At 34.9% G+C, this 60,948-nt stretch overlaps 3 protein-coding genes across 4 annotated transcripts in view; all 3 read right to left on the reverse strand.

The window, feature by feature from the left end:
• LOC114279627 (transcription factor MYB30) overlaps nt 1–2,216 on the reverse strand; it is a 3,109-nt gene extending 893 nt beyond the window's left edge. Inside the window, exons 1-3 of the mRNA XM_028221899.2 lie at nt 1,966–2,216; nt 1,260–1,389; nt 1–303 (exon numbers count right to left, since the gene is read on the reverse strand). The exon at nt 1–303 is cut by the window's left edge and continues 893 nt beyond it. Of these exons, the coding sequence (XP_028077700.2) occupies nt 1–303; nt 1,260–1,389; nt 1,966–2,098 (566 nt within the window). The 5' untranslated portion in view covers nt 2,099–2,216. The remainder of the gene's footprint in view (nt 304–1,259; nt 1,390–1,965) is intronic.
• A 37,539-nt stretch (nt 2,217–39,755) lies between these two features.
• Nucleotides 39,756–41,218, reverse strand: LOC145793850 (uncharacterized). Its single transcript, XM_082876730.1, has 3 exons — nt 40,670–41,218; nt 40,330–40,561; nt 39,756–40,237 (listed from the first exon to the last, which is right to left on the reverse strand). The coding sequence occupies exons 1-3, from the start codon at nt 41,216–41,218 to the stop codon at nt 39,756–39,758; spliced, it is 1,263 nt and encodes a 420-aa protein (XP_082732856.1).
• Nucleotides 41,219–52,425: 11,207 nt separating this feature from the next.
• Nucleotides 52,426–60,371, reverse strand: LOC114279633 (chromatin modification-related protein eaf6). Of its 2 annotated transcripts, none has more exons than XM_028221903.2 (7): nt 60,203–60,371; nt 60,001–60,095; nt 59,807–59,907; nt 57,929–57,998; nt 53,157–53,184; nt 53,010–53,070; nt 52,426–52,841 (listed from the first exon to the last, which is right to left on the reverse strand). In XM_028221903.2, the coding sequence occupies exons 1-7, from the start codon at nt 60,213–60,215 to the stop codon at nt 52,733–52,735; spliced, it is 477 nt and encodes a 158-aa protein (XP_028077704.1). In that variant the 5' UTR covers nt 60,216–60,371; the 3' UTR covers nt 52,426–52,732. The 2 variants fall into 2 exon arrangements, with proteins under 2 accessions (XP_028077704.1, XP_082731648.1); XM_082875522.1 differs by having other exon boundaries at nt 53,157–53,187; nt 57,926–57,998.
• Nucleotides 60,372–60,948: the final 577 nt, after the last annotated feature.

The following is a 60,948-nucleotide window of genomic DNA, read 5'->3' on the forward strand; positions in this document are numbered from 1 at the left end:
GTGTCCATTGTTTCGTCCTTAATGACTACGTTGTTTGGTAAGCCAGTTAAGTCTGTGACCGATGAGAGTTCACTAGAAGAATCTTGTGGGGAAACTGATGCATACTCAGAACTCTCAAAACCCGAATTCATGGTGTTGGATTCACTTGAGGCATTGGAATCGCATTTGGGCTCTGTCACTGTTTGTCCTTTGGTGTTGGAGGTGCTTTGGTAATTTTTGAGCCTTTTCTTCAAGTGGGTGTGCCAAACATTTTTAATCTCATTGTCGGTCCGACCAGGTAATCTTGCTGCGATTGCAGACCATCTGAAAATGGACAAAAATATGTTCATATAAGAAAATTACAGGAGTTTGTCATTAAGTTTAGCTATATATTTGTTTAATTTATAGTGGCCCTAGAGGGTAACATACATGAAAGCATCTGATTAAATTATATTTTAATTTATATAACTATGACTATTAAGAGTGCACAAAAGCCTAATATATAAGATATGATCTATGCATAGATATTAGTATTAATGTCATTTGGTTTATATGAAAGCATCTGATTAAATTATATTTTAGTTTATATAACTATGACTATTAAGAGTGCACAAAAGCCTAATAAGATATGATCTATGCATAGATATTAGTATTAATGTCATTTGGTTTATATGAAAGCATCTGATTAAATTATATTTTAGTTTATATAACTATGAATTTCAACATACACAACATATGGATTAAACAGCATATTGATAATTAGTTATTTGATTAAGAAAGCAGTTACTGTGTGGCCTCATCAAATTCAACTACGGCGGCCGTAACAATCAATGTCGACATTGTTTAACACTTTCAGTGTAATCAAAATAAGACTAAGATGTCTATAACTATATATTATATAGGAAAATGATAAATTGATAATTGTTGATTTAAACAATAAAATTTATTACTTTTATGTTGGTATTTTTGAAAAATAATATAATGAAATATCAATCAATAAATAAAATGGAGCGTTGCTTCAAACACCTAATAATTTTTCATATATATGTTGCTGATCAGATTTTATTATTATTAATATTATTTTTCATATATATGTTTCTGATCAAAATTTATTGTTATTAATATTATTTTTCATAGGTACATTTCTCGAAATCAATGTGATTGAACGTGAGGACCCATATGTCATCAGTATGTGGTGGTGTTTGATTCATGGCCAAGAGAATTACATGGTTTCCCAAAAAATTGAATTAATGAGAGACAGTGCAGGGAAAAACACACACCTATTCCCAAGCATTTCGTGTAAGTTGATGATTGTATCCTCTTCTTCTTTACTGAAATTCCCTCTCTTAATGTCTGGTCTCAAGTAGTTGGTCCACCTCAGTCTGCAACTTTTTCCACATCTCAATAGGCCTAAACAAAATCAAGTAAAAAAAATACAATTTAGTCACTTTATTTCAAGAGAAACTTGTAATAAGAAGTGATTGAAATTTGTATAATCAACTTGACTTTATATAATTATGTATATATATATCTTGTTAGTTAAATGCAAAGATAAAAAAATAAGTAGCAAACTGAAACTGAAGCCAGTTCAAAAAAAAAAAAAAAAAAAAAAAAAAAAAAAAAAAAAAACTTAAACTGAAACTGAAACTGAAACTGATGCATTATTTATTTTTTTTTGCAAAAGAAATAAGTGGGATTTGCAAGCACTTTATGCACTAGGGGAAACAAAAATTTGGCATGTCTGGTTGTGTTTTATTCTCTTCGCTTTTGTTTTTCAAGTTTTCTGAAACAAAAATAACGAAAAGTTTGAAACCACTGGTAAATTTTCGTATCATTTTATTTTTGTAGGTTCAACAGTTTGAAGAAGAACTTTTTCAAGTTTCTTTAAAAAATAAAAAGTTTGAATTGTTTTAAGAAATACAAATTAATGTATTTCTTTGCCGTATATATATCTAGATGGGGATATATATATAGGTAGTTAATTACCAGCTTGCTTAGGAAGAGCACGCCAGTTTCCATGGCCGTGTTGTCGTATGAAAGCGATCAAAAGTTGATCTTCTTCAGCTGTCCATGGTCCTTTCTTCAGTCCCATCTTCTCACAACAAGGAGCTCTCCCCATCCTAGTTTGTTCTTTCTGGAACTCACTCTGCTGATCTGCCTCTCTCTCTCTCTCCCCCTCCTCTGTTTTGTTTTGTTGTTTTGTTTTGAATTGAGATACCAAAGCTCAAGTGTGTGTTTGTAAAAGAAGGGTAAGGGTGGGGGGGCTATTTATAGATGTTCTGCCAAGTCAAAAGAGTTGTAGAATAGTTCAAGGGCCGTACTAGTTATTCAAAATTGCCTAGCTTGCAATTTCCCGGAAAGAGGATCTCTTTAACTCATATAATTATATATTTTTCTTTTAGACTGAGCATATACTAGTTGTGCAATTGAAATTATTAATGATGTTTGCTATACTTGGTAATTTTATCTCTATTTTTTTTATAGGCAGCTCCTTTCCGGTTTACAAGTAGACTGGACAGTAGGGTGCTCGTGAGTCGGTTTGGTTCAATTTGATATTAAGGCCTCGTTGGGGAATCCTTCATTTTAGTTAAAGAGTCAAAAAATTACTAAATTAGTTAAAAAGCTAACAATTCATACCAAAAAGTCAAAAGTTGTGTTTGGTTGTGTTTTGTAAATGTGATTTGAGAGTATGAGTTTTATTTTGAGTTTGTGTGTTGTAAAATTATGATTTGAGTGTAGAAAATTTGTTTGGTAAAGAGTTTTGAAAATAGTTTTGGAAAAGAAGTTTGATTTGAGTGGGGAATTGTTGATGTGATATTTGATATGTGATACAAAAATTTACAACTCCTAACTAAACATACAACTCAAAATTATTTTAAAGCACATTAAAAATTAAAAAATATTCAGAAAATATTTTTCCCAATTATATAAATCAATTGCAAAAAAAAAAAAAAAAAAAAAAAAAAAAAAAAAAATCTGTACAACAGAGGACATCCGAGTGGATGTCCCCAAGGACGTCCGGGTGGTAGTCCCTAGAGACGACCGGGCGGTCTTCCCCTGGCCAAAAAAAATACAAGAAACGCGAAGAATGGACAGAGCTTTCGGCAGAGTTTTGAAAAATTAATTACAAAACTCTTACCAAACATGGAGCTGAAACTAGCATGTAGAATCACATTTCAAAAGCACAACCAAACACAGCCAAAGATTCTCTTTTCTCTCTACTTTTTGCACATCTTTTTGTAAAAAGTCAAAAAGTCATCCTAAACATACTAGTTTTTTTTAACTCAAATTTTAGTCAAATAGCCAAAAAATTACTAAATTAGCCTGTTCCCAAACGAGGCCTAATTTTCACTACAACAAAAAACAGAAATGGCGACCAAAACATGAAATTTCGTCACTGAAAGTGCATGAAATGGCGACTAAATTGGAATTTGTCGCCGAAAAGCAAGTTTTTAGCGACTAAAAGGGTTTAGTCGCCGAACAGCATGTTTTTAGCGACTAAAAGGAAGTTTTGCCGCCTAATATAGGGTTTTCAGCGACTAAAGTTTGTTTAGTAGCCAAAAGTCACGATTTTTAGCGACTAAAATAATTTAGTAGCGAAAAGGTATGGTTTTGGCGACTAAAAACAGGTTTAGTCGCTGATTATAGCAGTTTTGCCGACTAAAAACAATTTAGTCGCTGAAAGTGGGGGTTTTGCCGACGAAAATCCATTTTAGTCGCCCAAAGTAGTGGTTTTGGCGACGAAATTTCTGTTTAGTCGCCAAAAGTGCTGATTTTTAATTGAGAACTTGTTTTTTTAGCGACAAATAAATAATTAGTAGCCCAAAATAATACAATTAGCAACTAAAAAATGGTTTTAGTCGCCAAAAGTCGCCTAATTTTTTTTTAGTAAATAATTTATTTTTTGACAAAAATTATATTTATAAATATTATTTTGTATTAATTGCGGTTAATATAGTATATAAATAATATATATTGCATATATGATCATGTGATGATGTACTGGCATAGTGGATGGAGTGTTGTGCAAAGGGTTTCGCGTGTGCAAAGGGACGTCGCAAGTTCGAAACCTGTTGGGAGCAGCGGAGGCAAAAAAAAAAATACTTTCAGCGACTAAAGTGAATGGTCGCCAAAGGTATAAATAATAAAATAAAAATGAACTATTGGCGACTAACAGTTTAGTCGGCAAAGGTATAATTTATAATAAAGAAATTGACTATTGGCGACGAAATCTTTAGTCGCTGAAGACATATATATTGGCGACTAACAGTGTTTTAGTCGCCGAAGGCATTCGCGACCGTTTATTGGCGACAACACGGGCGACTAAACTTTTTAGTCGGGAAAAGTGAAATTTTGACATTTGGCGACTAAAATAGGACCTTTGGCGACTAAAAATTTAGTCGCCAAAGGTGTTTTTTCTTGTAGTATTTGGAACCAATTCAATCATGATCGGTTTCAAATTTTTGGATCCAGAATCAAACCAATCATACATTAGAACTAATTCAAACCAATCCAATGTAGGTCGGGTTGATTCAATTTGGAACCAAGATTTCATTATATTAAAAATAATTGAATCAATATTTTCTTTTAATTTGTCTACCTCTGATTTTGCATCAATATTTTCTTCTTCTTCCAAGTTCTTCAAAAATTCAGATTTAAGAGACTTCACAATATCACCACAACTACTATCATGAGCTTATCAACTTCTATTTTATTTGAACTTTGACTCATCCTATTTAAAGAAGAACTTGAAGCAGAGTCTAACATTTCATAATACACATACATACGGTTCATGAGTTCTCTTATTCTCCACACTAAATCATTTACCTTGTCAGTAAACTAAATTATTTACGTTGAAGTATAGTTTATTACTCTTGGACCAATCATTCAAAATTTGTTTAATTGCACAGACTTAATGAAATAAGAATTTGAAATAACATATAGACCATGGTAATATAAAAACATGTCTGTAAGAATTTATGTATTATTGATTGATGTTTATTGATAGATGTTGTTACAAGATTGTTGTATTTAGATTTTGTATATTACAAGCTATTATATAGGAGAGGTGTGAGGTAGGTGAGTGGTGGTAGTGGATGGTAGTGGAGGTGGTGGGTGGTAGTGGAGATGGTAAGTGTGTTAGGTTTAGTGGAGTGGATGTAGTGGGTTAGGTTAGTGGGTTAGGTTTAGTGTACATTAACAGCCCCCCTCAAACTCAAGGAGGATAGGTACTAGCCAACTTGAGTTTGGAGAGAGTAACAAAACAGAAAAATAAGCTGACAATTAAAAAATGGGATAGGAGACACTGTATGGTCGTGTCGGACCGTTGCAGCAGACAGTTTACGGGGTCATGTCGGACCGTTGTAGCAGACACTGTGTGGTCGTGTCAGACCGTTGTAGAAGACAGTTTATGGGGTCATGTCGGACCGTTGTAGAAGACAGTTTACGGGGTCATATCGGACCGATGTAGCAGAACAGTTTACGGGGTCATGTCGGACCGTTGTAGAAGACAGTTTACGGGGTCATGTCGGACCGATGTAGCAGACACTGTGTGGTCGTGTCAGACCGTTGTAGAAGACAGTTTATGGGGTCATGTCGGACCGTTGTAGAAGACAGTTTACGGGGTCATGTCGGACCGATGTAGCAGACACTGTGTGGTCGTGTCAGACCGTTGTAGAAGACAGTTTATGGGGTCATGTCGGACCGTTGTAGAAGACAGTTTACAGGGTCATGTCGGACCGATGTAGCAGGACAGTTTACGGGGTCATGTCGGACCGTTGTAGAAGACAGTTTACGGGGTCATGTCGGACCGATGTAGCAGACACTGTGTGGTCGTGTCAGACCGTTGTAGAAGACAGTTTAGGGGGTCATGTCGGACCGTTGTAGAAGACAGTTTATGGGGTCATGTCGGACCGTTGGAGCAGACAGTTTACGGGGTCATGTCGGACCGTTGTAGAAGCTGACCGGAATCAATGTCGGGACAGTTTATGGGGTCATGTCGGACCAATGTAGAATAGGTTGTGGTGGTGCACCAAGGGGGCGACTTACTTAGGGAGTACGCCATGAGCGACTTATACATGATACTGTGTATAACCCCCCCTCAAACTCAAATAGGTGTGAAGATAGAAACCTATTTGAGGTTGAAAAGGAATTGATAAAGCTGACCGGTGTAGAAGACACTGTATGAGTGTGTATATAGGCTGCCCAAAAAATATACATGGATGTAGATATCGAGCCCTCAAAAGTCGTGCCCTCAAAAGGTGTGCCCAATCTGTCAAAAGGCGTGCCATCAAAAGGCGTGCCTGATTCATCAAAAGGCGTGCCAAAATGATGGCGAGGCACGTGAGTGCCTTGGCTGGCGTGCCCGTTTGTCTGGCGTCAAGAGGCGCGCGATGCGCGTGGCTGCCTCGGCTATTTAACCAAGACAGAGCCTGAGGCCGAGGCAGAAGCAAAAAACTGGCGAAATCCTCTGAAAAATTCTGCCGTTTCTGAGAGAGAGAGGCTGTAACACTGTTGTGCTGAGAGAGAGAGAGAGTCTGTAACACTCTATTGCGAGAGAAAATGGCTTCGTCGTCCCGTGGTCTGCTGACTCTCTTTCCCGACCTCAACGAGTCAACAAGAGAGATAACGGGTGCGGTGTCCCGTGAACCTCAACCAAACACTGCCGGTTTTGCGCCGTTGAACTTTCCGATGCGGTCGGTGGAGCAAAAAATGGCTGTGCAGTCGGATGTGGAGGCCAATCAGTATACTTTGAAGTCATGTGTGGAAACCATGACTGCGGTGACAAACCTGTCGAACCGGCTGCAAAGTAGGGCAAATGAGGTGCAGCAGTTAAACTCCCAGCTGGCTCTGCTCCAACGTATGTATAAGGATGCGCGAGCAGAGATAAGCGTGCTAAGGGCAGAAAACAAGGAGCTGAAGCAGAAGGCCACCGTGATGTTCCGATTTGGAGGTCCGCCATATGCTGCAGTGGAGGAGCAGGGAGTAGTGATCGTGCCCAATGGAATGGGAAATACGGAGGCAACACCGGCAAGGGCCGCCCAGGACGGGGGCAAGAAGAAAAGACCGGCGGCAGAGTAGAGAAAAAAATCCGGCCTGTAGATGTGGTGGTTGTCTGCAGAAAAGAAAACAATTTGTTTTTTTTTTTTTTTTTTTTTTTTTTTTGTTTTTGTTTTTGTTTGTGTGTAAAAAATGTGATCGGGGTTGATCTCTGAGATGAATAAAATATGGTTTGTTGTGCAAATTGGAAATTGTTTGGTTTTGGTTGTTTTTTTTTTTTTTTTTTTTTTTGTAAAAAAAAATATTATGAAAAATTATTTAAAAAGAGCTGGCTCACTTTCCGTGGAAAAGTGTGTAAAATAAAGAAATAAAAAAGAGAGAAGTGAGTGCTGGTGTGGTTAATGATGAAAGTTGGGATAAGATATATTATTGTGAGTCGGTTGGCCATGTGGTGGATTGGGAGAGTGGGTGCACATGGTTTTGGTTTGATGAGGCAAGATTTTAATACATATATATATATATTAAAAGAAAAGAAAAGTGGGAAATAACGTGGGTAACCCTCTTCTTCTTCTTCTTCTTCTTCTTCTTCTTTTTTTTTTTTTTTTTTTTTTTTGAATTGGTTTCGCAAAACTAGAAAGAGTGGCCCACGATTATAGATCTAATATATTTATAACTGCAGTGGGTAAGTGGTTGAGAGTGAGAAAGCTGGGTTTGGTGTAATGCTGTGTGTGTTCTTTCAGTGTGAGAGAACTGGGTTTGGTCATGGGTTTGGGGAGAGAGCAACACCCCAAAACCGAGAGAGAGAATGGTAGCGGGGGAGATGAAACCGCAGGTGGTGGTGGAGAAGTGGATGGCGGCAGCGAGGTGGTGTTGGTTGCGGTAGGTAACCGGAGAGGTAAGGTGAACGGCGATAGAGGCTAGACGATGATGCGGGTGCCGCCGCCGACATAGCGGAGGAGGGGTGTAAGAAAATGTTGAAGAAGTCAAGGTATGTGTAGAAAATAAGCGGAATAGGTTGAGGTCCGGCGGGCGGCCAAGGCAAGGTTGCCGCCCGCCGGTGAAGCGAGAAATACTAAGGTCTTAACCTTGCTCTGATACCATGTAAGAATTTATGTATTATTGATTGATGTTTATTGATAGATGTTGTTACAAGATTGTTGTATTTAGATTTTGTATATTACAAGCTATTATATAGGAGAGGTGTGAGGTAGGTGAGTGGTGGTAGTGGATGGTAGTGGAGGTGGTGGGTGGTAGTGGAGATGGTAAGTGTGTTAGGTTTAGTGGAGTGGATGTAGTGGGTTAGGTTAGTGGGTTAGGTTTAGTGTACATTAACAATGTCAATATAATAAAAACAAATTAAAAAATATATATATACATATATAGATTCAATTCTTAGGTTGGTTTTGTTTAGATAATGCCTAAACCAAAAATCAATCCAATCCTATCGGTTTGACAATTTGAAGACCCGAAACCAAACCAATGCATTAAAAAACCAAACCAAACCAATTTGAAGACCCAGAACCAAAGAGGTCAATTTGGTTCGGTTCTTCGATTCTCTAGTTATTTTGAACACCCCTATTGGATGGTGTTGTTTATGTAACAATCCCGACCCACGATTAACACTGATTCATAATTAATTATGCTAAATAAATAAATAGGATGAAATTCTAAATTGACTACATGAGTGTGTTGCTTTATATGCATTTATATCTATTGTCGTAGAAAGATCTGTTCATGATTTTGTGTTGGTTTGCAAATTGAAGGCCTTATCGACATCCAATACAGAAATTGATTTAATTTACGTGTTATTTGGAATTTTTAGAACCTTATGATAGGTTTAATTAAATTTCGATTTGAAACGATTAAATTCGATTAAGTTAATGCCTACTTATTTAATTTTAATTAATTAAACTAGTAACCAAGCCAAACTAAGGCATTAGTGGACTTTCTATGCACTCATACACCCTCACTACACTCTTTTGGAGCTACAAATGTGAGGAGAGGGAGAGAGTAGGAAGATTTGGTCTTAGGCTTGAGGATTGAACTCAATTAAAAGGAGTTGCAAGGCAAGAATAAGAAACTTTGGAAATTTGATCATCTAGCTCAAGAATTGAGCACCTAAGACCCAATTGAGCATGAAAGGTAAGAAGCCAAGTCTCTAGTCTTGAAATTAAGTTAATTCATCCATGAATTCAAGTAAATTGAGCTAAGAGATATAGGAATCAAGCTTAAAAAGTAGAGAGGAAGATCAATTCATACATGCATGTACATTTCAATACATTTGGAGCATGTTCACTATGAAGTCCTCTCATGCATGCCATAAATTGAGCTTAGTTATAGAAATTCATCATGTTTTACATCCTCCCATTTCATTTGATCATGATTTGGGGATTTGAAACTCAATCATTTCGTGCATGTCATGTTTTTTGAACATCCATAAGGTTTAAGTTGAAATTATGAACAATTGGCATGCTTTTGGGCCTTGATTTCATGAAATGATCTTTAAATCACGATGTTTTGTGACTTTCTAAATGTTTTCAGAATTTTGGCCCATAAGGATGAGTTTGGAGTGTTGGATTCATGTTTTGAACTTTGAGAGCAAATCTGGAAAATCCAGAATTTTGCTTCCACGCTCGAGCGAAGGATTCTACGCTAGAGCGACCACCTTTATTTTCACACTTCCGCTCGAGCAAAAAAAGGTTTGCTCGAGCATAAATTGCATGCTTTCAGAAGTTTGTGTGTTTGGAAGCACGCTCGAGCGATAAGACTTGCGCTCGAGCGAAGACTTGTGTCTTATGCTCGAGCGACCGTCGAGCGAAAATTGCATGCAACTAGAACTTTTTCACAATTTGCAGACCGCTCGAGCAAAGGAGTGTGTGCTCGAGCGACAACTCACATTCGGTATGTCCGCTCGAGCGAAGAAAGCTACGCTCAAGCGAGACTCCTATTTCAACAAAATTTTGATTAAGTGTTCCAAGTGCACTTTAGCATCCTCGTTTCATTCTAGGCATTCATAGGCCATGTTTAAGACTCTATAATGAGGTTAAAGGCTAGAAACACACTAAGAACAAATGAAATAAGTTATGTACAATCCAAATGTGTATTTCAATGTATGAATCTGTCATATTATGTAGGTCACGCACCTCAGGTTAGGTGAATTGCCAACTTTGCCGTTTATTTGGAGCTACCGGTTATCTGTGAGTAATAACTCTGTAAAGTTATGTTTGACTTTAATTATTTTCTAATGATATGAAATGATAAGTTTTCTGAAATGTTATGTTTTGTATGAATGAATGATTGTCCAATTTTCTTGGAATGTAATTGTGGTATCCTTAGCAGAGGCCCTCGCCTAGGGGACATAATACTGTGGCTTATGGTCATGAGGCCCTAGCCCGGGGGATAATACCGTGGCCCAAGCCCTCGCTCGGGAGAAATAATACCGTGGCCGATGTATGAGATATGCTACTCGGTACCGGAGGTTCCTTTATGGAACTTGATATGCTTGACCAAAGAGACATGTTTATGCTAATAGATATACCACACATGATTTGAATAGGAATAAGGCTATGACTCTGTTTTTGCTACTTGATTATGATTCTGATTTACCATGAGATTTGCAGTCTGTGCTGGTTATCATTCATTAAAATTCTTTGCTTTGTTATTATTCAGTGGACTTCAACTCACTATTTATATTATGTATGTAGGTGAACAAGCACGTGACCAGGCTCAGAGTTGATGGCCTGTAATAACCCTGATCCACAATTAGCCACTAATCGGTAGTTAAGGATGTTAATTAAGTGAATAAAATAAATTATGGATTTATTATGTGATTTGCATGATATTTGGCTTACTATCTATTACTTGTAGAAATATATGTTTGGAATTCATTTTAATATGTAAATTGAAAGCCTTATCGGCATCCGAAACCAAAATTGACTCCAACAATATGTTATTTGGAATTTTTAGAACCATATGGCAAGTTTTATTAAAAAATTGATTTAGTCTGATTCGTTAAGTCGCGTTTGGCAAGCCTTATGTTCTAATTAGTGTATTTTAGCATCATAGCTTTATATGTGAGCCTTAAGCTCATTTTTGAGCTCAATCATTTTGCCCCTTAGTGCTAAAATCTGGTGAAACATTTTCGAGAAAGAGAGGGAGCACAATTCTAGAGAGAGAAAGGAAGAGATTGAAGAAGAATTGAAGGTTATAGCTTGAATTTATTAAAGATTGTGCTAGTACCTAGCTAATTAAAGACTCTAGGTAAGGATTTAAGACTTAATTATGACTTTTAACCATCAAGTAGATCATTTCAAGAAGAATTTGTGATTATGTACAAGAATTGGACCAAGGATGATGTATTTAGAGCTAATTCATACATGCATGCTTAGTTTAGTTTAATTTCATCATTTAGAGCATGATTCATATCATCCATGTTTGAAATATCATGTTCTTTCACTTAAAATCATGTTTGGGGAAGAATTTCTTACATGCATGGAGCTTATGAGCTCAATTTGCTAGTTTCATGAGGTTTGAAGAAAAGATTTTACATGCATGTTATGTTCATGAACATTCATCATGTTTTAAGTTGAAATTGTGAGTTTTTAACAAACTCTTGGGCCATGATTTTATGAAATGATCCTAAATTCTTCATGTTCTACAAGTTTACTATGTTATCTCAAGTTTTGGGGCCCAAGAGATGTGTTTTGAAGGTTGGAATTCGAGTTTTGAGCTTGAAGGTGCAATCTGGAAATTCCAGAATTTGCATCTACGCTTAAGCGTGGGAGTTCACGCTCGAGCGACCAGTTTGTGTGCGTGCACTCCGCTCGAGCGACTAAAAGTCCGCTCAAGCGTGAATTGCAAGCTCCTAGAAGTTTCATATCTTTTGCAGATCGCTCGAGCGAAGGAATGTGCGCTCGAACGACCATTCACATTTTGCATGCCCGTTCAAGCGAGGAAAGCTACGCTCGAGCGTGGACCTTATTTTCAGAAATTTTGCCTAAGTGTTCCAAGGCATGTTTTGGCATCCTCATTGCATCTTAGGCATTCCTAAGCCTTAATTAAGCCATAGTAATGAGGTTATGGGTTAGAAACACGCTAAGAAAAGAATGTACTAAGTTATGAGATTCAAGAGTGTGTTTTAAGAAATGTGTTAAGGAAGAACAAGAATCAATGTAGTGAAAGCTAAGCCTTAATGGCCACTTGAATGTGTAATGATAAGACGTACTTGTGTTATGTATTTTGTGATTGTAGGTCAAGACTCGAGGATTGATTGACCGCTTACTGGAACCACTGTGAGTAACGTTATCGTAAAGATACGTTTATATGAATTATGTTCCAAATGAAATGTGATAAGCTATGTTTTCTGAAATGATATCTGTTTTTGTGAACGAATATTCTGTATTTGAAATCTATTATGGCATCCATAGATAGTCCCAAGTCATGGGGGACGGCATGAAAATGCGGGTCCATGACATTCTTGTGTTTACGAGATCTCGTTAACCACTTCATTGTGGTGATATGTGTTTAATCGGTATCCGGAACCGATTACTCTAGTCGGAAGACGTTCTGTGATGTGTTCTATGGGATGTACCATTATTATGTCATGATATGGAAATGACTATGTTATGATCTGTTTTCCGCTTATGATATGTTCGGATTTCATTCACTAACCCCTTTACCTTAATGTTATTCATTGGGCTTTAGCTCATTGTGTGTATATATATGTATAGGTGAGCATTCTAGAGCCCGAGCCTGAAGGCTTTTGTCTGGATCTGTGTCCTGTTGTCAGCCAACCATTGTGCCTCACGTGGAGGTTCCCGAAGTGTCCTGTGTTCAAGTTCTGTTGGTTCTATGTATATGTATGACTTGTTTTAATTCTGTTAGCTGGACTTAATATACTGTAATGTGTGTGGATATAATGTATGAATGATTTTGATTTATGTATATAAAGTTTTTAAATATTCCGTTTCATATAAGTCAACACAACTCATTGGACAATTATATTTATGTATTTGCTTCCGCTAGCCCCTTAATCTTGTTAATCTGTTCAGAGGCCTTCGGTAGTCCAAGGATTACTGGCCGGTTACGATGCTAAACCTATAGGGGCGGGTTTGGGTCATGACAGAGTGGTATCAGAGCACGAGATAATACCTCACACACGTGTCCATTAAGCATTGGAATGTCTAGAACGAATTTAAGTTTCATGCATATGGGAAATAAGTAGTAATTGTGCATTCAAGATTATGTATTCACATTTGTGTGATATGTTTAGGTGTTGAAGCTGAGTTTTATGAGCTGTTAAGGAATTGTGATGGTTATAGGGGAAACTCAAATGTGTTTAACAAGCTTAGCGATGAGGCTAAAAGTTAAGAAATGTTGTGAAATGTCTAATGTTATAAGGGAATCAAGGGTTTGACTAAAGCATTGGTGAGAATAGGCATGTTGATCTGTGGAAGCACAGTATTATGCAAAATTAGAATCTTCAATGAAGGTCATGGAAGCTATATGCATTATATGTTAAACTGGACTATGTGAATACTTGGAAAATTGAGGAATTTGATGATCAACGAAATGCGTAGAACTATGGTGATTGAGGACGAGAGAAGTCATTTGATATGTAAGATAGTACATTTTAGTGGGAACCTATTATGTGGAATAGTAAACTGTAGAGTCTCATGCCTTTGTAGAATGACCTTGAAAGTCTGATTGGAATCACGTTTAGCCAGCGTGCTTCGAATCAAAAATTCTTGGTAAATTCCTTAGGAATGAATAGGTCACCCTACCAGCATCCTTATATGTCTGTGTGTGTATGTCTACTTGCATACACTTTGTAATATAATTTAAGTCAATGAATCAACCCTAGTATTGTCAACCATTTTCTTGTGTGTAACCCTTTCCTTCCGTCAATAGGAGGAGGTGGTGAAAAAAAAAAAGTATGGATGAAGTGGAAATTGAGTCTTTATCAGAGTGATGAGGTTAAGTACAAGAAGTACTAGAGAACGTAGTGAAAGCTGTGAATCCTACCGCACATAGCAAGATCAAAAGGGAGAATTAAGTATGGAAGTGAAAAGTGAACCAAAGGAGAAAACTCAAAATTTTGTGGCAGGAAAGACGAGCAATTCCAGGTAAGGTTGTAAGAGAAGTAAGCTATCCTAGTATGTTATACGTCACAAGATCTATCGGGGACTGTGTCATCGAATTACTGGAAATGTGAGAAGTTGGAGCATTAAATAAAAGACTATCCTAAAACTTAAGAGAAAGCTTAAATAATTTAATTGGTTAAGGATAGTACTTATGTACAAGGAGGACTGCTTGAAGTTAACAGTTTATGTGTGGGTGTTTGTTTTTAAATAAAGTTGTGTTATAATGTTTTGATAAAGTTTTGCTTTGCTTTGTTTTGGAAGAGTATTTAATCTAGCATGAATGATTACCCATTAGTTTTTGCATCAAGTGTTAGCTTTGTTTTGATGACATTCTTGAAAGCTCCTTTCATGCTAGGGGACGTTAAGCTTATGTAGCACCTTTGTTGAGATATCTCTTTGCCACCGACGGTCATGTACGGATGGTACCACCGACGGTCTTGTACAGGTGGGTTATGTTCTGCCACCAACGGTCTTGTACGGGTGGGTTGTCTAACCGATTCCGGGTCGGCCACCGACAGCCATGAACGGGTGTGCTTCGATTCCGGGGCGGTTATTCCTCTGTTTTGTCAAGAATGTCATCATTTGTGTTATGTATATGTTAGTAATCAGCCCTAAAGGCTTTGAAAGATTTTGATTGATGAACTCAATTCATCCCATGTTTTGTTACCAGTTATGTATGTATGTTATTTGATTAAGATGGAACCCATATGTTGGAATCATTTAGAACTCAACCGAGGTTGCTAAAAAGGAAATTATTATTAGAGTATCGCTAAGATTTGCACTAACTTAAAGACTAAACGATTTGAACCGATGAAAATTTTCCTACTTGATATCTGAAGAAGTAAGACTTCATTTACTGAAATTATATTATTATGGAACTAGTGAAAACATTGATAGTGACTAATTATGTTATGTCGAATTATAAACCTGGAAGAATTAGTGGGGTCGGACTGTGATTAATGAACGCTTTGAAACCCACTTCTTGATATGAACAATTACATACCTGTGCACCCACATGTGAACTTACTGGGAGAATGTAACATTGTATTTGACCTAAACTCTTCGATATGAACTATTGTGGTACATAACTCTGACGTGATTTGAGAACCGAGGAACTTGGAACAACTGTAGAACTACTGACTATGCACCTAAGCGAATGGAGTATGAACTATAGAATTAATATATCTCGTTTGGAAATAATAAGGCTAGAACCTTTACCTGATCTAATGTGATAGAACTATGGTTTGATGAGACCTTTGTTTACCTGAGAGAACTTCTGTTTGATAACTCACGCTTGAACTTGGACTTGATATGACTGGGTAGAACTTGCATCTGCTATGACCTGGTTGAACTTTCATTGATTTGATTTGAGGAGACCCTTATTGAGAGCTATTATCTGATTGATTACATTATGGGGGATTGTGAATTGCTTATGATTGAATAACAGGGCCGTGTTGCTAAGGGAACTAACCGAATGAGAATTAGAATCAATCTTGAACCCTTAGGAAGAATGTGAACCGTCAACGGTAGACTATGTGATTACGAATAGCTTCTTACTATATGCCTGTAACCGATTGGGAAAACACGTTAATGAGATTATGAACTTTGGTAACTTGTGCTTGGGGAATATGGGAATACTGTATATAGGACATGTGATTAATTACCCGGTATTACCGTTTTGACCTTGAACTTGTTTGACTAGAGAATGATTGCTTTGGTATTACTGTACTTCAAAACTGATGGGATTTGTGAAAACAGACTGGTTTGATTATAAACTCTGACTACCTAGGGGTGTATGTAATCAGTAAGACTGCTTCTGTATTGACACATAGTATGATTAAATCTGTGGAAACTGAGGCTGATGAATAGTATATGAATGATAACTTCAGAATGACCTGGATTAACTGTAATAAGATTACCGGATTGAAAACCAAATCGAACAAGGGCCGGATGGATGACTCGGGAGTGAGTAAATCAAGTCTCTGTGACTTAATAATGGGAAACAGTGTGAATCTATGACCCTGATAAGTACTTGATAAGTAATGAGTGTAATAACTTAATAAAGTTATGTCCAACTGTATTTATTTTTTGTGTGATAAAATGAGATTTGTTTTCTAAAGTGATATGTTCTGTACAATGAATGATTGTCCAATTTCTTATATCTATTCGTGACATCCTTAGCATCATGTGATGTATGTTAGCTGTTATCCGGTATCGGAGGTTCTTTTATGGAACTTAATCTGCCAGCACTCTGTTACCCGTACCGGAGGCCCCGTCATGGGGGCTCAGCTTCTGTTCTGTATCTGTTCTGTTGCCCGGATCTGGAGGTTCCTTTATGGAACTGGTTATTCGTAACCTCACGTGTATACGTTCTGTTCTGTTAATGCTAATGGATGTATCACGTAAACTTAATCATGACTTATGATTCCTGTCTGTATATGATCTGGACAAGAATGTGAATATGAACATGTATATGAATTTGTTTCTGATTAAAATCTGAATGCGTATAAGACTCTGTTTTAATACGAATCCTAATCTCTGTATATGATTTGTGATTCTGTTTCGGTACGAAGCTAAGGTCGAGATTGGGTTATGAGCATATTCATGATTATGGTTATGCTTCTGTTTTGTAAAGAATTGCAGTTATATTTTGATGGACATCATTTCTTTTGATATAAGATAACTTGAGCTTGGAGGACTAAACTTTTTAAGGTGGGGAGACTGTAATAACCCTGATCCACAATTAGCCACTAATCGGTAGTTAAGGATGTTAATTAAGTGAATAAAATAAATTATGGGTTTATTATGTGATTTGTATGATATTCGGCTTACTATCTGTTACTTGTAGAAATATCTGTCTGGAATTCACTTTAATATGTAAATTGAAAGCCTTATCGGCATACGAAACCAAAATTAACTCCACCAATATGTTATTTGGAATTTTTAGAACCATATAGCAAGTTTTATTAAAAAATTGATTCAGTCTGATTCGTTAAGTCGCGTTTGGCAAGCCTTATGTTCTAATTAGTGTATTTTAGCATCATAGCTTTATATGTGAGCCTTAAGCTTATTTTTGAGCTCAATCCTTTTGCCCCTTAGTGCTAAAATCTGGTGAAACATTTTAGAGAGAGAGGGAGCACAATTCTAGAGAGAGAAATGAAGAGATTGAAGAAGAATTGAAGGTTATAGCTTGAATTTATTAAAGATTGTGCTAGTACCTAACTAATTGAAGACTCTAGGTGAGGATTTAAGACTTAATTATGACTTTTAACCATCAAGTAGATCATTTCAAGAAAAATTTGTGATTATGTACAAGAATTGGACCAAGGATGATGTATTTAGAGCTAATTCATACATGCATGCTTAGTTTAGTTTAATTTCATCATTTAGAGCATGATTCATATCATCCATGTTTGAAATATCATGTTCCTTCACTTAAAATCATGTTTTGGGAAGAATTTCTTACATGCATGGAGCTTATGAGCTCAATTTGCTAGTTTCATGAGGTTTGAAGAAAAGATTTTACATGCATGTTGTGTTCATGAACATTCATTATGTTTTAAGTTGAAATTGTGAGTTTTTAACAAACTCTTGGGCCATGATTTTATGAAATGATTCTAAATTCTTCATGTTCTACAAGTTTAATATGTTATCTCAAGTTTTAGAGCCCAAGAGATGTGTTTTGAAGGTTGGAATTCGAGTTTTGAGCTTGAAGGTGCAATCTGGAAATTCCAGAATTTGTATCTACGCTCAAGCATGGGAGTTCACGCTCAAGCGACCAGTCTGAGTGCATGCACTCCGCTCGAGGGACTAAAAGTCCGCTCGAGCGTGAATTGCAAGCTCCTAGAAGTTTCATGTCTTTTGTAGATCGCTCGAGCGAAGGAATGTGCGCTCGAGTGACCATTCACATTTTGCATGTCCGCTCGAGCGAGGAAAGCTACGCTCGAGCGTGGACCTTATTTTCAGAAATTTTGCCTAAGTGTTCCAAGGCATGTTTTGGCATCCTCATTGCATCTTAGGCATTCCTAAGCCTTAATTAAGCCATAGTAATGAGGTTATGGGTTAGAAACACGCTAAGAAAAGAATGTACTAAGTTATGAGATTCAAGAGTGTGTTTTAAGAAATGTGTTAAGGAAGAACAAGAATCAATGTAGTAAAAGCTAAGCTTTAATGGCCACTTGAATGTGTAATGATAAGACGTACTTGTGTTATGTATTTTGTGATTGTAGGTCAAGACTCGAGGATTGATTGACCGCTTACTGGAACCACTGTGAGTAACGTTATCGTAAAGATACGTTTATATGAATTATGTTCCAAATGAAATGTGATAAGCTATGTTTTCTGAAATGATATCTGTTTTTGTGAACGAATATTCTGTATTTGAAATCTATTATGGCATCCATAGATAGTCCCAAGTCATGGGGGACGGCATGAAAATGCGGGTCCATGACATTCTTGTGTTTACGAGATCTCGTTAACCACTTCATTGTGGTGATATGTGTTTAATCGGTATCCGGAACCGATTACTCTAGTCGGAAGACGTTCTGTGATGTGTTCTATGGGATGTACCATTATTATGTCATGATATGGAAATGACTATGTTATGATCTGTTTTCCGCTTATGATATGTTCGGATTTCATTCACTAACCCCTTTACCTTAATATTATTCATTGGGCTTTAGCTCATTGTGTGTATATATATGTATAGGTGAGCAGTCTGAAGCCCAAGCCTGAAGGCTTTTGTCTGGATCTGTGTCCTGTTGTCAGCCAACCATTGTGCCTCACGTGGAGGTTTCCGAAGTGTCATGTGTTCAAGTTCTGTTAGTTCTATGTATATGTATGACTTGTTTTAATTCTGTTGGCTGGACTTAAAATACTGTAATGTGTGTGGGTATAATGTATGAATGACTTTGATTTATGTATATAAAGCTTTTAAATATTCCGTTTCATATAAGTCAGCACAACTCATTGGACAATTATATTTATGTATTTGCTTCCACTAGCCCCTTAATCTTGTTAATTTGTTCAGAGGCCTTCGGTAGTCCAAGGATTACTGGCCGATTACGATGCGAAACCTATAGGGGCGGGTTTGAGTCGTGACATGGCTTATGTTTCATTTTTTGTCAAGTAACCTTTGTGCCTCCTGAGGAGGTTCCGAATGAAGTCAAGTTTTGTGGCTGCTTTTGTAATCATGTTAGACTTTGTTTGTTTTGTTGAGTTTTTGGACAAGATGCCTGATATTACCCTTCTAAAAGTGATATGCAAATGTTATATCTTTTGACATCACTCGTAAGTTTATAAATGTTTTAAATTATGCGTCTTATTTATGTCTTCACAGCTCAATGGACTACGTATATTTTGTATATTTGCTTCCGCAGCCCCTAATTATATGTTAATCTGTTACGAGGCCTTTGGTAATTCAGGGATTACTGGCCGGTTACGATACTAAGCCCATAGGGGCGGGTTTGGGTCATGACAGTTTAGGACTGTAAGGCCCAACACGAATTCCGCTTCGATAATTTGAATCGGTCATTTTTTTTTTTTGAACACTTCGTGTCTTTTATTTATACAAGAACTAAGTCGATCACGTTTGTTACCAAAAAAAATGGATCTTTATTTTAAAGAACACAATTGTCATCCATTTTTTTGTGACAAAACACAATAAATTGAATAAATTACGATTATTGAATCAACTTAATTTTTTTGTATGAACGAAATATATGATGTACCCGACAAAATAAATTATTTGAATGATCAAAATAAAACTATGATGAATTTCACCGACTCAAACACCGATTTATTTATTTTATTTTTTTAATGGATATGGAGATCATTGGTAAATAAGAGTGGAGAGGGGGCGAGAGCATGTGTTGAGTAGTGGACCAGTTGATTTACCTTTAGTCCTTCTAATAAGTGTAAAGTAAACACAAATATTTGGAAAAAATATGATGTTGTGATTTTTTTGGAATTAAAATAATGTGTCAAAAGTTCATATAAGTGAATCATGTGCTTTCCGTATATGTACATGATGCAAAATTTAATTTGAGAAACTTGATTATCAGCATAAACTTGGAAATTGGAGATTTTTGTAATTTTCAAGAAACAAAAATGTGAGTTTTGGGTGCTACACATAAAAATCACTCCCATAGACCTGGATAAGGAAACAAATTAGGGAAGTACTGTTTAAGTATGCAAGATGTATACTATATGTACGTAAATTTTCATAAATACATACATAAATTATTTTACAAAATCGTTTAAATTCTCACAAATATACGCAAGTTGTAATTTCTCAAATTTTTATGAGTTAAACTTGTGCAAATATATATGGTATATACTTGTACACTTAAGAATTGTCTAACAAGTTAATTAAGTATTAATTAATGAGGAAAATCAAATACAAGGTTTTTTTTTTTAAAAAAAAAAAAACAAAAAATTGGCATGAACTAAGCAATGAGAAATAGTCCAACACCACTTTGGAAAGGACTTGGCTTTTGAAAGATAATGGCACCTTAATTAATTATGACGTTCCTACTATCTAAAATAAAAAAAAATTTATGACGTTCCTAATTCAATGTCCATGTGTGACAAAGTCCACATTTGTTTGTTAGTTAATTTTTTGCAAATGTTATCTACTCCAAAAATATATATATATATATATATATCTAGAAAAAATTGTTCATAATTTGAAGTATTATCTGAGTTACATCAAAATAAATTAAATTTTAAATTTTAAACACTCTTTTCTAAGTATTTGTTTTTTGAATGCGTAAGATTATCAGTAGAAGAGTCTAATTTGGGCCTACGAATTCACTTTTATAATCTAAATTATTTATTTTATTATTTTTATATGTAAATTATTTATAAAAATTAAATTGATTTGACAATCGTAATCACATACTTTTATTATATTTTTAAAAAAATTATCAATTTTATAATTTTTTTTTTTTAATGTATGATTCATACACAAAATTATAAAATAAATTACTCAAATTACATAATGAGACCCAGCACGCACCCAAATTATACCTCTTCAACTTACAGTAAACCAAAATCTCTTATATAAATGATAAGTGTAGGGATATATTTTCTGAGTACCAACACGTGGCAAGGTGACGCCGATGTGTCAGCCGAGGTGCCACGTGTCCTGGTCGTGACGCCGAGGTGATCTCGGCTAGGCCGAGGTTGCCTCCGAAGATATCGGAATCCGAGATAAGCGGATAAGGGACAAGAGTCCTAGAATGAAGAGGGAAGAGTCCTAGATTGGAAGAAGACTTCAGTTTGGGTAAAGATAAGACTCTTAGAGAGTTTATCCTAATCCCACTGGGAGTCCCAGATTAGCAGTAATCCTAAGTCCATTAGGGTCAGGCTCCTTTTGGGACTAGGATTGTATTGGCTATAAAAGAGAGGCACCCCCATGGGTCTAAGGTATGCTTTTGAGACTTAAGCTTGTGAGTTTAGTATTTGATTTATCTTTGAGAGATATACTGACTTGATCGTCGGAGTGCCCCTGGGTGGTCGAAACCACCGCGGGATTCTTATACTTCTGTTGCAGGTTAGCTAGAGGTCATCTATTCTACCAGTGCTCTCCAGCTAGTTACTAAGCGGGCAGTGTGGTCAGAAAATCACCCACACAATTTGGCGCCGTCTGTGGGAAAGAAAGAAGAATAGATGGCCAATGGCGGACAGAATGATCAGATTAAAGACTACGCTCCTACTGGGAGTGGAAGACCTATCGATCTCGACGTTGAAGGGGACAATAGCAACACAGACACTCGTGACCAGAGTCACGGAGTGAAAGAAGCCGGCCAGGAAGGTGACGCACCAAAGACAACAGATCGAAGCAACGAAGACGACCTCCAGAGGTATGGAAGGATAGATACCTGCGAAGGAACGAAGACCCTTCCAGAAGGGATGCAAAGACAGGGGGCATGAGCGCTCCCAAGAAGATAACATTCAAGTATAGAAGAGCTCAACCTGAGTGAGCAAATCCCGGATCCCAAATCCCAGAAGACATGATCTCGGCCTAGATGAGTAGGTCCGAGAAAAGAAGAGCTCAACCTGAGTGAGTAGATCCAAGATTCCAGAAGATAAGATCTCGAGACCTGAGTCCGAGAAGAGAAGAACACAATGAGCAGATCTCAGATCCCAGAAGATAAAAAGGAAACACACAATATCAGACTAAAGTTGGCCAAAATTAAGAAGTATGCTAGGGCTGAGGAAGACATGCCAGGAACAAAGGCGTCGGAACAAGAAAAGAGAAACGGCTCGCCGATGCGAGGCCGAAAATCAAACTCAGGTTGGAGCCAAGTAAGATCAATAGAGAAACCAAGGCCGACAACCTCGGCTTGAATTCAACCTCGGCGACAAGGTCGAAGCTACATGTATGATGAGAACCCAAGTGGATTTTAAGTTCACACTGGGGGCGTAGAGAAGAAGAATGCGTTTACCACTTGTTGAAATTTGTGGACAATTTACAAGTTGGTTAAACGAAGATGATGTTTAACCGAAGTTAAACCGAGATGATGCTTAACCGAAGTTAAGCCGAAGATGATGCTTAACCGAAGTTAAGCCGAGATGATGCTTAACCGAAGTTAAGCTGAAGATGATGTTTAACTGAAGTTAAACTGAGATGGTTCCTTATCTTCACTTGTTGAAATTTGTAGCAATTTACAAGTTGAAGTTAAGCTGAGATTATTCCTTAATTCACTTGTTAAATTTTGTAGCAATTTACAAGTTGAAGTTAAGCCGATTCCTTATCTTCACTTGTTGAAATTTGTAGCAATTTACAAGTTGGAGTTAAGCTGATTCCTTATCTTCACTTGTTGAAATTTGTAGCAATTTACAAGTCGAAGTTAAGCCGAGATTATTCCTTATCTTCACTTGTTGAAATTTGTAGCAATTTACAAGTTGGAGTTAAGCTGATTCCTTATCTTCACTTGTTGAAATTTATAGCAATTTACAAGTTGGAGTTAAGCCGAGATTATTGTTTCTCTTCACTTGTTGAAATTTGTAGCAATTTACAAGTCGAAGTGAAGCCGAGGTTATAGTCTGCACACTTGTAGCAATCTACAGGTTGGTTAAATCAGAGAAGATGCTTAACACTTGTTGAAATTTGTAGCAATTTACAAGATAATGTTAAGCCGACATGTCATCTGTTAAAATTTGCAGCAATTTACAGGTTGAGGTAAAAGCTAAGTATATTGTTTAAACACTTGTTGAAATTCGTAGCAATTTACAAATAGATTATTGTTTAACACTTGTTATGTTAATCCTTGTTGAAATTTGTAGCAATTTACAAGTAGGCTAGACCGAGATCACCGTTTAAACACTTGTTGAAATTTGAGAAAAAGTTTGCAAAGTTAACATTGAGTAGTATATGTTTCACACTTGTTAGAATTTATGAAAAGTTTGCAGGTCAGTATCTTGCCGAAGTAAAATTTTTGTAGCTATTATACCCGAGGTATGTAACCCCGAGAAGATTGCACAAAGGAGGCAAAGTACAAAAGGCATGCACAATATTCTAAGTATAGAATCTTGCAAGAGCAGTTAGATGAAGATCAAAACAGAATTCGTCGTGATTGACACGCCTTCACCTTATAACATCATCTTGGGAAGGCGATGGTTGCATGCAATGGGGGCAGTTCCCTCAACGTTGCATCAACTATTGCGGTTCCCCACAGAACATGGGATTGAAAGAGTCAGAAGGGATCAACTGCAGGCGAAGAATTGCTCCATGGCAGCAATGAAAACTACCTGCAACATTCGGGAACCAGGGAAGGCAGAGATTGAAGACGAGGACATGGAGGTCCTAGATGATGTCGGCAAGGAGCCAGCCAAAAAGAGTGAAGAGACACTAAAGAAAATCCTCGTCCAGGAGGGCGACGAAGAGCGCTTCATTCAGAGAAGGAAAGTTGAATTAAACATTGAAGAACAAGGAGGCACATCGGCCATATGGAGAGCTTACATTATCTAAAGAACAAAAAGGTACAAGAGTACAAGCGACAAAAAAAAGAAAAACTTCAAAAACTGAGATGATGCTTAACCGAAGTTAAGCCGAGATGATGTTTAACCGAAGTTAAACTGAGGTGATGTTTAACTGAAGTTAAATTGAGATGATACTTAACCGAAGTTAAACCGAAATGATGTTTTACACTTGTTGAAATTTTGAGAGAATTTACAAGAGTGCACAAAGTTAAATGTTGGAAAAAGATTTGCCGGAGTCAAACGTCGTTTTGATTAGAACCACTAAATGCACGCCAGAAGTGGTGACCAGAATTGTGAAAGGAATAAATGCTTCAAGAAACAGCGATGATAATTTGCAAAAGCCAAGAGAAAGAGGGTCTAAAGGGGGTGAATTAAATACCAGAAGTTTTAATACATCGGCGAAAGAAGAACACATCAGGTCTGTGACTACGGCACGAAGCCAACTTCCCTAATGTGATCCTAAGTACAACTTACGTTCACATTAGGGAGCAGGGAGAAGGTGTAGGGGGAAGGAATGATAATTAAGGAGCAAGGAATGTTAACACTTGTTGAAATTCTTGAGCAAATTACAAGATGAGTTAACCGAAGATTATGAAGTCTACCACTTGTTGAAATTTGTAGCAATTTACAAATTTGGTATAGCCGAGATAAACACTGAAAGACGTTTCTGAGATATGATCAACCGAGATGACCAACTAGCTTGTTAAGAGCTGAGAAGGTTGGCAAGTACAAAAATGAAGACCTTAAAGAACTAGGGATTGAAAGCAAGAACGTCGGACTAATCTACTTCGACGGACGACAATGGTTCAGCCTCGGCAGACAGTTGGAGGAGCTTCTCTACCGCTACCTCGGCATCAATTTCAAGAAGGAAGCAAACTACTCGGCATCAGCGGTAGGTTGTGCCTCACCCCCAGAAGACAGTTGGAAAGAACTTCTCAGCAGCCTTCTCAGCCACGAGCTCAGCATCAACCTCTTGAAGAGTTTGATCAAAGCTCTTCTTGGCGATTGGCACCTCGGAGTTTGAAGGCAAAGATTGAAAGCAAGAATCTGGAAAAAGACACAGAAAACAGAAACAAGAATGTAATTCATAAACAAGAATGGTGATGAAGCTACCAAGAAATCAAGACAAAAAGATTGCACAAATGTGTCAAGCCAAGAACAGTGGCAGAAATCAACAGATGTGTGAACAATGTGTATTCAAGAAGATGATTTGGAAATAATGGGTAAAACAACAATGGTGATTAAACAATGAAGCAGAGCTTCTTGGAAAGCAACAAGAAATAAAACCAGGAGGAACAGTGGCTTACCAGAAAGAGGGAAGTCGGAATGAGATTTGCCAAAGTCTGACGACAATGACAGAATGACGTAAAGCTTCACCGGAGGAGAGAAACGAAGACAGTTGAAGAAACTTGAAAGCTTGGAACAAATGACGGATTTAAGCAAAAGAGCTAGAAAGAGAAGAAGCCAGAGGATTAAATGAGAAAAGAAAAAACAGAAGTCAAGAAGATGACAAAGTTCAAAGAATAAAGCCAAGTGCACAGGCACTAAGTAAGTATGTGAAGAACAAGAAAGTAATGAACCAGACATGATGCTAGCAACAGAAAGCGGATATGACAAGAACAGTTCCAGGCATTTTAGCAATAAATCAAAAACTTGAAGACAGACGAAAATAGAAGACAACAGAGGGCAAGTAAACGGATTCAAAAGAGTTATGAAAGATTGAGCTTAATAAAAGAGTTTATGAACCTACAAAAGTGAAATGAACGCCGATATGAAAATCGCCGGAGTCAAATAAGTGACTGGAAATCGGGAACTCACCAGAGAGTGTGAGTGGAGCAGTTGCAAAAACTCTTGAAATTTTCGAATTAATGGAACCAGAACCTCGGCTAGGAGGTGCGATTTCAAGCAGCTTGGAAAGCATGAAACTTGATTCTTGACATCAGTGACAGCGAAGTCCAGGGAACTTTGAGGTCGGCAAGTTTGATCTCAGACAGAGGGGCACAGATGAACGAACAGTGTAGGTTCCATCACCTCAGAATGCCGAGGTAATAGAACCTAGGGGGCAGTTGTGGGGATATATTTTCTGAGTACCAACACGTGGCAAGGTGACGCCGATGTGTCAGCCGAGGTGCCACGTGTCCTGGTCGTGACGCCGAGGTGGTCTCGGCTAGGCCGAGGTTGCCTCCGAAGATATCGGAATCCGAGATAAGCGGATAAGGGACAAGAGTCCTAGAATGAAGAGGGAACTCAACTTGGATATGGACAAGAGTCCTAGATTGGAAAAAGACTTCAGTTTGGGTAAAGATAAGACTCTTAGAGAGTTTATCCTAATCCCACTGGGAGTCCCAGATTAGCAGTAATCCTAAGTCCATTAGGGCCAGGCTCCTTTTGGGACTAGGATTGTATTGGCTATAAAAGAGAGGCACCCCCATGGGTCTAAGGTATGCTTTTGAGACTCAAGCTTGTGAGTTTAGTATTTGATTTATCTTTGAGAGATATACTGACTTGATCGTCGGAGTGCCCCCGGGTGGTCGAAACCACCGCGGGATTCTTATACTTCTGTTGCAGGTTAGCTAGAGGCCATCTATTCTGCCAGTGCTCTTTAGCTAGTTACTAAGCGGGCAGTGTAGTCAGAAAATCACCCACACAATAAGTGATAGTCAAATTTTTTTTTTCTATAAGATGATATAATTTCTTGAATAAAGTAAAGGAGAAAGTTGACCAGAGTTGTCCATTTAGTGACTTGGTAAAAGCGCACGAGGAAAGAGTAGCCGAAAAAACAATACGTGCGTGCGTGCATGGATATATCTCGTATTATAATCATAGTCGTCATAATAAATTAAAAACATATATAAATAACAAATGACCTCAATCAAATGATGCTTACGACTTGTTTGTGTAATAGTCTTCCCCAAGAAAATTTAAATGATGTTTTTAAGTCAGTGGTATTATATGTATTAATTAATATATTAATTAATGTATTAATATTAGTTGTGACATTATTATTGATCCTACCCATTATATAAATTATAAACATTAAAAATTTCTTAAATTAGTTATGACATTATTATCGACCTCTCATTATATAAATTATAAATATTAAAAATTTCTTAAATTATATCACATCATCGATATACTAATTAACATATTAATTGATATATATAATATTATTCTTTGTAGGTAACTCCGAATATCTCTTACATTTATCGCTTCTTCAATGTATATGCCTTATCCAAGTAGCCTCAACTCAAGCACACCTTCCCTCTCTCTCACTTCTTTGATATTAGGAGCCCACTTTATTTCGAAAGCGATGCATTTATAATTTTATATTTAATCTTTGAATTCATGTGCCGTCAACTCAAGCACACCTTCCCTCGTGCTTCTCTAATTTCATTACTAGGCTCTAGTTTGAAAGCAATGTGTTTATAATTTTATATTTAATTTTTTTTATTAATTTTAAAAAGATAGATTAAATTTAATAACCACTAGTATTTATTGTGTGAAATATTAACAAATAGGCATTTAAAAAGAAACAAAAAAATAAAAAACAACAAACAATCAACGTTACAAAGTAATAAAATCTTTTGAGTTGTATATTTTAAATAATTATATAGATATATATTGTTTTGTGTAAATGAATGATTATACTATTATTTGATACACATGTATATACTGCAAATTTAATTGTAACAAGATTAAAATTGTTCTTTCAAATGAAATTAATCGATGGAGGAAGGAGGGGGTGATGGATATTGGAAACCATTAGAGCAAAATGACATTGTTTTGCCGTAAATTATTTGTGATAGCATTAATGCCGTCACTAATAAAAAAAATTTACAACCATATATAATGTTGATACAAGTTACACCATATATGTTACAAAATTATTTGCGACGAGGGTTTGCCATTGCTAAAAATCACATTTGCAATGAGCTATATCACTGTTGCAAAAAAACAAAGAAACAACAACAAAAAAGAAAAAAAGAAAAAAAAGATTTGGACCTAATTTATTCTGATTATAACGTACATCATAATAAATTTGAGTCTGCACTATATGCTTAGCACTTTTCTTTTTTTGATATTGTCAATGATAAAGCTGGACCATCTTTTAAGGAGAAGCAATTTTGATAAATTCAACTAATCTGGATCTGGGTAGGTTGGACTAATTTCCCTAACTGCTGCATATGAGATACCCATCTACAAAAGCTACAATTGCTCATACCATTTCAACCTTATACTCCTACTATTTATTAGAACCTGTCAACACACGAGCGGTGATCACTATAAAGATTATTAGATCACACAAAATTTATTTACTTTTTTATCTTATTATCAACATCAAATTCACTAATTGGCCTTGTCAGGAGTGGTACCACATTATAGAGACTGACCCTATCAATCAGTTTTAAAATATTTGTCAACCAGATTTGTATAAATCCAGTTACCTCTATAAGATGGCATAGATTATTTATAAATTTGAAGAAAAAAAATCTTCAAAAATATGGACACACTCAACTAGATGCAGCATACTTGGGGCGGGGTGGGGTGGGGTGGAACCTATTCTGTCAATTTCATGGTGTTTGCACCCATTTATTAACACATTCGCAAAAAGAAAGGAAAAAAAAAAACGCAAGTGGGGTGTCTTCGTGTGAATCTTGTCATTACAAAAGGGGGCGACAAAAAACAAATAATAAAGAAAAAATAAAATTTAAAATGAAAAAACTATTCTGCCAATTCTGTCAACTACATGGTGTTTGCACCCATTTATTAAATCTTGTCTTTATACTAAAGAAAAATGAAGATTTTAAATGAAGATGTTCCCCCTCTCTCTTAAGATTACAACAAATTAAGATTTTAGAGCAAAAAATTTAGAGACAAAATATTTTTATTGTTAAAAGTATTTTTTTTTTTTTATTTTAGGTAACAAAATTGGACATTTAGTGATTAATTACTAACCTTTTGAGATAAAAAAATGTTATCTCAAAAAATAAATCTTTTTTGAATGAAGTTATTTTGTCTCTAAAAGTGCATTTATTAGCGATATTTTTAAAATTTTATCTCTAAAAGTTCTTTTTCTTGACTTTTTAAGATGTTCTTTTAGCGGTTGTTCTCATGATAATTAAAATTAATCTCTAAATATTTTTATAAAAAAAATTATATTTTTAAAAATAAAAAAGTTTATCATCTAAAACACTTATATATTGTATTGGATAAAAAGAGAATAGGGAGGAATTGGAGAGTTCACGTTTGTTGACTTTGGGGGGTTTGAACTTGGGAGGGTCAAAGAAAAATGCATGATTCAACGTCCAACCACAAGCAAATAAGAAATGAATTGGGGGGCCATAGATTTGCTTACACTGCAACGTATTCGAGGTGTGTGTGGTTTGATTTTTACATTACAAAAAAAAAAATTCAAAATTTATAAATAAATAAAATTTTTAAAATTCAAATCAAAAATTCTTTTTAAAATTTATAATCAAACTCTTTTCAAAATTTTATTTTTTTTAAAAAAATTCAAAAAATATATTTTTATTTTTATTTTTTAAGAAAATTATTTTTATTTTTAAAAAAATTTGTTATTTTTTTAAGTCTTGGCCAAATAATTTGTTAGGATTTAAATATATATAGGTGATCCAAATTTTTTTTGAATTTAAAAAATATATATATTTAAAACAAAAATAAAATAAATAAAAAATATTTAAAATAAAAAATAATTTTTTAAAATATTTAAATATTTTTAAAAAATACAACGTACAAATATAATAAATACAGTGCATATTAAAAAAATAAATATTTACAATAAAAAATATTTACCTTAAAAAATAAATAAGAAAATTTTTAAATATTAAAAAAATAAATCCAAAACAATTTCAAAATACAATTCAAAACTCTTTTCCAAACTCATAAATAAATAAATTTTCTATTTTCAAATCTCATTTCAAAAATTTATCTTTTAAAATACAACTCAAAATTCAAATATCATTTAAAAACTATACCAAATAATTTGAGTTATCATACGAGAGTTGCCTTTAATAGTCAAATCCAAGTGACTTTTAGTGAGTAAAATATAGATAATTAATGCCCACTTGGCAGCCTGGTTGTATAAACCGTCGTTACAATGATGTGGGACTTTTATCCATAATTTATTTTATTTCATTTAGAGAAAATTATATAAATAGTCCTGTAATTTATATGATGTGTCAATTTAGTTTTTGTAATTTTAATTTGTTCGATTTTATCCCTTAATTTAATGGGATTTTGTCATTTTAGTTCAATAAATAACGGTTATTAAGTTAATTTAGCGAAAAATCAAATAATGTGTCAATTTGGTCCCTATATTTTTCACAATGTGTCAATTTAGTCCCTGTCAAAATCAAGAAAATTGAAACTACAGGGACCAAATTGACACATAGTGTAAAGTACAAGGACCAAATTGATATATTGTTTGACCTTCCGTTAAATTAACTTAACAACCGTTATTTATTGAGTTTAAATGACACAATCCGTTAAATTAAGGAGTAAAATCGAACAAATTAAAACTACAATGACCAAATTGACACATCGTGTAAACTACAAGGGCTATTTGTATAATTTACCCTTTCATTTATTTCTTTTATTGTAGGTTTTCAATTGTATTAATTTAATAACTATAGTTTTAATTGCATTACTTTTATTCTTAAATTTTTATATTATATTAATTTTGATTAATTGATAACATCTTTTTAAAAATTAAATTAAAATCAACAAAAAATAATAACTATAGTTTTATTTATTTATTTATTTATTTTTTAAAGTGAAAAAGGCCGCATTTGTTTGGAGAGTTAGAGGAGGTATTAGGATTGGTAGTGAGGTGAAACATACTAATATTGTGTTTGTTTTGAGAGAATGAGAGGGGATTGATAGTGAGCTCCGGATTAAGATGGGCCTTCCCAAGGAGATTTGGATGGACCTCCAAGACTTGATATTAGAAAAATAGTCTGGTGGATTAAAAATTTTTCATTTTTATTTATTTTTTATTTTATTTTTTACATGTCATGCATTTTTTTTTAACATTAATATTTAATTTTTTGTATTTTTTGTTAAGTAAGAATTATTATTTTATTTGTTTTATTTTTTTTGGAAATTTTTTATTTTATTTTTATTTTTTAAAATTTTTTTACATGTTAGGCATTTTTTTTATTTGTTTTATTATTTTATATAAAAAATAATTTAACAATATCTACACTAATAACTATCATCAAAACAAATATGATTTTACTTAATTTCTTTATTAATGATCCCCTCACTATTAATCTTTGCACTACCAATTTTTTTTTATTGTATCTCTAAAAACAAATGAGCTTATAATCCAAGAGGAAGCCGACACCAAGCACACAATGGCCTATTCACCCAAAAAGCACACACAATGGCGCAAAGTCAAACATTGAAAACCAGAGAGATGAGTGCATTTTTTGGATGACTCGACATAATGGTCAAAGTCAATATTTTTGGCTTCTTACCTTTTTTCGTATACGCGTAGAAGTTTCACATACTGTTTTATGGACTTCTTTGTTTTGTCTTAAGCAAGAGTGATTTGGAAGCTAACTAAAAGTTAGATTTTAACTTTTTAACCTATTTTGAATCAAATTATTTCTTATACTTTTTACATATAAAATATAAAAAAGTTAAAAATTTAGCTTTAGTCCTCGTTTGGCATGGTGTTATTAAGCTAAAATAGTTATAAAAAATAAAATAAATTAAAGAGTTGATAAAACAAAATTTCACATCCAAATCATAATCATTTCATTTTTTCTCTTACAACTGTCAAAAAAAATCAAAAAGTCTAACATAAATGAGACTTTTTAACCCAAGCTAATAGTCAAAAAGTCAACCTACTTTCCAAACGAAACATAAATTAATTTATTTTCATCTATGTTAATAATATATGTTTTTTTAGGTTAATTATACTATTATTATTTTTATTCAAAAGTTTCTTAAGGAAATCTTTGGTGTAATTAACTTTTTGTTTATACACCGACAATATATCTATGTTTCTTCTACCTAAATTGGTAGTCTAAAAAAAAAATTATATAAGACTAATACGATACAAGTTAGCCGTGTCCAATACAAATAAAAGTTGTGACATAAAAAAACTATCACTTACTTTAATTTGCACCTTATGACAACGCAATCAATTAATTTTTTTTATTTAAATACAATTTTAAGGGGAGAAAAACATGTAAAACTATGAGCTACTGCCTACTTTTTGCTGCATTGGCTCCACGTTGATTGGGTCTTTGCATATACATTGCAAGATGAAAAAATATTGGGAGTTCTAAATTAAGAGTTAATAATTTTAATTGATATGTAGGTCTCATGTGACGTGATATTTTGGTTTTGATTTTTTTTTTTCTTTTTAATTTTTCATATCATTAATGTTCTTTTAGAGCTCATATATTAAAGAGATGTATCATTTCTGATTGCAAGATATATTGTCATTGAAAATTATTGTGACTATGTATTGACGGGCAGTACATACTACAAAATTAGAAGGAAAAAATCATAAAAAATTATATAATATTGTATTCATTTTAATAGAGTGGCCTTCATACTGAATGCATTGCTATAAACATAACATTGTGAACACTTTTTTGTTTTTATATATATATATATATATAATAGTTTTGTATCCTTTTCTATTTATGTGTAATTTATGATGCAAGAAATATGTCAATATTATCTCAACATCACCACAAAAAAAAAAAATGGTTTAGTTGATGCTATTTTTAGGTTTCTTTTGGTTATTCCAGTTGGGACTAAAAAATCACAAAAGACAAAATATGTTAAATAAGTTAATAAGATAAAATATCACATTTAAATTATGATGATTATACTTTTTCTCTCACAAAAGTCAAAAATAAGTATAAATTTCTTTCCAGATGAACTTTTTAATCCCAAATTAAAAAAAAAATATTTAACTCCAAAAAGCCACTAAATAAGTTTTTACTAAACGGCTACTAAAACCTCGTTTGACAAGTGACTATTGTAGCTTAAAAGTTAAAAAGTTATTAAAAAAATCAAAAAGTCAACACCAAAAAGTCAAAGATTCCCTTTTCACTCTACTTTTTACATATCTTTTTGTAAAAAATCAAAAAGTCATTTCAAATATGCTAGTTTTTTTTATCTCATATTTTAATCAAAAAATTAAAAAATTATTAAAATAACATATTCCCAAACGAGGCAGTGTTTTCCATAGATTGAACTAGTTATGCACCTAAACATTTTTTTTTTTTTTTTTTTTTTTTTTTTTTTGCAGAGATTACCAGGGTGTCCTGTTAGCCGTTCCGAGCAAGGTAACTATAACCTGAGAATTTGTCCCAACCTCCCAAGCTCTGCTTAAGTCAGGACTCGCACAGCGGGAGAGTATTGAACCCAGTGCGAGAGTATTGAACCCACACCAAGTGCTGATTAGACAACTTGAGGTCCAACCTCCTAACCAACTGTGCATTGAACTCACACCAAGTGCTGATTAGATAACTTAAGGTTCAACCTCCTAACCAACTGTGCATTGAACTCACACCAAGTGCTGATTAGACAACTTGAGGTCCAACCTCCTAACCAACTGTGCACTGAACCCACACCAAGTGCTGATTAGACAACTTGAGGTCCAACCTCCTAACCAACTGTGCATTGAACCAACACAAAGTGCTGATGCACCTAAACCTTGTTTTTTTTTTTTTTTTTTTGTTGCAGAGATCACCAGGGTGTCCTGTTAGCCGTTCCGAGCAAGGTGACTATAACCTGAGAATTTGTCCCAACCTCCCAAGCTCTGCTTAAGTCAGGACTATAACCTGAGAATTTGTCCCAACCTCCCAAGCTCTGCTTAAGTCAGGACTCGCACAGCGGGAGAGTATTGAACCCAGTGCGAGAGTATTGAACCCACACCAAGTGCTGATTAGATAACTTGAGGTCCAATCTCCTAACCAACTGTGCATTGAACCCACACCAAGTGCTGATTAGACAACTTAAGGTCCAACCTCCTAACCAACGGTGCATTGAACCCACACCAAGTGCTGATTAGACAACTTGAGGTTTAACCTTCTAACCAACTGTGCTTCGCCCAAGAAATTGGCCCAAGAGAAAGGAATTAAACTCATGACCTTAGGGCTTAAACCCCAAATCTTAACCACAATGCCACCGACGCTTAGGTTACCCAAACCTTGTTTAGTTTCACTTTTATATAAAAGTCCACTCGTTGGGATTAGTGAGTTAGCTAGAACTCTTATCTCAATCAAAAATCAAGGGTTCAAGTCTTTATTTGTGACAATATTCCAACTATCAATAGATTACGACATCTGATCTGTCAAGAAAACTCCTAATTGGACGTCACACTTATACATCAACACCCCCATTGTCAAAATAAACAAAAATTAACACTCCCTCAGTAATAGATATAAAATTAAAAAATTATTGACAATTTACAAAATATGGATGCAAGTGTTTGCTTGAAAGCAACATTAATTTCAAAAGACATGCTGATGCGAAACTAGGATTAAAATTTGAGGGAACCAAATTATGAAAAAGATTTTTTTTTAATGAATTAATAAAATTCTTATATTTCTAACAAACACTACAAGAAAAATCACTTTTGGCGACTAAATTTTTAGTCGCCAAAAGTCCACTTTTAGTCGCCGAAAGTCTAGTTTTTGCTTTCAGCGACTAATTTTTTTAGTCGCCCCTTTTGTCGCGCATAAATGGTCGCGAGAGGTATCGGCGACTAAACTTTTTTTAGTCGGCAAAAAATAGCTCTTTAGCGACCAAATGTTTAGTCGCCATTGGTGCATTACACATTTTAAAAGCACACATTTGGCGACTAATATTTTAGTCGCCAATAGTCCATGAATCTCCGACTAAACAATTTTGTCGCCCAAAATAACACTTTTGGCGACTAAAAGTTTAGTCGCCAAAGGTTCTTCCGTAAAAAAAAAAAAAAACAAATTCTTTGGTTTTTCTGAGATTCGAACCGTGAACCATTCCAAGTGCCAACACCTTTACCAACATACTCCCCCCACTATGCCACTTGAACCTCACATGATTATATATGCAATATATATTATTTATATACTATTTTGACCGGTATTTATACAAAACCATATCTGTAAATATAATTATTTTTATTGAATATAATTTATGTAAAAAATAAATTATTTATTAAAAAAAAATGTAGGCCACTTTTGGCGACTAAATCAATTATTTAGTCGCCAATTCTATGATTTTTGGGCTACTAATTAATTTGTTGTCGCTAAAAAAATATGTTTAAATTAAAAATAGCACTTTTCGCGACTAAATCTGTTTTTAGTCGCCAAAAACGTCCCGTTTTGGCTACTAAATTGAAATTTAGTCGCCAATTCACTGTTTTTAGCTACTATTTTTTTTTTTGTAGCCAAAAATCTTCATTTTCAGCGACTAATCTTTTTTTAGTCGGCAAAAGACCCATAATCGGCGACTAAAATGGTTTTTAGTCGCCAAAACCATAACTTTTGGCTACTAAATTATTTTAGTCGCCAAAAACCGTCGCTTTTGGCTACCAAACACCCTTTAGTCGGCAAAACTGTTACATTCGGCGACCAACAAACAGTTTAGTCGCTAAATCCTTGGTATTCGGCGACTAATTCATTTTAGTCGGCAAAAGGCTTCATTTTTGGCGACTAAATCAAGTTTAGTCGCCATTTGGTCAACTTTCAGCGACGAAATTCTTCATTTTAGTCGCCATTTGTGCTTTTTCTTGTAGTGAAAATATGAATATATTTTATAAGTTCAATAAAGAATAATATATTAAAATTATAAATTAAGCTTTTTCATGAACAATGAAAAACTTTCAACCTTAACAAAATATGAACATAATAAATTTAATTTCACTTTGAAACTTGATCATATATCAAAGTAGAATTTGACGCTATTTCAAATCTTGAATCACTTAAGATGGTTATGACATTTAAAATCATTGCACAAAAAGCAATAAAAAATATGTAGAGAGACAAATGAGATAGAGAAAGGTGAGAGAGAGTTAGGGTTTCTTTGTGTGATTATGAATAATAATGTTATGATAATCACATTATTTTGCTGTATTTTATATACTATGTGACGCGTTACAACTGCATTGATAATAAATATTAGTGATGGAATTTATTAAATCAATTAAAAATGAAATATAAAGTGATGTACAAAATATAATAAAATAAGGTGATTCATTATTAGTCGGTGAAAATGAAACTAAGATTTTTCGGACTTCGCATTTTTTGTACTAACAGTTGATGCGGGCACTATAAGGAATTTTTTTTCTTCATAAAGTATAAATTTTTAGGTAATTTTTTATTTTTAAATAGGGGGGTCAAGGCTCCCCTTCAGTGCCTTGTTAGTTCCGCCACTGCAATCATGCTTTAAAAAAATTGTGCTAGGAGTGGCTCTAGCTTAGTTGCCTGATCTTCCTACCAAATCTCTTTTAAGGAAGAGATTTTGGGTTCTATTTTTAAGAGTGAAATACGAGGGTAAGATTTTTTATGAAGTGTATGGGTTTATGAGTTTCAACTCTCTCCAAATGCTAACTTAACAATTAATCATTAACTTTCGTTGATCAAAAAGAAAATAAAAAAATTGTTCTAAATTTAAAAAGAAAAGAACAAAAAAGAAAAACACAATCTAATAAACAAAAGTGTAATTTGAGCATAATTTAAGTGGTTGTATTTTTAAGTTTTCAAAGAAAAGTTTAGAGGTCGAGTTTATAGAGAAGCGTTAATTGTTCGGATATGTTAACTAATTTACTAACCCACTAATATCTTACCTAGTGTAAAAAATACAAAAAAAAAATAAAATAAATAAATAAAGCAAAATGGGTTTGTTTCTCTACTTCATTATGACTAATCCACCTTTAATTAATCCCACTTCACACTTAAGTCATTTGTCTTGCTTCAGTCTAAAGTATATTCCACTAATCTGTAATTTTATACTGTTTATTCAAATTTAATGATTGTTGATGGCTTCTTTGAGAGAAAGAAAGAGAAAAAATAAACAAGTAAATAAATAAATAAAAAGTCACTTATGGATGCCTTTTTCACTAACCATCTTTGTTTATATTATTATGAAGTGTTTTATCTGTTTGGCAATTTCCTCCATTATGTACCAATAAAAAAATATTTTGCTGTTAATTAGTCATTAAGCTAGGACTTTATTTTATGACAGACTGGAAAAGTTCAATTTCTAAAGTAATTATCCAAGTGGGACAAAGATTAAAGAGAAAGAAAAAATATTTAAAACCCAGGATTTTTCATTAAAAATGAGATTTTTCTTGTAAAACTACTTTTGTCATGAGCTATACATATTCATATATATTTTAAATACAAGGGGGATAAAAGAGCAACTTGCACTCAAGCTTTATATATTGTTAAGTTTTTATTTATTTATTTATATATATTGTTAAGTTAATCCCCCACATAATTTTGATTCCACTTGCAGAAAATTGTTTACTCCTAATTGACATGCTACAAGTACACAAACAAACACTGCGTTTAAGGAATATAATTCTATGTAATTTCATGCCAATAACACTTTTTCATATTATTACACTAATTAGAGGATGCTTCTATATATTATGGAAATATTTTATCGCAACTCTTCTCTAATTTTATGAACACATAGGAGGTGAAATACTTTACTGAGTAATACTTCTTGAGATTTGCTTAAAATATAATTTGTTCCTTATGATATTAGAAATTACATTTTGTCCCTGGAAGTTGCTAATTTCATAACAAATGGCCCATTTTATTAATAAATCATCAAGTCAATTAACAGTTTTTAATGCTGTTAGAAATTTATTTCAATTAATAATTCATATAATTTTATCATTGTATTGAAGAGTAGTTAAAATTTTCATTTTCAGTTAATTTTGTTAAATAAATTTTTTCAATAAGTGGCAATTTGTAATTTTTCAAATTACAGAGACAATTAGTATTATAAGCAAATCTTAGAGGGGTGTATTTATAATTTATCCTACTTCATTTGATAACTATCATTTTTTAAATATATATTATTACACTTTTGTTAATTAATTCTTGGACTTATAATCCACCAATTGAAAGGAAATATATAGCCCATTATTGAAAGGAAATAATAAAATCTAGTTCACAATGAGAAGAAATAATTAATATTTATTTTTGACAAAAATAGACTCCAACGAAGTATACAAGGATAGCCAATTGCACAAGTCTCGGTTAGATAGGTAGATAACACAATATTTTTAATTCCTAAAATATGGATTGATCTTTTGCATCAAGTGATCATTTTTTTTTTTTTTTTTGAACTTTTTAATTTGACACTTCCAAAACATATTAAAGATTTTGTTATAATCCGTGTGAATGACTTTCTCCAAGAAAAATTATTCAATATTTTTAAAACGTCACGTGTTTATATTCCTTGACTAATCATCATATATAATGCCTCCTTATGTTTTTAATCACCCGATACAAAGTTATAAGTCTTACCTTTTTCACTAATTATAATACTTTAAAACACCACGTGATCGTACTATAAAAATATCCAATAATTGCTCGCTTTTCCAATACTTTCCTCGATTAATTTTTCAAAAAGCTTCAGCTTCTTTCTAGTTGATGATCTAACTAGATAGATATTACTGGGTCTTTAGTTGGCCAACTTTTCAATCTTCTGATCCATTTAACTTATAAAGCTTGCAGAGCAAATTATTCTCGCAAAAATTAAATTAATTAGATATCGATAATTATATTATTTAATTTAAAAGTTATATTTATTATCTATTTTTATACGACAAGCATGATTTGATCATATAACTATTAATTTTTAATTAATTAAATATTTTTATGAAAGGCATGCTTAATAAATCGTACAAAAAGAATGATTCAGATTATTAAATTAAACGTAAAATGAGTTTACTATGATTGAACATTGTCCTCGTTTGGCAAATTGGGTTTAGGTTGGAACTAAAACAGCACAAAAAGACAAAATAAGTTAAATAAGTCAATAAGATAAAGGGTTGTTTTGAGAAGATGGTAAAAAGTGACTTTTTGGCTTTTAACCAAGCTTTTAGCTTTTTTAGACAAATGATTTGGGAAGTTGGTAAAAAGTGATTTTTTGACTTTTTTAGTTAATAATTTTTTATGTTGTCATATCATCATGGCATAGTGTAAAATGACCAAAATACCCCCTTCTCATTTGCAAATTACAGAATTTCACATGCTCTAGCTCCTTGTACCGTCACATACTCATCTATGCAACGTTTTTTTTTTTTTTTTTTAATAAAATAAAATAAAAAATTCAAAATATTTCATTTTTACCTTTAAATGTCTTCCTAAAAAATAAAAATACAAATTGTATAAAAATTCACCAAGGATAAAAAATTTAAAAAAAAAAAAAAAAACAATTGTCTTATGATATTCAGCTTACAGCTTCCCAAATGGGTTTCAAAACAAAAGTAACTCCTCATATGTAAATTAAAAATAAATAAATAAATAATTTAAAAAAATAAAAATTGTATATATAACTCATCATAAAAATATTAAGAAAAATAAAAAAAAAAAAGCTTCACTAGGCCAAAATAACTCCTCATATGTAACCGTATATATTATTCGTAAAGATTGATTACAGCAGTAGCTCACGGCGATTTTGCACCAACACATTTCTAATAGATTTTCTAAATTCGTTCATTTCTATATCATCATCACCCGCTGGGTCAAGCTCATCATCATCACCAACACCTGCTGCGTTGGGCATGTCGCTAAAAATAAAATGTTCCGCATTAGCAACCCAGTTGAATGCTTCATCTTCGTTTGAGTTACGGCGTATGAAATTATGTAGTGCCATTGAAGCCCCAACCAATGGCACTTGCACTTTCCCAAAATCATACCGAGGCATGTTATGTAGAAAACCCCAGCGTGCTTTCCACACTCCGAATGTACGTTCAATTGCACTCCTTAATGAGGAGTGCACTGTGTTAAAAACTTCGTTCGCGTTGCGTGCTCGTCCAGTCACACGGAACTGTTCTTGGTGATACCGACATCCTTTAAACGGTGAAAGAAAGCCTTTCTGATTCTTGTACCCTGCATCAACAAGGTAATACTTTCCTGTGTGTGTCCAAATAATTTTAATTAGTAAGAAATGTTAATAAAAAGACAATAAATCAGTCATGATATTGAACAGTGCCACTTCATTTTACCTTCTACTGGGTGTGAAAATTTTTTCGCCGGATCTTGGGTAACTTCGTTAAATACTCTACTGTCATGCATACTACCCTCCCAGCCACAGGAGATGAACGTAAAACACAAGTCAAAATCGCAAACTGCAAGGATATTTTGCGTGTGTCGTCCTTTACGACCAAAATATGGTGGTGCCTCACGCGGATTCAAATTTGCCTCCACATGCGTCCCATCCAATGCCCCAGTACAGTCCTGCATGCTCATATAATGCAAACATGCCATAAGTGACTAGAAAATTACATTTTGGACATACACAACTATTTTGACACATGGCAAATTAACGAACGTGTTACACCTCACCCTGAATGGCAAATATTTTGGTTGCGACTCCAAGTATGGATGTCTACTATTTTGAGGCCTTGTCGGTCGACAGTGGGCTCGTGTAAATTCCTTCATTGCTCTAAGAACACGCTTAAAATGACGCCACACTGTCTCCCCTGAGTGTTGGAAGCGGTCTTCAATATCCCAACTTGGGAAGCCTCGCAATACGTATATAAACATCCCCACACTCTCAACTACATCAATACCATGCGGACACTGCGGGAGTTCGAGACCAAAATCGGCTACTAATGTGTTACACAATTTTATGAACACATCCCTTGGCATCCTAAAATTACGCCGAAACGCTTCTTCTCGGCCTGTAAGCATCTCCTGCATCCATAATCTCCCGGTCAACGCAGATGTGTGAAATGGAGTCCTGTCAACGTATGCGTACTCATTGGCCATGCGTGCAATTTCTAGCCATATCATTGATGTTGTCATTTCCATCTCCCCGATTGTCTCGCGTATCCATGTATTAATTTGGCCATTGCACACAACACCCGCGCTACTACCCTCTTGCGGATCCATTGATGCTGTATAACAAATTCAACCAAGAACACAAAAAAACAAAAAAAAAAAAAACAAAAGCAAAGAAAAAAAAAAGAGGTGATTCAAATGCGTAACGTATGTTACTCTTGCAACCATGCAAGCCTATTGGAATCAAATTTGAATAACAAGAACACACCTTTACTAGGGGACGTCAGCTGAAGTGTGAATATCTTAACTACTACTGAAATTGCTTACTCTTGTGATGCGCATGTATTGGACACCCCTGTGTACAAATAAATAGGTAGGCTTCCCCAACTACAAATTCATTCCTGTGGGCACGTGAATACCTTGGCCAAGTATTTGTACACCATCACATGGGCAAGTGTATCCCCCTTTAGCAGAAATATCAATTCACATAACTTTTACAAAAAGTATAAGATTCCAATTGCAGTCAGCATGTACAAATAGGTTTCACTTTTTGGATTTATATTAGTTTTTTAATTGAGAACATGTCTTTTTTTTTTCTTTTTTTTTATGGGAAACCCATAACTACTGGAAAAAATAAAAAAAAAAAATAGAAAAAAGCTTATAAATAAAAACATCCCAAGTTCAGAAACATAAGTAAATAAGCAAAAAAAAAGTTAAAAAAAATAAAAAAAAAATGTAACTAAAAAAAAATGATCATACTCTACTGTCCATGCATAAGCTCCTAATTTTTGGAATGGTCACACACCTACCATTCAAACGTGTTTAACGTTCAACACTACATAACAGCTGGGTTTTACACACCATAATAGGAAACACAAAAATAAAGAAAATAAATAAACATATCCCAAGTTCACAAATAGAAGTAAATAAGAACAGAGAAAAAAAAAAAAGAAAAAAAAGCACAAAGTAGTTAACATTGCACTTGTTCCTACCAAGCTTTAATTAAGGTCAAGCACCCCATCCCGCCCAAATAGAGATACACTGCGGGTTCCACTGACAACAGTTGGATGACATATGGCACGCTTCTCTTTTAACCACGCAACAATGCAATCAACGGGGAGACCCATCATGAGGTCGCGGTTGTCCGGTGAATTCATTAGCGAGCATGCAAACGAAAATAACGGACCACCCAGCTCCAATCCTGAAACATTCATAAGCCTCGCAAGACAATCCCCAACAGTGTTCTCGCCCCTTCCTGTCACAACATATTGGGTGACTTTCAGCTCCCTGCTTTGTTTGCTAACAGCCTCCACAAGGTTGTCCATGCTACTGGCCACTGTACCAGGGGCAGCCCTCTTTCGACGCTTTGCATTGGCTGATCCATCTGCAGTGGACTGTGGGGGAGCATCATCAAATAGCGAAGAATCAACCATGTTTTCGCAGCCTCTATCAGGCACAGTAATAGGTGGTGTGCCATCACTAAGAGGTGCCATGCCACTGTCAGCGTCTGCATCATTGGCAACCACATCATCATCACGGATTTCAGTTGGGGTCCGTGCATGTTTTCCTGTTGCAGAAGCGCCCGAGTACACCATTTCCATAAGCTCCAAGTGCTCCAAGGGCTTTGTCTTGAACTTTGCACATCGCTAGTTCATCAGACATAGTAAAAAAAAAAATGTCAAGCAACCCAACAACAATTACTTTGTAACCAATAAAATGAAGAAGACAGCTGTTATTTGGAAAAGTAAAGTACATCATACCGCTTGCATTTTCGCCCACCAATGCTCAGGTGCTATGAACAAACCCGTGGCCTGGTCTGTAACAACCCTCATACTGTTTACCGATTAATGACTGATTAACTGCTAATTACTGTTAACCGAGACTTATCATGACTAATAATTGAACTGAATCACGTACTGAACTGACTGACTGGAATCTGGAAGTAATTGACTGACTGTATCTGTTTAAATGCATAGCACATCTGTTTGAATTGCATTTTATCTGTTGACTGATTATTTGATCTGTTCGTGTTTTACGTTTAAACTGCTAATTGAAGGCCTTATCGGCGGCCGAATCCGGAATTGATTGATATTTTATGGCCATTGTATTTATGTGAAATTATGGTATGGTTATCCGAAAACTGATTAGGTATGATTAAATTAGATTAAATATTGATCAATTGCAGAGTTGGCCTTATTTACCGAACTACCCCTAGTGGACCACTATCTCACACACACACTTGAGCCTTATACATTGAATCAAACATTTCTTTAGCCTATTTGTGAGACCCTTAGCCGACCATAGAGAGAGAGAGAGACTTGAGGAGTTGAGTTCATCTCCATATTGCTTAGAACTTGAAGAGAATTGAAGTGTAGATTGCTAAAGTAAGCTCCTAGTCTTCTAATTCAAGACCTAAGGTAGAGTAATTCCCCTCTTGCTTATGAATTGAGCTTGTTCTTGCATGATTCATGTCAAATTAAGGAGCTAAGTCTTGTTTTAGTTCATACATGCTGAAATAGAACATAATTCATGCATGCATGTTTGAATTGTTGGATTTTGAGTTGAATTCATGGAAAATTGTCACATGCATGTCCATAATTTTGTAATGGTCCATGTTTTCATCTTGTTCGTGAATCAATTGGCTCACTAGAGCATGTTTTGAAGCTTGAAAGTTATTTAAAGATCATGCATGTCATGTTTGAAGATCGTTCTTGAAAATGATTTGAAATTGAGTTTGAATTAAACACCCTTGGGCTTTGATTTCTCAAATTGAGCTTTGAATTATGTTTAACTATGTGTTTACAAATGTTTTCTGGAAATTCAGCCCAAGAGGTCGAGTTTTGAGTTGTTTAAACTTGGTTTTGAGCTCGGAGGTGCAATCTGGAATTTCCAGATTTCGCATTTCCGCTCGAGCGGGGAAAGTGCCGCTCGAGCGTGGAATTCGAGCATCCAGCATCTCTGCACTGTTTTGCAGTCCGCTCGAGCGGAGGATTGGGCGCTCGAGCGGAGTCGTGTCTCAAGCTCGAGCGGGCGTCGAGCGGAGATTTCACCCATCCAGTACTTTTACAGTACGCTCGAGCGGGAAAGTTTACGCTCGAGCGTGTACCTTTGTTGCATGTCCGCTCGAGCGGGGAAACCTGCGCTCGAGTGGGACTCTGTTTTTCTGAAAATGCTTTTAAATGTAAATCTTTGCATCCTCATCCCATTCTGGGCATTCTTAGGCCTAGTTTAAGACATCTTAATGAGGTTATAGATGTAGAACACACCGAGGCATTAAGGATTAAGTTATTGCCTTTCCCAGCTGTGTAGCTTAGTGTGTGTGTTCAATCTGTTAACTGTGTAGGGTTGGCATTTCGAGGAGACGCTCTAGCCTACTGTAGCCCAGAACTCTGTGAGTAACAATTGTGTAAAGATATGTTCAACTGATTATCTTTTGAATACTGAACTGAACTGTTTACTGAACTGGCATTATTTACTGAATGAATGTATGTCCTTTATTTTTGAACTGTATTGTGGCATCCTTAGCACTTACTGTTTACTGTTACTGTGACAGAATTCTCTGTCGGTTCCCTCGTGGAGCCACTACTGTTTACTGACTGATGGCCATCATTACTGTTCGGTCTTCTAGACCTACTGTTTACTGTTATGCTAACGGATGTACCACATATGACTGTTTACCGTACTGAATAACTGAATGACTGATTGAAATGAACTGTTTTCATACTGCAAGGACATTCATTCTTAACCTCTTTACGCTTTATGTTATTCACTGGGCTTGAGCTCACTGCTCATATATATATGTAGGTGTTCAGGCACCAGACCGCAGCTAGGAGCGTCAGGGTTACTCCAGTTTTGTCAAGCCAGCCTTTATGCCTCACCGCGAGGTTCCGAGCCTATCTGCTAAGGCTTAGGGGTGTTTTAGAAGTCCCCCTTCTGTACTGTCTTACTGTTTTGTAATAACTGGATGAATTGTTTAGACTGACTGTTTACCGTACTGTTATCAAGGGATTAAGTCCCTGTACTGTGTGACTGTAAATACTGTATAGACTGTACTGTTTGTATATGTGAATGCATGAAATCTTTTAGCATGCAGACTGTCACAGCTCAATGGACATTATTTATTTACTGTTTGGCTTCCGCTAAGCCCTGTACTCTGTTTTACTGTACCACTGTTCTGCAGGCCTTCGGTAATCTCGGATTATTGGCCGGTTACGGTGCTAAACCCATAGGGCCGGGTTTGGGTCGTGACTATCCTATTCCTGTGAAGCCTTGACTAGCATCTTGCAACTTTTTCCAGGCAACCCAATCTTTTTTCAGATTGTCATATTTGTTTTTAATTTGTTTGGCCGAATGTCGCATTCCGGTTTTCTCATAGAACTTGTTGGCAATATTCTTACACCCAGTGCTAGATAAGGCACATAGTTGTCGGTTACCTTTCTTCATTTCATCAAGGACAAGTTGTAGGTACAGCTTAGTGTTGTCACTATCCCAAGTGCATTTGTGGACAGGTGAATTTTGGCTTGATGTCACACCCTTGCCATGTGTTTTTGAAGGGGTACGGGGTGAAGTACGAGTGGTTGCCATCAAACTACGAGTGGGTCATAAGTGTAGTTCACAAGAAAATGAGCATACAGCGCAAGACAATTAATTACATGTATAGAAGTAGCAATACAACAACGCATGCAATCCAATTAGTTAATTTCTTTACAGTACAACAACGTAGCAGTGGTCGTAGACAACAAAAAATAAGGTTTCTTGAATATGAAAGTGCATACAGTCATACAAAAGTTCATAATGCATTACATCGACATGTCTAATACAGTGAAAGAGGCATAATATGCAAGTTACACGCATAACTACGTCCAACGTCAGGGTGTTCGGTCTTGAAAATAATACAAAAACCCACAAAATGAGCATGAATCACATACGAAACAACAAGGCAATCACTATGACGCTCAACGCACCGACGACTGTCCAAAGCAAACGTAGGCTCTGATCTATGCGATCAACGTCACTACGTAACCCCAGATCGACGTCATTCGGAGGGAGGTCATTAGCAACCCTTTCTCCGCGAAACTCGTCACACCAACCTACCCACGAAACACATTTCTGGCATACACAAGTTCAGTAGTTAGAGTCATTTATTTATGACATAACCGTAAATGACAAGTACAGGAGTACATGCATTGAATAGCGGTAATACGCACCGTTGGACTAGGGAAAACATAGTATGCACAACTTGGGTTTTTGTTAGATCTAGAAATCTTTACAAAGCAGTGTCCAAAGCCACATGCACACATCCTTCGTGGCCATGAAGAAGTGGCAGTTGACATCGAGGAAGCCATTTCTGTGGTGTGTAGTGGAATAAGAAATGTTAACATGTCTCCTTATAGTGGTGTGGAACAAGAAATGTCAATGGATGTGTTTCTTAAACCCCAGATGCATGTGTCATCATATGGGTGTCGGAAAAATGTAACCCATGGACAACTTGTGACTTATTACATGTAGAGAACACCTGATACAGATAATCTTAAAATGAAATTTGTGGCTTTTTTGGCTGTTATACCATTTCCTCAATTCATGTGAAAAATGGAAACATGCAAGCCATCTTTGCACTTCCCAACAGTACTACCACATCCACCATATGACAAAAAAATTGAAAGAACTAGTTGGGAGCATAAGGACCAATTTCAACATCAGCTTTTCCCGAAAAAATAAAAAAGGAATGGAGGATAAGATTTTTAAACTATTTGAAGCAATTGTTTTCTAATTGCAGGATAACATAGATGAACCTTATGAAGTTCCACTGTTTTCTAATTGCAGGATAACATTTGATCTCTTAAATGGTTTAGAGCTTATAAAAATAATGGTTTTAAGGTTTGTGAAGACAAAAGAACAAATAATGGGCTTTGAATGATTTTTTTTAGAACGGATGACACTTGGTGGATTATAAACTGCAATTTTGCTGGAAAAATATCTTCGTGGGGGTTTTCTGACAACAATAAAGAGAAGTAGAATAACAAAGACAAGGAATGGAAGAAAACAAAAAGCACACTCTTTGTCAACCAAACTTTTCAAACTTCATCAAATTACTGCAATTTCATTTGGCATGGTAGCTTCAATAAGAGATGTAACATAAGGAGGAAAATTTGAGGATGTAAGATAACTAACTTAAACTTTTGAAGAAAAAAAAAAAAAAACCACCAAGTAACAGATTCATGAGGCCAAATAATCATATAACATCTGGAAAAAAAAAAAAAAATTCCAAGTATTGAAGCTTGTGATCAACCACAAAACAAATAAAAAAACAATAACAAAAACAAAAACACACAGAAGTAAAAGTGTTATGAGGTCAACATAATCAAATATAACTCCAGGCAATCCAAGTAGGTAAGCTTGTGATCAACCACAAAGGCAGGAGATTGGAGAAGAGGACTCATCTCAAAGCTGTTTGGCAGTACAATGCCTATGTATGAACCTTCCTTGTTTATTACATTCATCTTTTTCAGCACATTATGAGAAATTAAAGCATATGATCCATACAGAAAACCCAGTAGAAGAACCAAACATCCCAATGACATTAACGTTATATGAGTATCCATGTCTCTGTCTCTCTCTGGAAATTGAAAAGCTTTGGAGAGCATTCAATGGTGGAGACACAGACAGATTTGTGAATCTAATCAATGTGAAATTAATAAAGAAGAATATAAAATTTGTTTTGCACCATCTATAAAAAAAAAAATTAAAAACAAAAATCTTTATTCATCAACTCTGTTTTTCCTGTGGTTAGAGATGCAGTTCAGTGGCTATAAATACCAACAGGCCTTTTTTTTTTTTTGGGTGTAGTCGATAGATGCAGCCATGTACACAAGCAGAATGAGTCATTGGTTTTGTACGGAACCAGGTACATAAGCAGAATGAGTCATTGTAAGCTTCCCCAACTCATTGTTTTTTGTTGTTCAAAAGCAAAATAAGCAAATCTGAAAGGGGTATCCATAGGTCGCAATTAACAAATTTCTACTAAATTTGTTTCATCGCAAAATAAGGCCAGCAGAAGTAGTAAAAATAAAAATGAAAAATAAATACATAAAAAAATAAAGCACACAGTGGGTAAGAAGATGGCAATCAGACCAGTGTTTACCCAAAAAATTCCAAAAAACAAAAAGAATAGCAGATGGTAGTCAAAAAGCCAAATAACACTTGTAATATCATCAACGGAACTGAAAATTAACAGATCTATTTGTAATTTAATAGTTTCTACACATGTTGTTGCAAATCACAGGTAGCAGATTTGCAGCAGAGGGAAGAGGCTTACATGATTGTGTAGATCAACCGAGGAAGACGACTTTGGTAGAGGGAATTCGGTGGCGATGTCGATGGCCGACGCTAGGAACAAGTCTTACGCGGCGTCCACAGCAGCGGTGCAACGGTGCAGCGGAGCGAAGACGATCTGAGAAGGGGAGAAGAACAAGAGGCGTGAGATGCAAAATGGTGAAATGTTTTGACGAAACAAACCCTAAAGTGAATGGAGGGTATATTCGTAAATACCCCCTCCTGCGTTTATCTAGCTTCCCAAATGAGTTTGACGAACAAAAAAGCCACGTTTAGCGTTTTCATCAGACGCCCAAACGCGACTTTTAACCACGTTGCCAAAACAAGCCAAAATATTACATCTAAACCACAATCATTTCACTTTTCTTTTACAAAAAAATCAAAAAGTTAAAAAGTTCTTTCCAAATAAAATTAATTTAATCAGGTTAAATTAGTTAAAAAAAAAAAATTTCAAACTAAAAATATTCTTCCCAAAGGAAATTGGCTCATTTGCACAAAAGTCTTTTCCCTTTTGAAAATAAACTTTTGCTACAAATTAAAATTCATCTATTAGTGTGATTTGGTCATCAATTTTGACCTTGTCGTCAACTAGTACCATTTGATCAACATTAGTTGCATTATAAATTATAGAGAACGCTTGCTTGACGTTTTAATTTTCAAGACTTTCGCCTAATCTTCGTGGTGGCTTATTTATTACGCTCCCTTTCTTTCGACTAAAAATAATTATGAACCATTTTTTTAAGAAAATGTTTTGTAGGAAAAATATTCTTTTATATATAATTGTAATTGTAAAACTAATGTCATAATAATTATAATAGTGATGGCGACATTAGTTAGATTTTGAAAATATTTTTCACATATTAAAAGTAAAACATACTTTTCGTATGCTTGTTTTTCATTGACGGTGAAAAAAATTTTCTTTGACTTTTAATTTTTTGTTGTTCCAAATCCTAGAACATGCGCAAAATAATTTTGCCCCAATAAATGAAGCATTAGATTGTGAAGATTTTTTATTAAAATATGGAAAATGAGTTGGACCCCTTTAAGGAGGCACCCTCTTTGACCCCCTATCTTTCTGATTGGCCAATTTTTCTTTTTTCTTTTTTTTTTTCTTCTCCTCCAATCGCCACCCACCACGTGTGTGTGGGGGGTGGTGGGGGTGGTGATTGGTGGGAGTCTCAATCACTTCTCTTAAAATAAATTGAAAAAGGTTAACACTTTTGGCTGGTATGGATGATCTGGTAAAGGTTAGAGTTTAGTTTAATTTTGAAAGAGTCAAGCCTCATTTGGGAACATGCTATTTTAGTATTTTTTTGATTTTTTAGCTAAAATATGAGATAAAAAAATTAGTATATTTGGAGTAACTTTTTGACTTTTTACAAAAAGATGTGTAAAAAATAAAGAGAAAATAGAATCTTTGACTTTTTGGTATAGATTATAAATTTTTTGACTTTTTTAATAATTTTTTGACTTTTTAACTAAAAGGTTAACTTGCCAAACGAGGCATAAGTATTCAGTGCATGATGCTGTTTCTAACTTGAAGTAGGTCTAGTAAGGTGTGACCCAGGACAGCTGGTTCCAGATGCAGAGTAAACTCTTGGCTTTGGGTGTGATAGTGTTTGTTTGTTTTTTTTTTTTTTTTGTTTGCCTTGCTGCTGTAGTGTTGTTGTTTGTTTCCTTTCTTTGGTTGTTTTTGATTGGTTTCTTATCAATTTTGGATCAAGTGCTAATATATAATTGTACTTCTTTTGCGGTGCCAACTTAGTTAGAATTGTTGAGGTTAGCTTTGATGATCTACGCACTTTCTTGCTTTTTTTTATGTAAGTTTTGTTTATATTTTGCTTTCTTCATCAATAAAATTTTCTATTTTGCTGATAAAAAAAAAAAAAACACTTTTAAAATACCATCTCTAAATTTATTCTCAATTGGGTGGATTGTTATATATGAGTTGCTAACTCATTTAAGAATCAACTAATTAAGACCTAATCCTTGCCACGTCAATGCAGGTATAATTTTTTTTTACCCAATTGATAAGAGAATTATTATAAATATGTTTAAAAAATTATATCAATCGAAACAATTATATCCCAACAACCCATAAACATTACAAGAAATAAATAAGGAGAAGAAAGCAACGACTCAAACCCAATAACCACCAAAAAAATACTCTATAATGAAAAAATAAATAAATAAATAACACAATGCAACCTCATAATTAGGATTGTAAACGAGCTGAGTAGAGCCAAATTTTAGTATGTTTGGATTTATTTATTAAGATTTTAACGAGTTTGAGATTGAGCTCGAGCTTAATAAAAATTTAACAAACAGAGCTCGAGCCGAGTTGACTTAGGCTTGACTCGAGCTTAAGCCTGTTTACGAGGCTTAACGAACCAAAAAATTTATAAATTTATACTAAAGTTACAATTAAAATTTTGATTATATAATTATATATACAATATATATAAATATATTAAAAAAAGTCAATATTTTTTTAAAATAATAATATTTACCACCACTATTGTATAAATGTACTATAGTTAACTATTATTTACATTTATATTTTTTAAATATATAAATAACATATTTATCTTATATTTTATACATATTTTTATATTCTTTAATATATAAATAATAAATATTAAACGAATCAACTAACGAGCCGAGTTTACGAATGTTTAGGCTTATTTATTAGAAATTTAATAAACTCGAGCTCGAGTTCGAACGCAAAAAAAAAAAAAATTAACGAATCGAATTCGAACGAATTCTTACTAAACCGAACTCAAACCTATTCACAAACAATTCTGTTTATTTGCGGTCGTACCTATAATGTGGTGAGGAGAAAATAACCAATTTTTGCTTATGACAATAAAACCCCCTTTCACGATGTAACAACCTTGTCACATATGCTTGGAAGAAAAAATAATAAATAATTATTAATTAATAATATCATATTGTTAGCCATCTCAATTTCCCAGTTGATTCAAAGTGGATAAATTTACTAATAATATTTTACGAGTCTCTAAGCAACACACACGTAAATTTGTTGAGTTTAGGTGTGTAAACAACCATAAGCAAGTCACTAATCCATTATTTTTTAGTATGACCATAGGAGTAGAATAATCTTTCATCCGCTAGTTCTAAATGCATCATATTAAAGAACAAGAAAGATCAAATGTATTAGGTAGAAACCGTGTGGTACTCAAAAAGAGTAAGTAGATATTTATTCTACACATGAAAAATTCAATGCATGTTTTTAGAGTAAAAAAAAAGCTAGGTCGTGCAATATTATGACGGCTAGTTAAAGAAAATTTTATGGACTAACAAATGAATGAGCAATTTTCTCAAGATGGACTTGTTCATGATAATTTTGTAACTTACATTCATCTCGTGGGTATTACTTTTAAGCTGTGTTTGATTCTTGAAATTAGAATAAATAATTTTTATTTTGACAATTCTGCGTGTCAATAGATTAGTTGATGGAAACGTAGTCGAATTAGGGAAATAACTTTGTTAGCACCGATGGTTAAATTGATCATCAAGTATTTGATGATTTAACTAGTTGAATTATAAGCATAAATCAACAGTCTAATATGAAAGAAATTTTAATTGGTTTGATGGAGGGGAAAAAATGAAATGAGAAAAGGAGAAAAAAAAATTGTTTTAGGATCTTAAATTTGTATAAATATTTGTGAAAAGAGTTTTTTTTTTTAAAAAAAGTTAAAAAAAGAGTGAATTGTAAGTGAAATAGAAAGTTTATTTATTTATTTATTTATAAATAGTTGACTAATTATGAATTGATCAGAATTCAAAAAAATAATAATAATAAATGCAAAAAAATTCAAAATATGGCCAAAGGCTACAGTTGAAGTTTTTCCAAACAAAATTGGACACAATCAATTCAACATATACATAATCTTCAATTGTTCATTCCCTTCATACAAATACATTTATTGTTTAGAAATCTAACAAACATACATTTGCCAGTGTACATGAAATCGCCATTTTTGTCGTATAAAAATACAATTTTACAAAATCAAGATTCGTCAGAATACAACAGCACCAGCAGATACAAATAATTGAAAAAAAATAAAGGGTACCGCATGGCTAAAAAGACATTTACAAACCGTAGTCATCTACCATACCACTAGTAGTTCCAGAACACTAATAATAAAACCAAATTGACTGGAATAGGCTACAGAAGAATAAAATTATATTTGATATATAAGATAAAGATGAACTTATTTTTAAGGGTATGTTAAGGGATTAAGTTACAGATCTCAGAAAGGAACGTCGTTATCTCAAGCCCAAATCAGGATCATCTTCATCCTCGGGATCTAAATCACTTGACATCCTGATTTTCTTTGCATCTCTTCCTCCAGCTCTTCCCTTCTTCGGTTTTCCCCTAAAGAAACACCTCACATTAAGCACTAACAAGCACAATGTTCCTACCTTTCATCATGTGATCTTGACATATTGATGAATATGAATACTCATTGGATTTCTTTTAAAAATAAATCAACAGAAAATTTCAATAGTTTTTTGGTTTGTGGTGATGCAAAGATTCACTTACTGTCCATTAGTGGCTAAGCCTCCACCCTTAGGTCGACCTTGACCTAAATCTGATCTTCCATCTGCAATGAAAAGAAGAAAAAGTAAAATGGTCAATTAATCACAGATGAAGAGAAGGATAATTCTAGGTGTATTAACAAGAGCACACCATCTCGTCCAACTCCTTGTTCTTCAGCCTGCACATAAATAAAACAAAGTGAACAGAACAGCAACATCAGATACAAACAAGTACATGCTAAACAGTGCCTCGTTTTCAATTTCCAGTAGAAAAAACAAATTGGAATTGTGTAAAACAAAGTAGCTAAAGCAAAAACTAGAAGTGGAAAAGAATTTAGCAAAGTGGAAAGCAACAATTAGATAGCAGCAAAAGAAAAGAAAGGATGAGAATTCTCGAGTGAAAAGCAAAAGTTAGATAACAGGATGTGGATATTTAATTTAGCGATTTCTTTTGAAGATGATACAAGAAATTAGACTATTTTGGGCCAGAAAAGAAAGCTATAGTTTGTGAAAGACTTCAATAGCAGAAACAGTTTTAGCTAATTTCTTTAAAAGATGAAACTAACGCCTTATTTCTCATCATGTCAACATTAAGTCGTATGATTTTTGTTCTTCAAAATTATAATCGCGTTGCCAAAAGAAGTGAAATCCTTGATAAGAAAACTTTACCACAGATGAACAATTAATATGACGATAGAATTTTGAAACAGGATCAAATTTAGAACTGTATGGATGCACATCAAAACACTAATCCTTAAAAAGTATAGCTCAAACAGTCCTTGCGTTTAATTTCATAAAGAGATAATCTTTACAATATAATGCTCTCAAACTATACAACAAAATATACTCTCTAATGAATAATAGCCCAAGTTATAAGGTAAGAAATATTAGGCTCTTGATTCAACAGTTGGGTTTGAAGGCCACATTCAACCCTTTAACCAGTGACCCACTTGCCTAACAAATCCGATGCATAAAGTCATGTCCATCTACACGAATATCGGCAAGAAGTAAAATTTAGGTATATCACAATTCACCAGGATGTACTGACATTGTAGCATGATACCATTTTCAATTTGCCAAAGTCACTGTCCTCAAGCTATTACATAAGATGCAAGCTTGTGTAACAATGACAAACACAGATAAACTGTTCAACGTATATACAATATACATGATGCAAGTCTGAAGAATGTTGAATAGAGCACCTCTTGTTTACAGTTGCATTTGGAATGAGCCAATGCAAGGGCTTTAGAAATAATATTCTGTGTCTTCATTTTCTCCATGTATATTAAGCATATTGAAATTCATGTCTAATTGGATATCTGTTGCAATCAATTAGTTTTAGGAAGGACTCTAGTCCCATGCAAAGAAAAAAAAATGCACGCAAGACAGTTCATTTATAGTGGGATTTTGTTAAAGGCCCAAATTTCAGAGTCCAAATTCAACTATAGAGAATTCGTTAAAGGCCAAGATTCCATAAACAGCATGTTGGGTTATTTGGTTTGTTTTGGTAGAGTTTTGGTGTTCTGTAAGGGTTATTGGTTGGGAGTTTTGCATCTGTGGTTGCGTGTTTTGTGGGGTTGTGCATATGCAAGTATTATAACTTATGGGTATGCAGTATTGCACACAAAAGATTTGTCAGCTCTGATACTAGGTTTTTTTTTTTCCTTTTTTGTTTTTTGATAACAGAGCTGCTGGGTAGCTCGAACATTCCTTAGCCCGAATGGCTCGAGGTAGTTTTGGCACCTTTTTTTTTTTTCCCCCTCCCCCTCTCTTTTTCCTTCCTCTTCTTCCTTTGTTCTTTCTGAATCCAAACTCAGAATCAAAATCAAAAAAAAAAAAATTTACTGAAAAAATTTTAAAACGTAGCCCGCTGGCCATAAAACCATTCGGCCGGCCGAAAAAACAGCCGACCGGCCAACTTTTTTCTTTTGACAATCTAAAAAATTGGAGGAAGAAGAAGAAGAAGAGATTCATCATGATTACATAGACTCATGGTTTTACAATTATAATTCTCAAAACTATATTCACTAGCAGTTTAACAAAAAAAATCAAACAAGAAAAAAACCCAAAATCAAAATCAAAATCAAAATCAAAATCTGTGGGTACTTGTATCAAGCTCAATACGTGACAAGCCCTACAGGTGCCACATCACCATAACCCCACCTACGTGGCAGACCAATAAGGCACCACGTCGGGCATGTCGTATGTTTGATACATGGCGAGCCCTATGGGCGCCATGTGCCAAGGCAACCAAAACTATATGCTTGGCCTAAGCGGGAGCATATATACAAGCCCCAATATATCTAGATATGAAGAGCCCTGCAACAGGCAACACCATGACCCTGCAGGGTCCATGGTCCTTCATACCTCGCTCCAAAACCAAACAACAATGCAATCAGCCCCCAGTTCACTTGGACTTGGATTGATAAACATTGGCTCTCCTAAACATTGAAATAAGCCCGCGGCCCATGCTCCTACTTGGTCGTTTAGAAGCGAGCCCCTCTCCTAAACATTGAGATAAGCCCGTGGTCCATCCTCCTACTTGGTCGCCTGGAAGCGAGCCCTTGGCTCTCCTAAACACTAAGGTGGGCCCTAGCCCATTCACCTACTTGGATGCCTGGGTTGGGAGCAGGACCCAGGCACTACTGCTCGGGATCAACAGAGGATACTGGACTGGCGGCTGAGGTCATGGGATCGTCGAGATGGTTGTCTTCTTGCAAAGACAACTCCATCTCGACCAGGCTTGGAGAAGAGGCAACAATGACCTTACGTTCATGTCATCCGATGCATATACGAAACGTTACTTTCCGCCTGCCATGAAACGTTGAGCCTGTCGACAAGCCACAGACAGCAGAAAGGCTTATATCACTTCTAGCAGAGTTGAGAAGAACGAGCCACCTGTCCAACAGTTTGCTTGGGCTCCAATACTCCTGTGGCCTATATAACGTATCGTATATGTAGTGAGACACAACAACAATACAACCAAGTCTCATGCTTAATCACCCTCTTTCACTTTGCATTAGTGTTCAAGGTCTATCACTGCCAACCTCTCCCTCTCCAAGCTTGCCTTGATCTCCTCCTCTCCACCTCCGGTGATCTCAGGCCATTGAAGTGCTCGCCATCTTCCCGGACTACCTCTAACCACACCTCTCACTCAAAAAATCTAAAATCAAAACCAAATCCAAAACCAAATCCACAGCCACAGCCACAGCCACAACCACAAATCAAAATCAAAACTTAAATCAGACAAAATCAAAACTCAAATCAGACAAAATCAAACAAAATCAAACCTATATCAGTTCCTCACAGCCATAGATCGTGGTTCCTCTCACGGGCATAGATTGCTTTTCTTCTCCGGTGAAATCGAATCAGAATTTGCGAACTCTCTCAGGCATGAGAGGGATGCTTTTTTGCTGGCTAGAGAGAGAGAGAGACGAGGTTGGGATGGTGTGATAGAGAAAGAGAGAGAGAGATACCAGGAGTGTTTGAATGTAGAGGAGAGGAAACAGAGATAGAGATAAAGATAGAGATAGAGAAAAGAGGAGAGAAGAGGAGAGGAAACTGATAGATAGGAGATAGAACACTTTTCAGGCCACTCAAGCCTCAATAATTCGAGCTACCAGGCATTTTTGTTTTGATAAATAACCAAACTTTATTGAAAATGCATCAAGGCACAGCTTTGACACTATGTTACATCACCAACTATTCAAAAGCTTAAACTATTAAGAAATAGGTCCAATAATATAAATCAAGTAATCCAACACCAATGAAAGACAAGATTTCTTTTTTAATCTACAAAGGAGGATTTGAGGATTATTAAGTTGGTAACTTTTGAATGCAACTTCAGAAGCCTACTTCATAAGACTCAACTTAGTATAGACATAGCATTAACTACTACCCTATGTATTAGTCTTAAGTGTACTACATACATTGCTGCTTTTTCCGCCATGAAAACATTAAATCCAAATGTATGGATTTACAAACTTCTAGGGATTTTGGGAGGTGTGAGGTCAGTTGTGGCTGACTTAAGGTTCAATAATGAATTTTAATACCATTTGATATATAGGAAAACAGTATGGTCTCCTTTGAAGGTACGAGGGCTCAGGCATTTGGATTTTCAGACAAATTAATAGGCCTTTGTTGGATAAATTGGCTATGAAGGTTTGCTTCGGTAGCAGACATCATGTGGAGGAAAACAGTGGAGGGTGCGGGCCAAAGGTTGGACTTTGACACAGGTGAGGTGCACTTATGAGGGACACTGGAAAGATTGTGGTGGAGGCCTGCGAGCATATAGGGTTTGTGATAGGAGTAGGAGAATAGGAGAAAGGATATAGTCTTGGTATGATGTGTAGTGAAAGAGATTCTCCCTTTAGTGAGTCCTCAGCTTTGTACGGTATAGCTACCTAAGGATACTCTCATTGCTGAAGTATGATAGTTTCGCAGAGAATGGAAGATGTTGAGAACCTGAATGTATTAGAATAGTCCAGCATTGGGAGCTGAAAGAGGTAAACAAGTTTTTTAAGATATAGAGAGGATATCACAGCTTATAAAGGTGAAAGGAAGACACAAATTGCGTGAGGTCCTACAACAAAGTATTGTGCAAGGGAGGTGACACTACATTTCATTGTAGCTCTTTGTAGTCTGGTCCTACTCCTAACATTGATCAGGTAAAGCATCATGATTACAAATTTTAACAGCATCACTTCAAGCAAAACTGTTTCCATTTTTAAATTCTCCATTCACAACTATTTATATATGCTTTCAAGTACAGAAAATTTAAGGATCTGACTACTCAAAATAAGTATACATTAACAGATTATACCAACATAAAATCACGGTGTTATTACTTCCAACAAAAGTTTCTAACAAGCAGTGGAAAATAGATGCTCCATTGATTATAATATTCTTAAATCTAGTACACACCGCTGGTGAGGTGACTGAGGACAATGAGAAGATCCTATCCTCAGGCTGAAACTTTCTGGATCTCTTTAGGCTGCAGTTCAATGTCAAAATAAATAATGGTAAATGGTTGACGTTGAAACTTCATAATGCAGAAAATTTCATATAAAACAAAAAAATCTAACCAAAAACTCATGATTGACTGTCAAAATGTGAACATGGCGTACTGACACAAAATATGTGCATTGGAGTGCTTGACATATATTCACTTAATTATTTGAATGCATGTACACTAACACATCTGTCTAAAATTTCACTGACAATATTAAAAATATTCGCTTGCAATGGATTTAAAATTGCAAGCATTATCTGCATATCAAAAGTATCATCTCAGAACCTCAATTTGTGTAGTCTGAAGTACCCTACATTGTTCTAAATTCCATTCCATTATTTACCTAATACCACAATTATTTTTTTTAAGTAAAATTTATTAGAAAAAGCATCCAAGGGGATTTCACCTATGTACAAAAAGCCAAAACTGTCAAATAGCCATATGCCCAATGCCTCAAGTATCAAAAGACTCCGCAAATCATAAAAATTGGTCAAGGGTTGAGTTGAAATTCCCTGAAACTGAAACACAGCTATATAAAAAATTCAAATATAGGCTCCTCTACCCCTTCAAAGACCTGCCATTATCCTACCCCCAAAAACTCCACACCACACATGGAGATGCCAAACACCTATACTCCATGGGAAAATCCAAGACACCCAAAACTTAGATAAAATGATCGTTAACAAATCTTTAACCATTTAGCATATGCCAATGATTAAGAGCATGAATTGTTTCACCCCTCTAACATACAACACCAATTTACAATACTCTGCCACCATATTTTGAATATTTCAAGCATTGTTTCATTCTTTTTCGTCTCATTGGTTTACACCCTCTTGGCACATGATTGCATTTGAAAAAATAAAAGTACTTTTATAAGCTTCTAATAATATGTATTAACAATGTGATTCAATTAATTACTAGAACTTCAAGAAAATAATAATGTTCTAACTTTTTCCCTACTCCAAAAAGTCCATCAAGATTGAATATTTTCTCAAACATCCAACTAAATTTTTTATATTTTCCATTCAAAATTCCACCTAAAACAAAAGTCAAATTTTTCTTTAGACCTAAAAGGAAAACTTAAATCTTGCTCAAGAAAAGCTTTATAGCATCATCACATCATTGAACTGATAATGATCCCTAAAATTGTTGAACTGTATCCAATCTTTAGTACTCACCTTAATTGCTATCAACATGCCATTAGAACTACACAATTCCAAGGCAAAAAATTGAAGGTAATCCTCTTTTATAGACTAACTTGGTCATAAACTTTGTCAATTTCCTCCATGTCATTTTGCATGCAATCAAATGACATTGATGGGGCACCCCTTCCCGTTTCCACTTCAATTCCAATTGCTCCAAAAACAAATCGTTAGTGCTCTAGAACCATACATTATCGCGCAATACATTTTTTCCATTCTGCTCCCTGCTCCCAGCACAAGTTTGAGTCACAAGAATCAGCCTCTGAACAAAAAGGTAGGGGACAGCCTGCTTACCTACTATCACTTCTAGACCCTCTTGTAAGTGCAATACAACCTTTTGTGGCTGATATTTTCCAGTCTCAAAACCATATTTAAATTATTACTAGTATGGACCAATAAAGCGGCTTTGATAATGCATAGAAACGTTAAATTGCTTATGTAACATTTCATTACACTAAAATAGAACGGGAACCTACACGATTCATACGATAAAACATTAATAAAAATTACGGTAAACGAAACACAAATTCACTTGGAAAACTATAGTTCTATCAAATTAAAGGCTGTCCCAAAAAATCTACCTACTTTGTAGTGTTTTTCGAAGCAGAAAGAAACCCATCAAATCCTTTCAAGGCATTGCCAAAATGACTAGATTCTTGTAAGTAGCTTGTCTCCAATTCATAGACCTACAACAATTAACACCACACCACAACTTTTAAGCTCACAATCAGTACTGGTTACCTAGACAAAATACAAATACATGTATGTATACATTATACCTGTTTTTCAATATTATGAAGCTCTTCCTGAAGCTTCTCTCTCTTGCCCAAGAGAGAAGCAAGTGTGGCAGCTGGATTGTATGAAGCTTTTTTCCCTGAAATTATTGAAAAGAACAACAAAAATTAGAGAATTCAAACAAGGGTGAGACTATCAAAGTTCCAATTTTTTGAAGAAAATAAAATTAAGGTTGTTGAGGGTTACCGTCGGATTGCATGTTTTCGCGCGAAGTTGGAAATCAACGAGCAAAGGCGGTAATTTAAAATATAGTTGTTGATTGGGATTGAACTGAATTTGACAAGAGGTGTGTGCATAGAATAGAATAGAAGAAGCTAGGGCACTAGCGAGTCTGGGTTTTGGTGGTGGTATTATTAAAAGAAGTTTTTTATGTTGGTGCTTAGGCCTCTCTTTGGGAAGTGAGTTGATCTTTTTATTTTTTAGTTTTTTTAATTATTTTAGTTTGGGTTAAAAAGTTTGGTGTTTAAGTTTCTGTTTGGGAAGTGGGTTGACCTTTTGACTTTTTGGTTTTTTTAACTATTTTAGTCTGGGCTAAAAAGTTTGGTTTGGGAAATATTTTTTGACTTTTTGATTTTTTTGACTTTTTTTGTGAGAGAAGAATGTAATGATTATGGGTTGGATGTGATATTTTGTTTTTTGTGGCTAAAATAGCTTATTTTGTCTTTTGTGGCTAAAATAGTCAAAAAAGCCCCGTTTAGCTCTTGCCAAACGGAGCCTAAAAGAGGGCTAAGGCAGGTTCGGCAAGTGATTTTTTTAATTAAAAATTTAAAAAATTATTTAAAAAATTAGGGTAAATTACACTGACACCCTCTGAGGTTTATATTTTATTATAGTTTTTCTTCTCATGTTTTAAAAATTACATGTCCTCCTGAGGTTTAAAGTTTCATTACAGATTCTTTCTTCAGCAATTTAATTTTTTTAAATACCAATTT

Source organism: Camellia sinensis, chromosome 6 (genome assembly GCF_055761805.1).
Source record: "Camellia sinensis isolate YWXY chromosome 6, ASM5576180v1, whole genome shotgun sequence".
In the NCBI taxonomy this organism is placed as follows: Eukaryota; Viridiplantae; Streptophyta; class Magnoliopsida; order Ericales; family Theaceae; genus Camellia; species Camellia sinensis.

What these genes read in the sequence shown, in the direction of transcription:
- LOC114279633 (XM_082875522.1), bottom strand. An exon ending in TTCATAATATTGAAAAACAG is followed by an intron (nt 59,908 to 60,000) that starts GTATAATGTATA and finishes TAATTGTTGTAG; the next exon opens with GTCTATGAATTGGAGACAAG. An exon ending in ACAAGGAGTTGGACGAGATG is followed by an intron (nt 53,071 to 53,156) that starts GTGTGCTCTTGT and finishes TTTTCATTGCAG; the next exon opens with ATGGAAGATCAGATTTAGGT.
- LOC145793850 (XM_082876730.1), bottom strand. Translation starts at nt 41,218, where the DNA reads ATGGATCCGCAAGAGGGTAGTAGCGCGGGTGTTGTGTGCAATGGCCAA. An exon ending in CAAAATATTTGCCATTCAGG is followed by an intron (nt 40,562 to 40,669) that starts GTGAGGTGTAAC and finishes ATGAGCATGCAG; the next exon opens with GACTGTACTGGGGCATTGGA. An exon ending in ATTTTCACACCCAGTAGAAG is followed by an intron (nt 40,238 to 40,329) that starts GTAAAATGAAGT and finishes GGACACACACAG; the next exon opens with GAAAGTATTACCTTGTTGAT.